This window comes from Clytia hemisphaerica, unplaced genomic scaffold (assembly GCF_902728285.1).
Source record: "Clytia hemisphaerica strain Z4C2 unplaced genomic scaffold, Clytia hemisphaerica genome assembly, whole genome shotgun sequence".
NCBI classification, from domain to species: domain Eukaryota; kingdom Metazoa; phylum Cnidaria; class Hydrozoa; order Leptothecata; family Clytiidae; genus Clytia; species Clytia hemisphaerica.
In genome coordinates this window covers 1,091,410-1,156,492 of record NW_027103994.1, presented here as the reverse complement: position 1 = coordinate 1,156,492, position 65,083 = coordinate 1,091,410, and the positions used below count along the sequence as shown (strand labels likewise).

Below are 65,083 nucleotides of genomic sequence, written 5' to 3'. Positions count from 1 at the left end.
ACTAGGGTTGCGAGCTGACGGGGGGGGGGTGCCGCCCGACTTTCGAACTTTGGACCCTTACCGGGACTAAAAAGGAGAAAACAAAGGAAAATTTTTGGAATTTTACGACCCTTAGCGGGACTAATTTGACCAATATTGACCAAATTTCGATCTTTCAGGGGGTAAAAAGTTGAAATTTTCCCATTTTTCCGACCCCTTACTGGGACTGAAATTTGATTTTCTGATTTTTCCGACCCTTAGCGGGACTTTGGAAGTCCAAAAAAGGTACCCTTAAGGGCGGCACATACCGTACCCTCCAATTGCCTAAGTACCCCCCCCCCCCCCCCGGGACTCACAAGAGGTCATCTTCAGAGTAAAAATCTAATACAGAATGAGGATTCTAAAATCGAAATTTACAGAAACAATGTGTAAAAATCTAAAATGATACCCATGGGACGCTAAAATGAGAAAACAATGAGACTATTAATGAGACTTTCTGTCTTTGCAGTATCGTAAAAAATCAAATTTAATTGTTATCACCCTTTGTGGGTGCTCCATGCCAACTTTTGAAAGACTAAGGCTTAAATGCTTATACTTTTTAAGTTTGGAAATGTTATTTGTAGTCGTTCTTCGTTACTGCAAACAAACAATCAAAAGTTTCCCTAGCACATCTTCAAAAATATTTCAAAATTGGCCTCAAAACTACTAGAAAAGTTTTTATAAGAAATATGCATCAATTTAAGTTAAGTAGAATATTAATATTGCAATAGAATTATTGGGAAAGAAAAATTTTTATTCGATCCCAGCAGGAAGAGATTTTCACCGTGATTTAATTATAATGTCAAATTAATCTTATTAAAATGTACTCAGAACAGGAGAGAAATATTCAGGAATACTTTAATTCACATTTTCATATAAGGATCTGATACATCTATCCGCAGACACGTGTTTCGTCCTTCCCAGGACTCATCAGTGCGGCTCGGGTAAACAAGCATAGACGATGTTGTTAAGAATTTTATAACTTTTTGATTAAAGTCACCCTAAAATAAGGATCCAAATTCAACCTAAATCTAGCATTTGATAATCACTTGAAGCTTAATATGGCCTTTTTGTGCCTTACTGTAGGATAATTGGTAATTTACTGTGAAAAGATTATCCAAATGGCATTCTTAGGTTCTAATGACAAATTACATGATTCTTAGCATATTCTTAATTTTTTTGCCAGTTACATCATGAATGTTCTTATAGAATGCATTCTTATAAAAAAGTGTGTAACTTTTGTTCTTCTTATTTGTTCTTAACAGTTAGAGACCAAGGTGCCACCAACCTTTCAAGTTTATTCTGAGTTATGTTTAGATTTTGTTTTCATGAAATCATTTGGAGGCTGTGGTTAAAACGACGGATTGTGGACAGTAAACATCTTTAGTGAAAGTCTCGTTAGAATCTGCAGCAGTGGTGTAGTTTTTGTGCTAGTTGCAAATATAGCCATTTTATCAAATAAAGGGAACAAATATCATATCAAGAAATCGTCATTACTGAAAAACAAGTTCAAAAAATATTCATTCTGTCAAAAAAACAGCTTAGAACTTTTGTCTCAGACTATAAAATATGTCTTTTTTGCTGTATTTTGATGATTTTTAATCAGTGATAAGCTCTCGGCTGTATCTTTGTAAATTTTGAAGATTGAGGATTGAGGATTGAAGATTGAGGATTTTCTAAGTATAGGTATGATTCTAATATGAGATCAAAGAATCACTATCTTGTGAAAACTGAAACTACAGTATATTGTTCTTCTGGAAGTAGATTTTTTCTTTATATTTAAAAAAAAAATTTTGGATTCTTTCTTTTTGATAATATTTCACTCCTGATTATATTCCAACAAGTTCTATCAAAAGTTGAAGCCATTTTTTGTCTCTCCTTGTAGCTTACATTGAGACAGGCTTTAGAAAAAAAGGTTTGGCTCAAATACTCACCTCTCAAAGTCCTCCTTTATATACGTTCGAACATCGATGGTTCGAAGGGTTTTCTAATACAGTTAGAAAAGTACAGCGGGTCTCCACAACGCGAACAAAACAAAGTTCGTCTTTTATAATGTCTGAGTCTTGTAATAGTGGGGATTTGTTTATTAAGGCTTGTTAAATGAAGGGACGAAACGACTTGCTCGAGTCAAGAAGACACTCTGGAGCCTCTTTAACTTGAACCTTCACAATTCGAATGTCTCCTTCAATTGAACGAGCATTCTGGTTCCTTTTGCTAATAATGCCTTATTGACCTTACTCCATAACTTGAAACTTTTGTCACTCGAACAAATTTGTGTTCATTGTGAATGTTCGAGTTATTCCACGGTGTTGAGCTGTAAAAAGCTTTACAGAGACTCCGAACATTAGAAAACAACCTCGAATCTTATTTCTCTTTAAAGACCTTCAATATTATCTTTTCTATTTCTTCTTTACAAATAGAACTTTACAAAACTTAATAGAAGCCAGTTCTTCATAACCTCAATCAAATATGGCGATGTTTTCAAACTTGGTCATCTTTGCATTATGTTGGTTTGTTGTCAGTGCTGATTTTGTGGAGGATTTTGTTGACAATACAATGGAAGACTTCGATGACTCACCGGATTTGAAGCGACATAAAATCGTGATGCCAGGAGTGTCACCACAGAAGGTTTGTTGTCTGTGTTGATAATATTTAAATTCTCTTCAGCTCGAATTCAAAAGCTAGAAGTCAGACATTTATCACGTCGTTTAAATCAATTGCCATTCGAATTGGTTCACAATCTCCCAAGGAGGTTGCAAGATATCAGAAATCCCGCAATTAGAATTTGAGAACATTCTAGTATGTACTCTTCTATGCTTGTAGTATAGGGGTGGGTGGGTTGGTACTTTAGGGAGAAAAGTCATAAAATAGGGGGGGGTCAATATTAAGTGATTATTGAGTGTTTCTCCTAAAAACCTCAAACCTCTCTAGGAAAATGAAGGTTTTAGCACTTTTGCAGGAAAATGGTGGGGGTCATTATAAAATACTATTACTATTGGGGTGATTTTTTCCGAAAAATAGCAAATTGACCCCCCCCCCAGAAGAGTAGGGATATGAAGATTTGAAATTTTGAAAATTTCGAATGTATTTTAAATCAGTTTATCGCAAGCATCGTTTTAGTATCCCAGCTGGCACACGACGTTGTTTCAACGTTTATCTAACGTTCACAACGTCCATACAACGTTAAATGAACGTCGAAACAACGTTGTGTGTCAGCTGGGATATGATAATGCGTAGGGATGTTGACACTTTGAAAAAAAAGGCAAAATAGGTTTAAAAGGACTTAAAGATTTTCCAAGGTTCGAACATACCTTGCACCTCGCAAACTTGAGTTACAAACCAGGGGTATAGAAATAAGACGTGTTAACACAAAGTAAATTAGTGTGCCAAATTTGTTTCAACAAAATGTTAATTTAATATCTTATTTTTCCCCATTCCCCAGCCAGATACAGTGTTAAGCTATGCAATGAAAATGCCAGATCAAGATCTCTATATCAGTAAGTTTATCATTCATTAAATCTACCGGGGCGAGGGGTTTACCAACGGACGGTATGTGCGGCGAAAAAAATGGCTTTTAGAATCGCAGCCTTAAAGTGCAGCAAAAAAATCGGTGAAATTCATACCCATATGCATTTTTCTAAAATTTTCAACCCTTATAGAAAAAAGGATTTTCGGGACAGAATTTGCAATTTTTCATGGCTTTATCAAAATTCCACCCTTACAGTGCATTTATACTATCTTGAAAAACATACCCTTAACTACCACATATACCCGTCGGTCAATTTGCCTGAATACCACCCCCAGGTTAAATCTTGACGGTTGATCCAAAGATATAAACTTGAAAATTATCACTCGCCACCACTCGCACCCGATCCAAAGAGATCTCAGTCAACTTGGATGAAAAGTAACTTGTTTTAAAATATCAACAAAACATTGATAAAGCAAATATAACAATTCTTTTTCTACTGACCCTTAATGCGAAAATTTCTTCCATTTTCAGTCAGATTTGAGCCAATAGGAAACATGAGAGTAGCACACCACATGATGATCTTCAGTTGCGAAGAACCTTTCTTGAAAGACAAAATTTGGTAAGAATCTTCGTCAAGCGAACGGTAGAATATTTCAAACTTTTGATTTTTGAGAGCGAAAGCTAGACAGGCTTACCCAGCAAAGAAGTAAACTTTGCTTCTAGAACGAATTTCCACTTGACTTTTTCGTCGTGAGGTCTATCTTGTTTTCCGCTTAACTTGTAGAAAAGTTCCGTAGCCTGAAAGAAGTCCATCATCGTGCTTTATCTATCGATTCCAAAGGCTTAGTTTTGGGCCGCACGTACGGTCATTTTGAATCGAGTGCGCTCACCCAGGTGCTTTATCCACGATAGACTTCAAGAAGATTGCAGAGTCTTTTTAAAGTCAGTCACCTTTGGTTCGTCTCTCGAATTATTCGGGAGTTTCAATTTTCGGCGGAAATGTTTTCGTTTGTTTGTTTACTTTTGGATTGTTTTAGGTAAGTACTTATCAGAAAAAGTTTCACTTTGCTACGTATTTTCTTACGTTTTAGGGACAACGGGCATGGGCATCCAAAAGTATGCAAGGATGGATATAGGGCAGAAATCAAATATGCTTGGGGAAAGAACGCTCCTCCACTTCAAATGCCGAAAGGTATATCTCTCTTGAAACTTTACATTTCTTCGAACGACTTTTATGAAACTTATACGGAATATTGCAATTAAAGCTTTTATTTATCTTTCCCACCTATCTTTAACTCTATACCAAAGTGTCTCACGTATAACGTTGCGTAGTATGGCAATGACATTTGAAATTTCCGTAGATACCTTCAAAGCTCAGATGACATTAACTAGATATGGCTCAAAATCTGATTCACACTAGATCACCGATATTCACTTTAGGAATGCAGCATATGCGTTTTTTTCACCAAAATTATCCTAGCCTGGGTTAACAGCGAACTAAGTATACATTGTTCTACCAACCAGTTGCAAAGCTAAAACAGACCTGTATTTAATTTCGAACTTTTCTACTTTAATTATTCAGATGTAGCCTTTCACATTGGTGGAAGGTCGAAAGCAAAATATTTGGTCTTGGAGGTCCACTACTTACACGTGGATAGCTTCAAAGGTATCACCAAATGCTCAGTTCACCTATTTATTTATTTAACCAGGGATATAGAAACGAATTTTAAATCTCCTTTATACAGTAAGAAAATCGCTGTAAAATAATTGTCTAAAATGTATTCCCCTGCTCCGATGGAAATATTTTCCAAGTGGGAAAATAAAATCCAGTGAAATTCTTGAGGAAAGCAATTTTTTCAAACGATTTTTCCTGAAGATTTGTCATTCTTTTAACATTATGTTTTCTCTTTTTCATGAAAGATGGAAAAACGAAAGATCACTCTGGATTTACATTCATAACAACTTCGAAAAGGTAGGAAGGCATTCGGATGTTCTTAAATTTGAAGTTTTTGTTCTTAAAGTGTTCTTATTTTCACCATTTTGTGAGTCTTAACCGTTTCCTAAGATATTTGGTGTTTTAGAGTCTGTGAAGCCTCTTGTGGTTCTTAACTTGTTCTTAATATATTCAGAGTAATCAGAATCTGTTCTGAGATTAAGAATCACACTGAATTTGTATTTCAGACCAAAATATTTTGCCGGCATTTACCTCCTTCAAAACATGCACACTTCCATACCACCTCATCAAAAAAGTAAGTTTTTTATTTCTATTTGATTAATCATCGACCTTTAGACTGCAAAATCGGGGGGGGGGGCTTAGAGGGGCTATAACAGTGGCTTTCAAAAGGATTCATTTTACCAGCCAACCATTATTTAGCCTCTGTTCTAGCCCCTCAAAGCCCCTCGAGTTATGGATTTAAGTTCTACTTTTTACGAAAATTAGTTTTTCAAAAATATCCTTCATTATTTTGATGGGGGTATTAATTCAGTGATCAAAGTTCTTCCGTCTCAGACGGATTTCCGTCTCACAGAAATTTTTGTCAAAGTTTCTGTCTCAGTTAGAAATGGTTATTTTAGCAAGAAATATTGATTTTATCCTCTAGAATAATTCTATCAGAAAGATATCTCGTATTAAAACTGTGTTTATGGCTGATTTTACATGGCCCTAACCATGATGGGCCCTGCGGGTGTCACTGTGTACCAAAATATCTCTATTAAAAAGTTTTTCCGTCTCACAGAAAAAAACTGCTTTGACCACTGATTAATGGCGCCATGTCATGGATTTATTTTCCGATGAAGTGAAATTTTCAGTTGTATTTTTCTAACGAGACGATTTTTAGTTTGAGGGGAAGAAATGTAACAAAGAAAACTTTCTTTACTCATAGAGTTCCACATGAGTGCAGAATGCCGGTACCGTAACAAAGAAGGGATGAAAATGCATGCTTTTCGGTTCCGTGTACACTCACACAAAATTGGTAAGTCTATTTGTGTGAAGAATCGCAATTAATAAGCCTAGCTGTCCAGAGTCTAATTCATATGTTGCAGCAATTCTCTAATTCGACGTTGTACTGTCAACAAGAAACTCTTATAAACGACACTATTCGATACGATCCATTAATCGATAATATTGAAAGCCAGAGACAACAAGAAACTCTCATAAACAACGCTCTACTATTCGATAGGCTCCATTATTCGATGAAAATCCAATTCCCTTTGAAAGTCGAAAAAAAAAAAAAAGTAGACATGGATTCATTTCAAACTATACCTGGTGACATTGGTGGGAATTGACCTTTTCATAAATTACGTCACGAGCAACGCTTATCTCGTTTTCAAAATACTGCTATGGTAAATAATTGCCAGAGGGGTTCATAAGAACACTCCTGTCTCACAGCCCCGGTGAAACCTTTTCCTACAGCAGATATTAAAATTTCGATTAAAATCTCAATGGGGATAAACATTCTATTGTTTCAAGGTCAGAAAAATCCAATGGGGATGGTTTTGGAGTGCAATATCTAAACAATGAGTTTCGAATGAGAATGAAATCAAAGTCAATTTCTCAGCGGGGCTGAAATTCTAGGGTATATTTCCCACCGGGGACGAAATTTTCGCCAAATTTTCCAGTGGATATTTAACACTTTAAGACTCAAGAAATTTAATAACTTTGGAAATATTTGAACTCGTATACACGAACCAGTCTCACCGGAGCCGTTGGTTTTCCAATGGTTTAAGTGTTATATATTTCAGCTTGCAGTCTACTTTTTTTGCTCTTTTTCTTTCAAGTTTTTCATTCAGGAAGATCTTTACTGGAGATAAAGTAGATAAAGAGAAAAAGTTTGCCGTAATGAAAAAAGATTTTAACGTTTTCACATCATCATCATCCTAACGGATTGGTGCTTCTTTATAATGCAGAATTCTGCGACTGAGACTACAATTGACGTCAATTCCCGTACGCTTCAAAAGTTAAAACTTGGTGTAAGGTGGCGGATCCTCGGAGTCGTATTTTCTATGATTGTTTCTGACTCTTATAAACATGCAAACAATGTAACTTTTTCTGAAAAAATGATCAGACAAAGGAACCACTTCTGCCGAAACGAAACAATATGACAAATTAAGAGATAAGAAATCAAAAAGCATGGTTATTAAAATCTAATCATTTCGCAATTCGTCATCCAGGTGGTGTCAATCAAAGGAAAAATGGACGCGGAAGTTCAGAAAGAAAGTCTTGTACTCGTGTCTGTACCAAACTTAGATATCGCCCCGTTTGTTGAGATATTTCATTTCGGAAGCGTTTCTCCCAGAAAACTGGAGGGACAATAAAGCGAGACACGAAATTAATCCAACCAAAGAAGATCGATACAAAAAGTAAACGACTTGGCTCAATTTTCGCGTCAACCTTATACACTGCAACGGCTTCTGTAACGAACTGACGTTTTTTTTGCAACTGACGTTCAAAAAGTAAAAATCAAGAAGTTTTTCTCTAAATATTTGACGAATTTGCAGTTTAGAGTGCTCAAATATGCATCAAAAGAAGAAGATTGTCACGCTGCTTCTCCTGGTATATTTTTTGTCGCACAGATCGGAAAATTCGCCCAACAGATCGAGATTTGCTGCTTCGAAAAATAACAACAAACATAGATTCTGTGCACCGATCCGTTTGTATGCCAACCATATTGCTTCGTTCCAGCTTAACATCTCAGGTACCGATATCCTTTTGTCAGGTGATATTGAATCCAATCCTGGGCCATCTCTATGTACTTTGTGTGCCAAAACAGTACGCAAAAACAGTAAACTTGTGACCTGCTGTCGCTGCCAACAAAAGACCCATCTTCGATGCGTCGACCCGAAGCGCAATTCGACAATCACTGGTTGGATGTGTTCCCAATGCTTACCATCTGTATTACCATTCTGCAACGTACGAGATCTTTCGCTTATTGATCAAGAGATCCAACAAGAACAATTCCAAGATCTACAATTCGAAAAACTCAATGAAAATAGACATTTGTTTAGCATCGCTCACATCAATACACAGTCCATGGTATCCACGTTCGATGAATTTGTGCTCTTTGTTAATAAATACAAATTCGATGCGGTAACACTCACCGAAACCTGGCTAAAAGACAATCCTTTCTTGCTTGATTATGTTAAAATTGAAGGTTACAAACTTTATTATCATAACCGAGACAACAGGCGTGGTGGCGGTGTCGGCATATACATCAAAGATGACATCAAGCACAAAATACGCAAAGATATCACCAACATCAACCCAGCCCTCGAACATCTATGGGTTGAAATTGAAGGAAAAAACAAACATTCTAAACTACTCCTCAATGTTGCGTATCAACCGAACTTCACGAACCAAGAAAAAGCGGATTGGCTTGAAAGCTTCGACAGAATCGTTGGAACAGCTATTCTTGACTGGACGGGAAACGTGGTAATAATGGGTGATTTTAATATCGATCTATTATCGAACTCTCAAATAAAAGATTCGTATCTCGAAACCCTTCGTTCGTTCGACCTCACCCAGCATGTCAAATCTCCATCACGTAAAGGAGTGTCGCTCATTGACCACATTTCGACCAACTCGTCATGCAAAGTCAAATTCTGCGAAGTTCTACCAACACCAGAAATCAGTGATCATGATGCCGTGTTTGCCTACTTGAATACTCGTGTCGCCCGATTCGAACCACGGTACAAAGTAATACGTGACATGAGAAACTTCAACTTACCTACATACGTAGCTGATGCTTCCACCCCACCGTTCAATCTCGTTTATGCAACTGATTGTACAGATGATAGTCTAAGCACACTCAATCATCTACTCTTTGAGTGCGTCGAACGCCACGCACCCTTAAAAAGAATCAAAGTCACTCGTCCGCAAGCACCCTGGATGAAAGACTTACAAATCAACGATCTACAGCAAAGCTGCCACGAGAAGCGCATCGCTGCTCATCGAACTCAATCAGACTCCAACTGGAACGAATTTCGTGACGCTCGCAATGCATTAAAAAGAAAGATAAAACACACTAAAAAGACTTTCTACCGCAGACTTCTTTCATCGAAAAAACCAAAAGAAATCTGGAGGCTGATTCATCGAATTCTCAATCCAACAAAAAGTGTGATAAATATCCAACCATCCGTACTAAATGCACATTACCTATCCACGGCACCAAGAATCCTTGGATCGCAACCAACTTCCACTGAAGAAATCCAACATCTTCTTCGAAATTTCGTCACTGAGGTTGATCAGGAATTTGAGTTTCAACCCGTCACTTATGATCAAGTTGTCAAAGAGATAAAGAATCTTCGAAGTGACTGCTCTGCCGGGTATGACAATCTACCAGTATCGCTGATCAAACCTATCGCCGACCATCTAGCGTCACCACTAACTCACATCATAAACACAGGGATCGCTCAAACCACTTTCCATCAGCAATGGAAAATCGGTAAAAAGTAACACCGATTCCAAAAACTGAACAGTCCGTCACTCCTGACCAATTCAGACCCGTCACTGTTTTGCCTATCTTATCAAAACTTTACGAACGTTTAATGGCAAAGCAGATCGTTGAGTACATCGAAAGAAACCAGATATATCAACAAACCATGTCTGGTTTCCGCAAGCGTCATTCTACCGAAACGCTCCTAATGAAGATACGAGACGACATCATTGGTGCGATGAACAAAAGCGAAGTCACACTAGCCGCCTTTCTCGATTATTCCAAAGCCTTCGATACCGTCGATTACAAAACGCTACTGGTAAAACTACGAAAGATAGGCTTTTCGAACAGTGCTGCCATGCTTATGCTTTCGTACTTATGTAATCGTCGCCAATTCGTCCAGATTGACGACAAAAAATCTGACTACGGAACTGTATCGTTTGGGGTACCTCAAGGCTCTATACTTGGACCAATTCTATTCAACCTTTATACCGTCGACCTACAAGATAACGTTGATGGTGGGAGTAAAAACCAATATGCAGACGACACTACTATCTATGAACACTGTAAGACAGTAAACCTCCCAGCTTCAATCGTCAACTTAACACATCGTTTAAACCAACTTAGAGAATGGTCAAGCACTAATAATCTGGCGTTTAATAACAAAAAAACCAAAATCATGCTACTGTCAACACTGAGAATGTCAAACCTTCACGATTTCATGAACCCCGATCACGCAACCTTTCATATCTATCACACAGACCAACTGATTGAACGAGTTACCGTTTATAAACTTCTTGGCATCCAATTCGATCAAAATCTAAATTGGCAAACTCATATCGATAAACTCTGTCAATCAGTTTACGCAAAATTATACGTGCTACGCTATCTTCGTCGTACAGCAACTTTTCGTCTGCGGAAGCAACTGGCCGAAGCCCTTCTTATATCGAAGTTACACTACTGTTGTTCATTGTTCTGGAACCTGCCACAAATCCAGTTGAAAAAACTTGATAAACTGCTATGCAGAATTGCAGCTTTTGTGACGTTGAGATATTCTACAATCGAGGATGTAGTACAGCTTGGTTGGTTACCGATCCAGCAGCAAATTAATTTTGAACTTTTGAAACTCGCACACAAATCGATTCACCAGGATGAGTTTCCATCGTACTTAAAAGGTTTTAAATTAAGAGTCGCTGGACGTAATACTCGTAATGTTGAGGAAGTTGAATCTAAATACGAGACTAATGTATCGGAAAAATTATTTGTTGGCAAGGCAAGTCGCCTTTTGAATGATATTCCAAAAGCGATCAGGGAAGAACCTGATCACAAAAAATTTCGCAATATTTTAAAAAAGTATTTATTAGATCGTAGTCTGGCAATATTTTATACACGTTATATCTAATTTTTTTTTCTACAATCGGTAACCTCACAGCAATCTATACATTACTCAATCTATAGTTTTCTTCGTTCGAGTTAGCAGTATTCAACTCTACAATTTCTCATCATGTTCAAGTCTTAGCAACATTTTTCGGGTCGTGCCAGTTTTATCCTATTTCAAGCCAATATATTGTAGATTCTATGATCATGAGGTCTAGTGGTTATATTATTAATATTTACCTTACAATATTTACTTGATATTTTAGTCTGGTGGTCTGATCAACACTGAAATTTTCGCAGGATTAGCCACTTCAATACTATTACAACTCAACCGAACTTTTCCTAATTAACCACTACAACACCAACAAGCTATACTTTCTGTTTTTTTTTTCTGCAATTTTTGCGAGCTCTGTCAGTATCCTTGAGTTTTGTTTTGTGTTTTGTTTCTACAGTTTACGGTTTTACAATCTGTAATTTTGTGAGCTCTGTCAGTATTCTTGAGTTTTTTTTTGTGTGTTTTGTTTCTACAGCATATTTTTTTCATAGAATATAATTCTTTTTATTTAAATATGATTATTTTTACATAGGACGAATAGCCATTGTAAAATATGGAAGAGCCTGAAAGACAATTAATAAAAAAAAAAAAATAAAAAAATAAAATAATAAAAATTATTACAAATTGAAGAAAAATCGGAGCCTCGATCATTCATAACTATGGAAATACTAGGTTTAGTTTGTATGTTCCTTATTGAAGCCAAAACTGAAGAGAGTAATTGAATCTAGCTCAGATTCGAAAGCCCCATATAGTTGCAGAAATGCAACTATTGTTGAAAACTGGCAACACATTTTACTGAACCGTTGACGTAGTCTAGATAAAATGTATTGTCATACGTCGATTGATATCGCGCTCTTTAATTCTGACATAGAAAACAGGTAAAAGGCGTCTCAACAGAATTAACTATGAGGAGATTAACCCTATTAGCCCCAGGGGGGGGGGTAGAATCTACCACGCTGGAGTTCTTTTGTGAATATCTCTAAGAAAAATTTTTCAAACGACTTGAAACTTTCTGACTTTTAACGAAATCTTATTGACAGTATTTTTGCAAAATTTTAGGGTCATAGGTTGTTCAGATCAGGTTTTACGACTTTATTGTGAAACATGACATAAAACCCAGCTAAAACCGCTTTAAAACTCAAAATTTAAAAGTGCTGATAACTTCTGAACTATTTATTCAATCATTTTCAAATTTTGACACGTGATAGGCATTGACAATATAAATTTGAAAAATTGAAAAAAAAAATTGAAAATGATGACGTCATCATTTATGACGTCATCAAATTTTGAAAATTTTACTCATCTTCAGCATAGATTTTAAGAAAAAGTCTTCATGGAAATTTCAAAACCGTCAATTATGTTAAAGAACAACCTTTTAGCTTTCTGAATCTTTAAACAGAATCTAAATATCTTTATTGGTTCGATTGTAATAGACAGTTTAGTAAACCATATATTTGGGCTTTTTTTCCGACAGGTGGACATTTTGTGATAACGTCATCGGTTTTTGAATGACGTCATCAATTTTTTTTTTCTTCCTGGAAATTTGTTTCATGATGGAGAACATCTGTACCAAATTTCATGACCATAGCTCTTCTAGATCAAAAATAATCGAGGGTGGTAGATTCTACCCCCCCCCCCCCCTGGGGATACCAAAGTCAAAAAAGCTTGGGGCCAATAGGGTTAAACTTGTACCTTTCATTTGATTCCACATTTTACAAATAAAAAATAGCAATTTTAATTTCTCCCCGATATTTCTCCCTCAACTTCGAACAGAAAATGCAGATTTCAAATTCAAAATACCCTTATTTCTCAACCCTCCCTATATAAAACCTGACATTGACAATTATAGGGTTATAGAAGATCTAACTCGTTAACAGACTTAAAGGTTTTATTTTTACATAAATATTCTCGTTTCAAATAAGACACATATTTCATATTAGGACAGTGTTTTTCTTTTTCCTTTTTTTGACCAGTCCTGCTCCAAATCCGTGTCGATCCAATGTCAAAAGCTTGTAAATTTAAATTTTATGAGTAAGCAAACGGTATCACTTTTATTTAAAAACAAAACCTTTAAGCGAAGCTAAAACAGTGCAACCTGGTCGCCGAAGATCCGTGATTGACCCAAAAATTGCAGGAGTGCTAGTGGTACTCATTTACCAACTGAAATTGGGTAGAAATGTGAGTAGGCTCTGGTCATGTGCTGTATATACAGTAAAGAGGGATAGAACAACAACAGGCAATGCGCCTTTCAATTGTGACGTATTAAACAGCCCATAATTATAGTGACGGAAGCAATCTCATTAACAAAACACGAGGCAAGAGATCGAAACTGTTTCGAAAACTATTTAGGGTTAGACTAATCATTTGCTCGAATTAAAACCGCATGGGAGATCAGTAATTATATGCAAGATGTTCTGAGAAGTTTTCTTGACAATACTCAGTTTCGGGGTATTTTCTTTCTCTATAAAAAGGGATTGAAAATGTTAAATCAATCATCAAACATCTTCAACCTTCAACAGAAGTAAACATAAGAAGAACACAACAAGAATCGCATAATTTTTAACGTAAGTTCATTTCAGCTACACGTTTTTTTATTAGAACACCTAAAATTTGGCTGAGCCTGGATGTGCTTATTTTTTTTAGCAATTTTCAGCCTAAAATGTTCTTAAGTGCGTTCTTAATTTTTCAGACTACTCTAAATCGACAATATGATACAAAATAAAGAGCACTTAAATTTGGCAAAATTTGGACAGTATTTGACTCTCGACTTTTGAAGATCCACCCCTAAAGCTACGGGGACACGGAAACAATTTTTATGCGATTGCAACAAAAACATATTTTTGTTGCAATCGCATAAATATGTTTCACTGTGTCCCCACGTTAAATCTCCTTGATTGGCAACTTGTTTCGCTAAAAGTTTTTGTTGCTGAAACAAAAAAAAAATTCAAATCGATTTGAATTTTATTTTTGTTTCTGCAACAAAATTTTCATGTTGCAATTGAGAATCATACAAAAACCCTCGTGTCCCCTCACCTTGAGAAGATTTTTTGCAACATTTTTTTATTTTACCCAATCAAAGTGGTTTATACAACTCAAAACAAATTATGACATAATCTTCTCATTTTTAACACGCAAGACATGAGTTCAAAATGGTGGAGTTGCTTTGATTTCATTTTTATGATTTTGTTTCGTGTGCTAGGCCTATGCGACACGGTGTAAAATTTTATTGCGATTGCGACAATTTGTTTTTGTTGCAATTGCACAAAAATTGTTTCCGTGTCCCCTTAGCTTAAATTCGATTAAAACTGCTTAAAAAGAGAAAAAAATTGTAGTTTCTTGTCATTTTTTTCCAAACTGAGGCTGGGCATGTTCTTAAAGCTACGGGGACACGGAAACAATTTTTATGCGATTGCAACAAAAACATTTTTTTGTTGCAATCGCATAAATATGTTTCACTGTGTCCCCACGTTAAATCTCCTTGATTGGCAACTTTTTTCACTCAAAGTTTTTGTTGCTGAAACAAAAATAAAATTCAAATCGATTTGAATTTTATTTTTGTTTCTGCAACAAAATTTTCATGTTGCAAATGAGAATCATACAAAAACCCTCGTGTCCCCTCAACTTGAGAAGATTCCTTGAAACATTTTCTTCATTTAGCCAATTAAATTCGTTTATACAACTCAAAACAAATTATGACATAATCTTCCCATTTTCAACACGCAAGACATGCGTTCAAAATGGTGGAGTTGCTTTGATTTCATTTTTATGATTTTGTTTTGTGTGCTAGGCCTATACGACACGGTGTAAAATTTCATTGCGATTGCGACAATTTGTTTTTGTTGCAATTGCACAAAAATTGTTTCCGTGTCCCCTTAGCTTAAGATGTTCTTAATTTTTCGACGAATTTCAGCCTATATGTTCTTATAAACTAGGTTCTAGTAAAAAAAAAACGTGTACTCATAATTTTATTGTCAAGCATTCCATAAGAAGGTTTCCAGATTCTCAGAATTGTTCATACTGACAGTTTCATGTATAGGATGGCCAGTGGAGGTTTTCAAATAGTTAATTAAAGACTCTTAATCTTTTCTGCTCCATTGACTCTGATAGCCTTTACAATATATGAATACGACTTTCTGCTCACCACAACCGTTCAATTAATGCTTTGCAAAAAAAAACACAAAAAATACTACAAAAGCTGTTCAAATAAAATCCAATTTTTATTTTCATCTTTATAGGAATGTATCTGAAAGGTGTGTTGTGCCTGTTGGTACTTTACCAAGTCCATTGCTACACCAAGCATGACGAAGGCCGAGGACCGTTATACAAGTTGAATGCTGTCGCAGATACCTTCTTGGAAAGATATGGCGTCTCTTATGATAGAATCTCCATCGGGCAGAACCTCATTGGCAAACATCCTCAATATCCAATCAAAAGAACCCTCATCCAATTCGAAAGTCTCCCAGCAAGTGTTTGCCCCGTTGGCAAGATTGAATGGGCCCGAGTTTACATGTATTTCGTGCGACGTCATCGTGCCAGTTGGCATAAACCTTCAAGTGCGCCGTGGCTCGATTACGAAATCGATGTTCATCGTATCAAGCGATCCTGGCAAGAGAGTTACGCCCGACCAAGATACCGATGCCAATCCTGCCCACACCGTGCCTGGTACGCACCGTATTTGGATCTCGGGCGTGATGCTGTCAATGAGCCTGAATGTAAGAAAACCACGATCTACGCTTTGACACCTAGTTCTTGGCAAGCGTTCGACGTTACTGGATCAATGAAGGCTTGGGCAGAAGGTGCACCAAATTACGGAGTTCTGATCAAAGTCAATGATGAAAAAACAGAAGGTGTTGATTTGAGGTTCTGGAACCGTCACAATAGTAACGCAAACCTTCGCCCATACATGGTTGTACGATGCAAAGAATAAATCTCCGCCCATACATGGTTGTACGATGCAAAGAATAAACCTTCGCCCATACATGGTTGTACGATGCAAAGAATAAACCTTCGCCCATACATGGTTGTACGATGCAAAGAATAAATCTCCGCCCATACATGGTTGTACGATGCAAAGAATAAATCTCCGCCCATACATGGTTGTACGATGCAAAGAATAAACTTCGACCATACATGGTTGTACGATGCAAAGAATAATCTTCGNAAATGGTGGAAATTTTTGCATCGAAGAGATTACGCTGTGCTTCAAAAAATGATAGATAGCCAGAGCTATTAATTTTTGTCTCAACTAATTAATCTTCAGAAATCCATTTAAATCTTTATGTTAGGGTTGACTGAGCATAATTTTACGAACAAAACGGTGACATTCGGAAGAGCTCTGTATTATGCATTACCTATTTACGGTGTAAAAGGAGCTTCCGGTCAAGTATTGAAACCGGTATAAATTCAATGCGGACATAAATACAGGAAGTTCACCTTACGGTAAACTTTCGATCAAGAAAATATCCCCATAAAAATGAAATGTTTGATTAATTAATCGTTACTGTATATGGCCCCCAAAACGGAGACGGCCCCCAAAACGTAGGTTGTCATTAAAGTGAGGATTCTGAACTGTAGATTTATCAGAATTAGAAAATTTTTGTTTATTTTGAAAGAATGATAGTCATGCTTAAAAATGAGCATGTTTTTGATTCAAAATAACATATTTGCGTCTGAAGGAAATATTTCAACACCAAAATTAGATAAAAATTGCATAAAACTCACTCTAGCTCCTTGGATATTGAAAATATATAATGGAAATGGGGTATAGGAAACTTTCTACACCTAATACTGTTCAGAAAATGCAGATACATCTATGACTTTAGAGGATGGGTAAAAGATATAGCATCTTAAAGGTCAACCAGTATTTTGGAGCCCTAGAATCAGCATTGATAAAACCGAAAATTCTAAATATGAGAAACAGCAAAAAATCTTGGAATTCCATTCCTATTAGCTTGAGCTCAAAAACGGAAAATTCTGTCATTTTTTTGCAAAATATATAGGAGAAAAATACCTTTAAAGCTTAATATTTTCAGTTTCAGTTAAGCTGTTTTTCTAAAATTTTCACAGCATATTCCATACATGAATGGAACTATTTTCAAAAAGTAAAAATATTCTTAAAACAAGACACAAAATGATCAGATTCTACCTCAAATCGTTGCATAGAATAAGTAAAAATATTCTTAAAACGAGACACAAAATGATCAGATTCTACCTCAAATCGTTACTTAGAATAAGTAAAAATATTCTTAAAACGAGACACAAAATGATCAGATTCTACCTCAAATCGTTACTTAGAATAAGTAAAAATATTCTTAAAACAAGACACAAAATGATCAGATTCTACCTCAAATCGTTACTTAGAATAAGTAAAAGTTTTCTTAAAACAAGACACAAAATGATCAGATTCTACCTCAAATCGTTGCATAGAATAAGTAAAAATATTCTTAAAACGAGACACAAAATGATCAGATTCTACCTCAAATCGTTACTTAGAATAAGTAAAAATATTCTTAAAACAAGACACAAAATGATCAGATTCTATCTCAAATCGTTACTTAGAATAAGTAAAAATATTCTTAAAACGAGACACCAAATGATCAGATTCTACCTCAAATCGTTACTTAGAATAAGTAAAAATATTCTTAAAACGAGACACAAAATGATCAGATTCTATCTCAAATCGTTACTTAGAATAAGTAAAAATATTCTTAAAACGAGAAACAAAATGATCAGATTCTACCTCAAATCGTTACTTAGAATAAGTAAAAATATTCTTAAAACGAGACACAAAATGATCAGATTCTACCTCAAATCGTTACTTAGAATAAGTAAAAATATTCTTAAAACGAGACACAAAATGATCAGATTCTATCTCAAATCGTTACTTAGAATAAGTAAAAATATTCTTAAAACGAGACACAAAATGAATAGATTCTACCTCAAATCGTTACTTAGAATAAGTAAAAATATTCTTAAAACGAGACACAAAATGAATAGATTCTACCTCAAATCGTTACTTAGAATAAGTAAAAATATTCTTAAAACGAGACACAAAATGATCAGATTCTACCTCAAATCGTTACTTAGAATAAGTAAAAATATTCTTAAAACAAGACACAAAATAATCAGATTCTACCTCAAATCGTTACTTAGAACAAGTAAAAGTTTTCTTAAAACAAGAAACAAAATGATCAGATTCTACCTCAAATCCTTACTTAGAATAAGTAAAAACAGTAGAATCTGGTCATTTTGCTTACAGCATTTTTAAACAAAACAAGTGATACTTTTATGGACCAACCTGGTTATGCATTTAAAGCATACCAGCTGTTTGCGCAGTTTCGCACGCTGTGTGTCCCAATCGAGTGAATCATTATACATATAAAAAACTCTAACGGAAGAAAGATAGCTGGCAAACGAGGCTCGGAAAACACGAGTTAAAAACACGGAGTTAAAAAACACGAGTTACGTTAAATGTGACGTCAAAAATGGGAAATTATGACGTCACAAGTAGATAATTTAACTTGTCAATTTATGGTGCACCTTAATCTTACGAGTTAATTGACTCGTCAATTTATGGTGCACCATAATCTTACGAGTTAATTAACTCGTCAATTTATGGTGCACCTTAAACTGACGAGTTGATTAACTCGTCAATTTATGGTGCACCTTAATCTTACGAGTTAATTAACTTTTTCAATAATATATAATGTACCATAAATTGACGAGCTAAATTTTCATGAAACCAAGTTGGTCAAAAATTCTAAAATTCAGATTAAAGTAGGCATACATTATATATTATTGAATTGAAAATTATTAGTAGGCAAAATAGGTTCATTACGAGTACAATTTAAAAATAATTGTACGAAAAAGTTTTAAAATGTTTTGCTAAAAAAGAATATTTTTTTAAATGACGACATAAAAAGGAAAACGGTTATTAAATGAATTAAAAGATTTATTAAAAGTGACAATGAATAGAATTATTTTCAGGAATCGTAACATTTTCCAACTTTTAATTGCGCTGTTCAAAAAAGATAACATAACCCCCGTTTTTAGTAATAAGATTCGATATTTCACAGAAAAGTGCTACCAAGGGGTATTTCGGGTCCCATATCTTCCGAAGGACTTTTCTGTTTGCCTTGAAATTTAACAAACTTCTTAACCTAAGGTTGAACTACCACTGGTGTAAAAATGAACGTTATAGCATAAGTAGAAAAAAAGCTCAATTTTTGCAATCGCAAATTTAACCGCTTAAAATCGCGAATTTTTCAGCCAAAAATACATTCCAATATAGCACTTTTGATTCTCTAAAACAAGCAAAAAAAATTTCCATAATTATATTTGACTATCAAAAGTTACAGGCATTCTTGTTTCCACTGCCAATTATATCTGGACAGACTTTAGTTAGTGTGTCCAAAACCTTGTATCACGGATTGAGTTTCAAAATTTATATTTTCATTTTTTCAGGAACCGTTATTAGCGGTTACTTATTGCGCGATGGAAAATACACCTTGATTGGTAAAGGTGATCCACAAAGACCACAGGTGAAATAATTCTCTTCCTTCCTCTGTAACTCGAGCCCGGGGGAGGGGGTACTTAAGCAAATATTGGTGCTGGCCTAGGGTATGTGCGGACGGTAAGGGTCGGTTTTTTCACCTTTCAAAGTCTCTCAAGGGTCACCTTTTCAGCAAAAATCAGTCTCTCTAAGGGTCAGTTTTTGGAGGCCCCATCCGCACATACCCCTCATCTGCCCCCGGGACTTGAGCTTTGATGGGGACAAGATTCATTCGAACTACAGAGATCCTCGAATATAAAGTCTTGAATCAGATGATGGGAACTTTTTTGTCTTTAGATTCTCCTTCCATTTTTCTGAGCAAAACCGAAAGTCTTTCCAAAAGTTGAAATACGATAATTTGGATGAATAAAAATCAAAATTGAAATTTACACGGATCTTACATCAAAATTCTATTGTTTTCTTGCTAAAAGTCAAAATCTTGTAATTTGTTTATCTCAAATTTGGCTTTGAGTTAGACAAAAAGATTTAAAGCTTTTGCTCAGAACCATCGAAGTAATCTACAGGCGAAAAATCTACTCCCCTCCCTCCACTCCACTCACTCCCCCTCCCCCCTCCAAAAAATCTCGGTCTAATTGATTACCCCTTATACCTCATAAGAAAGCATCTTCACTTTGAAATATTCTGAAACTTTAACGCTGTGTTGCTTGGGAAAATGTTTACAGTCAAGAATTGATGATTTATTTTACAGGCTTTCAACAAAGTGGACAATGAAGTGGACATTCAAGATGGTGACATTGTGGTATATTTTCTTCCTTTTTTATTCCAACCAAAGACATTTGCTTCGGCTCATAATACCATTCTGGTACCTAAGAAAGTTAGTTTAGTCAACACAACAGAGTGTTTTTTAAAGTGTTCTTCAAGTTTCACTCCTATTAAATTGATTAATTCATATATTAGCAAATTCACGATCAGTCTATTTGGCAAGGTCTCGGTAAGGAGTGCAGTCTAGATGAGAGATTCAATGATCTACTCATTTGATACTTTCAGGTAGCACAATGCACGTATAACTCAATGGAAAGAAACAGAATCACAAAACATGGGTAAAGAAAAACGACAATTGTGTTTTAAATCGGTTGAATATTTTTTGTCTAGTATGGAGAGTTCGGTGTGGGTGCAAGGATAATGAATTTCCCAGTTGGTGGATATGGCCAAGTCAAAAATCGAAAATCGCAACCAAACGCAAAATGTTTTTACAAATTTCGACCCTTTGAAAAGAAGGATTTTTAATTGCTGATTGTTTCGATTTCTGATGTCGGGTCCCTGGTTTTTTTACCCTTGGAGAGAAATTGAATAAGTTAAATTCTTTTCAATACGTTTTTAAAGTCTGGAATATCTCCTTCCACAACTGATAGAAAGTTTGTTAGGCCCCTGAGAGTAACTTTGAATTATCTCCATTTTCAGACAAACTCACAAAGATGAAATGTGTACTTTCTATGTTATGATGTACTATGAAGCAAAGTATGGTGATAAAAACCCCGCTTGTTTGAAAGCTAAGGGCCCATTTACATTTCCAAAGGATTCTGATGTTACACTGGCAGAAATGGAACGAAGAACTAAAGTCTCTATGTGACCATGTCACCAAATCCAATTGTTAAATGTTTGAAGAATCAATTGTAATTCTAATCAATTAGATTTAGAATAGTTCGTCTAGTTACTAAAGAATCCTACATTTACTAAAAATAGACAAAAAGAATGACAAATTTCACTGTTCACAACCCCTATCAGGTTAGTTTGTCCACGCTTACGAATTCATACATATGGTTAAAAGAACAACAAATTACGCATGCGTGTTACAATGCAGGATTTTTTAGAAGAACAAACTGATATTCTAAAGTTTATTCGCTTTGCCCTTAATCTTAATTTGGTTTCCCTTGCCATCTTTTAACCAAAAGATTCAGATTTTTGACAATGGACTATAAACTTATTAGAATTTTGACCAGCGAAATATATAATTATGATAATGCAGATTAAAATTTTATTGTTTTGATCCATTCACCTGATTTATTGGGATTTTACAGACTAGAACTATTAGAGGGTTTAGTTTAATGCTAACAAACTCGACATCCAAAGCTTTTTGAATATTACGTCAAAGATTGGAAAACGCTATGATACACAGTATCGGTATTTTATTTTTTAGGTCAGCATTTTCTTAGCATTATTGCCAAATTTTCCTATTTTCTAATTACATCAATCTTTAGGTATGCTCCCGGGGGGTTACTACCCTTGCCAACCGACGGGGGTGCTCCGCTGAGGTTCGAAAAATGGACCCTAAGGGGGTTTCGCGAAAAAAATGACCCTGAATTGGACTGAAATTCTAAAATTTTCTACTTTTTCTCCAAATTTTCCAAAAAAGGCACCCTACGAGGGACTGATTTTTCTATTTTGGTGTTTTTGTGATCCTACATGGGACTCGTGGAGGTTGAAAAAGGTACCCTGACCAGCGGCGCATCCCCGTAACCCATTTTGCTCTAGTACCCCCCCTCCCCCCCGAGATTCTATCCTAAGATATTGACATCCAAAGTTCCAAATTCAAGACATCTGCACTTTGTGGAAGCCATATTGAAATGGTAATGTCAAAGTTTGATTTCAAACTTTCTGGTATCCTTAATCCATATTAGGTAAAGATTAGAGAACTGGATCAAAAGATAAATGACTTTTTATGGTATGCAAATCCTCCCCCGGGGTATGCTCATTCAGCATATGTAGCTTGTTTTTGGTATAAAGGTAATTTGAAGCCTATTCAAGTATATATAAATTTTGTCACAGCGTGGAGGCTTGGGGGAATTAGATTGTGTTTAACACGTCAAGCAGAGAAAATTCAAAAGTGAGTCTTTCCAGCGAGATTTTAAGTCAAAAAGTCAAAGAACATTTTTTGAGATTTTGACCGTTTTTTACCATTTTTGGTCAACGAGTGATCCAAGAACCTCAAAATTTGGCCCTGTTTTACTTGATTCTGTCCTCTAGCGAATTAATTTGAAAGTTTTACCACTAGGCACCTTTCCGTCATTCAGCGACTTAAACTTAGTTGATTAAAGACGCAGCTGAAAATCGCGATAAATTCAATATTCCCATCCAATATCTTCAAAGGGGAAAGATTGAATCGAGGACTATGTCAATGCTAAGGATATGTTGAATAACTTGATCCAATGCAATGATGGAAAATCAGATTCTGACTTTATTGGTGATGAAATTGAAAATGAATAAAAATGAATTTATATTTGAAAATGAATTGAAATACGCCTCCTTTTCGTGAAGTAAAAGAAAAGAAAGAAAGAAAAAAAGGAAAAAAGGCGGAATTGAAAACATCGATCAAAATCTAAGAACAAAGGTATCCATTGACCTGATAGCAGTTGTGGAGTTTTCTTAACGTGACACGCTGAAGCTCTAAAGATCGCTAAAACTATATTTTCGCCCAAATCTTTAGAGCTTCAGCGTACTGGGCCAGAAAATACACAATCTGTTATCAGGTTATCGAAGCGCGTCTTGTAATCTACGTCCGAAAGAATAAGTTTGTTACATGTTTTAAGAAAATGAAGACTTTTGCGAAGAAGAGTACATTACCTTGACATTGAAAGCTTTTTTCGTACAAGAAAATAAAAAATAAAAACATTTTTGCAGGGGGGGGGTGGAAAATTTAGCAGTTGTAAAATATTTTTGTCCAAGAATTAATCTTAAAAAAGCAAGAAAGGTCTTTTAAGGCCTTAAAGAGCGGGAATTTAAAATACAGGGGGTAAAATCAAAGTTTTGTGGATCATAATTTAGCAGATTTCAGTTAAATCCTTTAAGGTAATTGATTCAATTCTTTGCAGACATCCTAACGAAAAGTTGAAATATTGTTGAGATTATTATGCGATCGTGCAAAGGAAGGAAAAAAAACATTTTATTTAGATCGTTTTGTAGTTCATGACGTCATTTTCAATCAAAATCGAAATGAAGAACAGAATAATAACTGTGTTATGATTATCATTTTTCACACCAGTAGTGATTCTGTGATACACCCCTTCTCACAGACCCGGTGGGACTCCCTCCCACTGGAAGAATTAGCCAAAATAAAACCCTCGGTGGAAAATTGAAAGTTGTACTCCAATTTTTATCTTTAATGAAAATAATCAAATAAATAAATCTTCACTGCAAAATATTTTGTTGTTTTCCCATCCCCACTGAATCTTCTGACTTAAAAACAATAGAATACCAAATCCACAGCAAAAAAAAATGGAAATATCAGCCTCCATTCAGTTTTAGTCCGTTATTTTTACCCCCACTATATCCTCTAGTCTAATATTTCACTCTTGATTATCTTACCAACGAACACAAGTTTGAATTCTATCAAAAGTTCCCGTTTTTTTTTAGCTTCCGCTGCAGATTATATACATTTTCGACCGTAGCCGCCAATTGCCGCGCAGGCATTTTTTTGTTCGTTTTACCACCCTAAAACCGTCCCAATTTTTTTCACAATAGAAAAAAGTGTAAAAAAAGGATTGGATCGAGTTTAGGGTGGCAAATTAAATAATAAAATGGCATGCGCCTGACCGCGCGACTACAATCGAAAAGGTGTATTGAGATAGACTTTTATACATTTATTATTCAATATGGTCGCGATAAAGTTTAATCAATTCGATATCTTGATCAACAAAATGGGATATATAAATTAAAAGTTCCCTGTTGGATATAATCAAAAAATAAAACCACATAAAAATATTCCCCTCTGTGACAAACACATAGGAAACCATTATATCGATTTCATATAATATTTCCTGCCTATGATGGTCTGTTTTTATTTTAGCAAAACAGATTTGTCCGCTCGTTAAGTACTCTTTGCATATAGCTATCAATCAACAAATTAATGTTTAATATAATTAATTAGAGATAATGGGGTAATGGGTACTCAACAACGAGGATAACTAGTATCAATCAACAATCGCTATCAGCTTGCTTGTTTATGAATCTAACATATTGCAGAAGAAAATTGTAACATTGCTGTTTCAAGAACTTTGCGAAGAACAGATAAACATAAACACTTACTAGAGAATTAAAAAACTCTAAGCAATCTGATCAGGAGTTATTTCACGGGGAATAGTATTAAACTTTACTTAAAATGGAAGGGTAATTGAAGTCAGAAATACTTTGAATTTTTGTTATCGCGTAATTAAATCAATAAAAGACAAATTGGCTGGACAGACAGACATTTTGGAATTTTCTTACTATGCACAATAGCTGATTTATTGGATAGAGACAGATAGTACAAAGTCTGTCTACAGACGAACTTAATCAAATGAGAGAAGGTCATATAATCTTTCCAAAAAGTTTTATCGTTTAATGGTAGCAAAGAATACTCGAAAGAATTTATATAGACTTGAATAGATCACACACGAGAAACATGACCAGTGACTTGAAGACTGTAATTTTCATTTTAACATACTCTATACCGTTCGTCTGTCACATACTTGGTATATACTTATTATTTATTGTCCATTTCAAAACACTGTGGCAAAGAATACAGAAACGATATTTGTTATGGTTGAGTTTCACCGAACTAGTCTTAATATGTCATGATATTGTGTACCCCCTGGTTGCACATTACGGTAGTGTTACTTTTGGTGTTAGTGTCATGGTAACGGGTTTCTTTGGAACCATGATAACATTGATCTTAGTTTCAATGACAATTGATCGAGCAATTTTCGTTCGATTAAATATCCGATACGAATCGAGAAAAGTCGATTACGTCACTAATTTTGTATTCGTTTTTAATGTCTCTGTTTCAATAATCGTTGCTATGGTGTTGTATTTTACGCAAAGAACTCCTCAACGTTTCGGTTTGGTAACAATGTTGTATTTCTGGCCATCCTCGGATGTTTTGATTCTGACATCGTTCATTGCTTGTTATTATTCGATTGTCAAAACAATAGAACGTCGGAGTCGAGATTTACTACACGCGCAATCGACCAGATATAAACGTAGAATGAAGAAAGTGACCTTGCTACCGAAATTGATTGTTTTCTCATATCTGATATGTTGGACTTTGATTAATCTGGTTTATATATTAATCTATTTTGGACTGGAAATGTCTGGCAATGATATACCAACATGGGTGACTTTAGTTTTCAATATTTTCTATTGTGCTGGTTATTCGTCTGATGCTTTATTCTATATTTTTTACGTCCGCAAGATTCGTCAGGCTTTGAACTTGAAATTACGAAATGCGAAGCGAATTCTTTGCTGCAAGACTGTCGAAACGAGGCGACGTGGAAGTTTTACTTTAACATTATTACAGACATTTGTTAGACACCACCCATCCACCACCCATCGAACTATCAGATAATTTTCATCCCTCTTGTAAAATAAATATTCTTAAAAATCAAAAGAAATATATTTAAAAAATACAGTTATAAAAAGGTTCTGTGTAAGGTAGATTTCCAAAATTATATGCTGAAAGACTCGACAATTTTGGAAGTTCAATGATTGCTAACGAACACCAGGCTCCTCATACACTCATCACGTTGTCGTGGTAGAGAAAGTAGGTAGAAAGTAAATTACATATCTTAAAAGTCTAAACTTTTCGGGATGTCGCTCGAAAACCTCACTCTTTCAGACATTTGTTCATTCTTTTGTTTTTGTTCGACTCGTAAATGAACTTTCAGCATTTCACTCATTATAGCTTCGGTAATCATTGGTTAAAGCAATTTGAACATGCAATAATATTCACCTCTTCTGCTTCACTATCAATGGATTGATTAGAATTAATCGATACTATCAAACACTCCATTGCTACGTTTCCATATTCGATTCATTTTTCGATTCATTCGATGCTATCGATGAGTTCAGTTTCAATTTATAAATCGATCGATCACTCGAAGTTTTTTGTAAATCTTCATTTGCCGCTTTTAGAATTGTCCGATTGAAATCAATATTTTGATCGGAATCGAGATAACTCGATGGAGGTTGTATGTTTAGAATTTCTGGTAACATGAAGGGTTTGAGCCAACCAACCAACGGAGTTCTGCCAGGTGTGTAATGACATTGATTGTGGTAAAAAAGTAAACCATCGACCTAAAGAGTAGGAAAAGGAAAATCACGTGACCAGCTAGCCGGGCTTTTTTTCTTTAGGGAGGGGTGGCGTGATAATTGACCCTTACATATAAAATTCTTTATGGTCGGTTTTCACCAAATTTCAGCCCCTTTTTTCGAATATTAAAACCCTTTGGGAACCCGAGGGAAATTCTTAGTTTCGAAATTTGTTAATTTCTTGTGAGCTTAAGCCCTAAAATGGATACTTAGAATTTGATGGAATGGGGGGTAATTTGATGGAAAGTTCTAAAACTATTTTCTCCATGATATTTGTTTAAAGATGAAAGAACTATGAATTTCAAGCCGGAGCCTAGTAAAGAGCCTGCCTCGATCTTTCTGACACACGAAAAAAGTAAAATTTCTATTTATTTTTTAGCAGAGCGGCGCAGTTAGCTTGACGGATTGGATTTGACGGTATCTTTATTCTCGAGTGGCATATTTTCGAAAACTAGTGGTAGGTTTTGTTTACATGGAAATTCGAATGAGTAACTTACGGGAAAAAATTAACGCGCTCAGAGAAATATTTTCTCTTACACGCTTTTTTTATATAAGAATACACTTTATAAGAATGTCCATGATGAAAATGGCCAAAAAATTAAGAATATGGTAAGAATATCACCATCGTGGAATTTAGCAACTGAACCTAAGAATGCCATTTTTAATGCATTTTAACCTGTAGATTGCCAATTTCGATCTTAACCTAAGAATACCGTAAGAATATTTTTGGATGATTTTCGCCAAAAATTGAAGAATATCCATGATGAAATGAAAAAACACCATTCTTATAAAAAAAAAAGCGTGTATTTCTGAAAAGAAAATTTTTCGTTTAGATAACCTTCCTTAGGGCAAAAAATTCATCTTCAAGGAGGCCCAGTCTAGCTTCAATCCATACCCTCCTCTTAAGTACATTAAACTGCCGCTCATTGGAATCTTTCTATAGTTCGAACTTGTTTCAAGTCCCCGTCAAGGGGAAACCACCTCAAAAAACTTACTATAATTCGAATTTCATTATAGTTCGAACAAAGAATTTTTACCGTTCGGGTTCGAAACTTTTATAAGCAATTGACGTCAATATCGAAATTTTTTTTTGACGTCAAATATCTTTTCGAAGCAATATCTCAACTTCGATTTTTAAAGAAAGTTTGCATTCAAATTATTTGAATTCTCTTTTGCTTAGAGTAAGTGCGCTCTAAGAGAATTGTTATTGAATCGTTATAATATTGTGAAAGAAAATTGGAAATACAAGATGGTTGTTTGTAGCAAACCAATGATAACATGTTATCTACAGTCAATGCTGGAATTTCAGAAATTGGTTTTCAAAATGGAAAATCTCCATATCCTGATGAGTTCCGGATCAGCTGATTTTGCGATGATCAGTGAAAATATGGACTTTTTTGATTGCGAAGAAGGTTTCTCAACGAGTTTGATGATTGGTCAGGTTCAATATCGAATGTATCGCCATTCCAATGTTCCATCCCTCGTTCAAAACAAATTGAAGAATTTTTCGAAACCCAAGTTACAAACTTTCTTCTCGACAAAGAAACAGACTGCAAAAATATACCACCCTTATCTCAACGACCTTAAAAAACATCGCATGAACAAAAACAAATTTCAGAAGTTCTCCTCGTTGGATAAATCAACAGAATCAAAGGTTATTGAATCTCAGGTGAATTATAACCCGAAGCAATTCCTCGAATTTCTGGAGAAAATAAACGACAGTCAAGATTCGGTGTACAAAGAACCTTCGCCTGAAATCGATCGTTTGTCGTTTGCTTTCGGTGAACTGTCTGTGTTTGACGACTCCAAATCATGCCAACGAAAGGGTCCTGGTGGTGGAGAAGAACTTCCCGAACAGTTAAAGGAACCAACGGTACAAATCTGCCAAAACGAGGATTGTGTTTCTTTAAAAGAAAAACTCGTTCCAAGCGTGAAGATATACGAGATAGAGCTTACCGGATACTTGGATTGCTCCGGTAAAAGTGCTCTTAGTTCGTCTGCTACAGATGAAGAGATTCCTCAAGAAATTAGTGACATGATTTCCACACTTCGTCAAGAAGCGACCGAGAATCAAAAGAAACGGAAACTAGAAGAACAAGTTTGCAAAGAAAGTTCCAAGAAATCAAAAATGGTAGATGAGAAATTGAACCGAGACCGAAAAATGACTGAAAGGAAAACGTTTGGACGAAAGATGAAGATAGTGAAGAATCGAACCAACAAGCAAGGGGCCTGGACCGAACAGAAGAACATGTGCGCCAGAGAAATGAACGGTAACCGACAACAGAAATGTGACGGACGGAGTAACAACCGTGACCGAAAAATGGACCATAGAGAACACACCAAAGGTGTCGAAAAACGACGTAACCAAGCCAACAATAGACAAATTTCTACTCCAATGCAATTCTGGAAAAAGTCACGCAAATGATCCAACGAAAACACATTCTGTTAAAGGTCCTTTTCTTCACCATGGAACACATTGTATATAATCAACAATAATATTTTTTATCGTCTTCCTTTGTCAAATTATTTATTAAAAATTTAAATCTTATATTGTACAGCTATCATTTTCTTAATTCCACTTTCCCTTTTTCATGTATCTCATCTAAGTTTTTTGATATCAAGTTAACAATTGTTCGAGTTGTTGTTGCTAATTTTGAAAATTGGATTTGAATTCATAATTTTTGACTCGTGGGGAATGGGCAATTCGTTAATATTTAATTTGGAGGTTGGGAACTTTCCATATGGTCTTTAATTTTAATGCCTTTCCCATCACGTATTTTGGTTATGAATTGCGCTTAGAAATAATAATAATAATACCTGGAATTCGTGCATAGCTGTGACCATGTCAATAATCGAAGCCTCTTCACATTTCACACTTGGACATGGAATAAACTTGAACTGAAAAATTGTAACCAAAGAAGAAGTAGGATGTATACATCGTATTTTCATTTGTGGAAAAAATTGGGTCCCTTCCGCAAACCTAAGCTTAAAAACCTAGGACTTTGATATGATAATTACTTTAAGGCTCAAAAAAGACATTTCAAGAATTTTGATGCTATTATTATAGAAGACTTTTCTTATATTTATGCTTTTAAGGTTTGTTTTGTTTCCGTTTCATATCAGACACATATTTCATATCAGACACATATTTGACATCAGGACAGTGTCTGCCTTTTTTTCTTAATTCCTTTTTCAGACCAGTCATACTCTACATCTGTGTCAATGTGTGAAAAAGCTTGTAAATTAAAATTGATGAGTAAGCAAACGATATCACTCTTTCTTTAAGAACAAAACCTTTAAATTGTTCATTAAACGTGACGAATACAGAACAGGATTACAATGGAAGTTACCTTATTGTATCTGGAGATGTTCTGGATGTCATTTTCACTTTCGTTGAATAATTTCGTTTGAATCCAAAAGAATCGAAAACTGGTCTGAAAGAAAGAAGAGCAAGAAATAAGAATGCAACAAAATAAACAAAGATAGAGAGAAAAGACATGGTTTTATAGATAGAGTCGATATTTTACGCGGATAACCAAGACTTTTAGACAGTCTCTCGATAGTCTACAGTCTACGGGATAGTCTACAGTCTCTCGATAGTCTACAGTCTACGGGATAGTCTACAGTCTACGGGATAGTCTACAGTCTCTCGATAGTCTACAGTCTACGGGATAGTCTATAGTCTCTCGATAGTCTAAAGTCTACGGGATAGTCTACAATCTCTCGATAGTCTACAGTCTACGGGATAGTCTACAGTCTCTCGATAGTCTACAGTCTACGGAATAGTCTACAGTCTCTCGATAGTCTACAGTCTACGGGATAGTCTACAGTCTCTCGATAGTCTACAGTCTCTCGATAGTCTACAGTCTACGGGAAGCTAGTTCGGCTATTCAAGGAGTAGGGATTCGAACAACGAATACTCTCCTGCTTTGAACCACTCGGCCATCTCTCCTTATCAGCAGTGAGTTTATGTATTTGCACTTTTGAGGACGGTAAAGTGACTGAAGCGATTTGGAATAACCCGCAGTTCTGACCCTCAAAATCGAGGACGGTAAAAGTGCTGATTTACCGTTGTCCTCAGTTGGTCATGATCTAGTCAAATTAGAACCTTACCGTCTCCGTCGCAGAAAAACACACATACATAAACTCGGTAGTATCACCCACAAAGTAATGAGAAAAAGAAGCCAATATAATATGCATATTTGAAGATTGAGAAGAAAGAGTTTTACCTCACAATCGTAGAGAGGATATCCTCTGAAACACATCATATCCAGCACAAATAAACAACCATTCGCTTCGTCATAAACACAATCCAAAATAGTGGAATGGAATCCTGGAAACGAGGAGTTTTAAAAACCTACTTATTACCTATGAATAATAATTATTATGGAAAAAGGTATGCAAGCGCTCCTGTATCCACCTCTAATTCGATCTTCAAGAGTACGAAAAAATTTATTCGAATAAGAGAGCCTATCGAATAGTAGAACGTCGAATTAGAGAGCGTCAATTGTAATTTTTTTTATGATTTGAAAAATCTTTTGTTTGACACCATGCTACGTTTGCTTTGCTACATTTTTCAGCGAAGATTCTGGTGTAAGGTACCAACCAAATGAACTCATACATGTTTCTTCTTTTATAAGCATAACGTTTATAAGCATATGTAGGATCAGAACAATAGAATAGTAAGCATAATGCGAGCATGGCATAGGGGCAGACACTTGCTTATAAAAAAACAACATATAATACATGTTTTTTTTTTATAAGCATACAAAAATCCGAAAACAGGCTCAGAGATGCTTAAGTCGAAAGCTTAATAAGGCTGAAAAATGCTTGAGGGGATGCTTAAATCTAAAGCATAAATTTAGGGAAATACTGAAAATCCGTAAAATTCCAGCCAAAAAAAGCCAAAATCAGGAAAAAATTTTTTTTCGTAGGCTCAAGTAATGCTTGCCATATGCTTAATTTTTCCCCATATCTGAGCCTAGATATGCTTATAAGTGCAATGCTTATAAAAAAACAACATATAATCTATCATATTGATCTTCTCATAATGCAGAATTGAAAACAATGATTACAGTTTTAACCTTGTATTTGATTTGCACGATGACCACCGGGCAGTAGAGAAGGAAATTTCTTCAGCATAAAACCGTTCTTCGCATACATTGACGTCTGACCCTGGAAAAAATAATTTGAGGTTCAGTACCCAAGTGCGTTTAGTGAGCCCGAATCACTTAGAATTGTTGGACGGTAGTGAAGCAGAGTACATCAGCAACAAAAAGACACTTATCTTGTAATGTTTGTCTATTCTTTATACCATATTTGCATTTAGATTTAGCGCCGAAAGCGGAGCAATCTGAGACTAGCTTTCTATATGTTTTATCTAAAAAGACAAACAGAGACAAAACAGAGCTGCAAAAAGGAATTTGCAATTTTCATTTTCTTAGAATTTTAGAGCATCAACAGTGTGAGAAAATACTGTTCGTCTTTTGACTGGGTAATCTTTCTTAATATCTGATAATACCCAACTGAAAATCTTTTCAGTGAGCACAAAACCGCAATCTTTCAGATTCTATCAAAAGCTTTTTTGTTTGTTTCTGAAGCAGATTATATAGAGAATCTATTGGTTACCTTGTGCGCAACAACGAGAACACGTTTTCCAGTGGGACAAACAACCATGGTCCAGTCGTTCACCAGGTCTGTCGGTGGGTCCACCACCCATTCTGATAACATCAACTTTGAAGAAAGCAATGAAAAATAATTAGAAGATGTTCTACTTAATTGTTTTGGAAAGTCTTGAAATTTGGGAAATGTAATTTTGTTGAACAACTACTTTGTATTTTAAAATTCTATTTGTTCATTGGCTGTTGAATATGTGTTCTCCACTATAAAAAAAGTGTAACAAGATTATATATGGCGCATTTCTTACGACAGAGGCGGGAATTGGCTGTTCGTGGTCGTAAACTGCATAAAGTTGCTAGTAGTAGTAGTTCGGATTTTAATTGACTACAAGCTACTAACTGCAATTGGGTGAATCTTTTCAAAAATAGAAATTATTAATACAAGAAAAAGAACGAGGCGCTTGAAAACTTACTTGATTTCTGTATGGACGGAACACTTTACTTTTCTTTTCCTTGGCTTTTTCATCCTATAAAAACATCAAAAAGATAAATTAATCTTCTAATCAAATTCCTTTTAAAATTGAGAACCTTAGTGCCCCCTTAGTGTGTAATTGAAAAACGGAGCCACTTATTGATAATAATATGACGTACCGTCACTAAAGTGGTGTATCCCTTTTTAACTTCATTAAGAAACCATAGACTGTCCCTGGACTAATTCCAAAGGGAGCAGTACAGTAGAGAAGAGAAGCTTCCATATATGAAATAGGAAACAAGAAACCTTTTCCGCGGAGATTTCCATTCCAATTTCGTTGGCATCATCTTCATCCAAGTCACCTTCTGCAAGTTTCCTCGCATAATTCCTCGCATCATACCTTTTACTAAAGAATGATGAAAATCATAAAACATTTGACATTGATATTTATTTCCGTATCATATGTATAGTAATGTGCCCTCCCGGTTATTACCATAATGGCTTTATGGCAACTCCTGAACTTGGGCACAGGATGTACGGTATGATATTTCCGTATCATAAAGGTTTGGGAATACACAAGAAGTTTTCACCCATCCCACTCACCAACCTGAAACGCTTTTTCGTGTCTCCAGCCCATTTTTCTTTCTATCATTAAATCAACATCACTTTTAGTAACATTTGTGTGTCTCTCAGTTTTATCCCTGGGACAAAATCAGCGTGTCTTTTGGGTATTTCCATCACTTTCTGTCCCATGAAACAGCAAAAGAAACCATGGGACACGCACTTTTTTTCTTGTTTTGGTGGGATGGAGCATGTTGCATTGCACTCCATTGCACCAACTTCTAGTGTCCCTAGCCTTAAAGGCACTTAAAATTATGAAAAGTCATATTTTGTTATTTTAAAGAAGTAGGTTATTGGAACCATTGCATTTTACACCAACCTTTTTTGTCTTTCCAAATAATCTTTCCTTCTTTTAGATTGGCTACCAGCATTTATTGGTCGTTCTTTGAATTCACAAAGCCTGTAATATAAAAAACAACATTTTGATGTAATAATTAAATTAGCACTGTTTTGAAAATCTTGCGTAGCAAAGTGTAGAAGCTTCTATGCGGACATTCCCTATTTTTCTGACGTCAATTCAAAATAAAATTCATTTGAGAGTCTCAAGGAAAAATTTCTGTCTGGGACGGCATTTGGCGATGACTTCAGTTCACTTATCTAACAAGTTCTGAACCGGATAGGTAGCAATCTCAAATCTCTCCTGCAAACATATTAAACAGTTGTTTGTTTCTGGGGTATAAGCTCTCTTGCATGCACTTTATAGAATTTTTACTATCTTTGAAACCAGAGTTGATCCAGAACTGTTTGTACTTTATCATCATATAATAACATTTAGTCACACTAGCGTCCCATCGAAATGTGTATCAAAGATTAATGCTGCGAAAGCGCTATATCGTTTACTTTACTTGCAAGCAAAAAAATGTGCCGCAAAGCTTCTAAAGGGGTTCATCAAAAAAATAACCGCGGCGCTTTTTAATGAAATTAATATTTTCAAAAACTATGAGAAATTGCCTAAAATTTGAGCAATAGAAAAAAATAATTGAGCCAAGCCAAACTTGAAAACTAATTTGAAGATCAACTTCCCAAGAAAAAGATCTATGGGGAAGACGGTACCCACCTAGATCCGCGAGCCACCGGATAGGCTATTTCCTGGAAATTTTGCAGGACCTTAGGAGCAATCACAAATATCTTCATTTCGCGTCGCCTGACAGACTCTTAAAAATTGAGTAGAATTGAGTCAGTGAGTCGGTAAATTTGTCGGACTTTTTTTCTCCCTCGTTCAAAAATTTCATTATTTCCAATGTTTTGCGAGTGATTTCTATCGCATTCGCGGCATTTTGACTTTGTTTATAATTACATGTGCCATTTTTGGTCGGAGGTCACAGTACAGTGTCATGGCTTATAAGCAGGTCCTAGGTCCCCCCTAAGAATTTAGGTGCCCCCTAGGATTTAGGTGGCCCCTATTGGAAAAATATTCTAGGTGGCCCCTAAAAGTTCAAAAATCGAAAAAAGCTGAAAATTGAAATCGTAGATATACTTTTAGAAAAACTTTCTTTTTTGTCAAGTGTAATTAAATACAACAGTTTTAAAAATAGCTACTTAAAGGCAAACAAAAGAAAATAAAGTTTATCACTAAAGTTTTTTATGGAAAAAGGTTTGCGAGAGGTTTCAAGGTTTTGTAAGTCAGTTAGTCACACTAGGAAATTAAGCTTTCAGAAAAAACAACATCAGTCAACTACAGGATGCATTTCAACAACAAGGATGAGAGTTACCTGAATCAAGTTTGCAAGACAATATTAATTAAAACTTGAAAGTTAGAAACAAAATAAAACGTGCAGCAGCCAAAATCAACCAGCCAAAATTTGTCATTCAATTCCCGAGACAGCGCTTCGATTTTTAAGGTCTTGTTTATACGCTAAAGTAAAACAATTACGCACATGTAAATGGGTCATTGTTTGAGGTCCGGCAAAATTTCCGGGAGATAGCCTATCCGGCGGTGCGCGGATCTAGGTGGGTTCCGTCTCCCCCGTAGATCTTTTTCTTGGGAAGTTGATCTTCAAATTATTTTTCAAGGTTGGCTTGGCTCAAATTTTTTCATCTATGGCTCAAATTTTAGGCAATTTCTCAAAGTTTTTGAACATGTTAATTTCATTAAAAAGCGCTGGGTTATTTTTTCATGAATCCCTTTAGAAGTTTTGCGGCACATTTTTTTGCTTGAGAATCAAGAAAACGATATAGCGCTTTCGCAGCATTAATCTTTGATATGCATTTTGGCGGGACGCTAGTGTGACTAACTGTAAGTTGGGTTGCAAATCCCTTGCCAGACAGTTATTATCTATTCTAAGCAGTGTAAGAGACTAAACTTTTCAGAATTGAGCCACCGTGTTGATAGCAGAGTATTGATATTTATCAAATATTTTTGTTACATATCTTAATTACTACTAACATTTCTGAAAAAAAATAAAGAGTGTTAAATTATCATTCATAATGCGAAAACTTTTTTCTGTAAAAGATTTTTATTTTTGTTTACATTTTGAAATCACAATGATGATTCGAATTTCAATGCAACATCTTCATTTGAATCATCCAACAACGATAGCTGTGTGCAGCGCATTGTGCTAGCAAATGCAATGCAATGATTTCATTCGAATAAATTCATCTTTTTTAAAGAAAGTTTTTGCAAACACACAAATTTTGAAAAAATGTACTCAATCAGGATTTAGCCCCCAGTTCATTATACTCAATCAGGATTTAGCCCCCAGTTCATTATGTAAAAAATTAGGTCCCCCCCTAGCTCAGTAGGTGGCCCCTGGCCAAAAAGACTATTTGTAGGTACCAGTTGCTGACCCATTTACGTGTGCGGAATTATTTCTACTTTAATGTATAACCAGGGCCTTAAAAATTGAAGGCTGTCTCGGGAATTGAATGACAAAATTTGGTGCGTTGATATTCTGGCTGCTGCACGTTTGCAATCGGTGTCATTTGTCTCATTTTAACCAGACCCCCGCGCTCGATTGGATCGATCATCGATATGTGATCGATGGATTACTTATCGATCCGGATAGGAGATCGATAGAGGATCGATACTCAAGATTTTTTTAAGCTTATGATTAGTTATCGATCTATCATCGATCTATCATCGATCTATCATCGATCTTTTATCGACCCTATCGACTCTTTCTAAAAATCGAGCTCTAATATTAATCGATCTTTCTCGCTATCGATTACCTATCGACACCTATCGACACCTATCGATTACCTATCGACACCTCTATCGATCCAATCAAAATATCGACCGTTTTTTTATATTGATTAATCGATCCATATCGATCTAATGGCGTCAAACCGGATTTACTTATCGGTACTTATCTGGCACCCGATGTAGAAATTTTCTTTCGACACGCTAAGCAAGCTCTGGGAAAAGGTCGGGGAAACTTTCAACATCTGCTGGAAGGTTTAGATTACGGAATTTCGCCTGAGCCCTAGCTCCGAACTTAAAAAAGCGGAGGGGCCCGGCTTAAAAATGGCCGATATGGTACTCTCGGGTACCTAATATAATAAGCGTCCCCAACCCGCTAATTAATTTTATAATCAATGCATAATCGATTTATAATCGATGCTGTTGCATGGAGTTCACCACTGAGGATTCTCGTACTGACGTATATTTGTAATCAAGGATTCAAACTAAATAGATACAAAGATCCAAAATTAGTTTATATGAAAAAACAAAAATGAATAAATTCTAAGACTAAGTCTATATCAAACAAAGTCTAGAGTATATGAGACTAGGGTATCATACATACAAGAGAGGATACATTAAAGTAAACAAGAGGAAATATATTGAATAGTAAATAATAAATAATGCTTACCAGCTTGCCAGAGTGAAAGAACTGTGAAGGAGAATCCAAAATGTCAAAATGATTTGAAGACTATCATTGATTGACTTATGTTTATTTGAAATTTATGTTGAGAAAATGACTAAGTCCTGAGGTGTTGACTCTCTGAGTGCTACATGTCAACTGAACTCTGAAGGAAAGTGGACAAGCTGCCATATTTATAGAAAATCTAAACCAAGTTGGCCATAAATACTAAAATTATGAAAAATAGCTAGGAAATGTAAATATGATGAACCAAGTTGGCTATCAAACTAAAATTGATATAAACTAGAAAATACAAATAAATTATCATAAATTATGCAGAAAACCTGGTTTTCACTGAAAATACTGAAAAATGCACTTAAAAGAAACCAGAATAGACACAAAAAACAAATGGAAGAGACTCAAGATAAAATGAGATCAAACTTGAGATATTGGTAAATTTTGCAGTTCAATAAGTTCAATATTGGTCAAATTACACTGCCCAAAGACACGATGCAAAATTTATTCATTAATACAACCAGCAAATGCCAATTCTTCACTTATACTCAATTCATCATACGGGTGAATCATGATCAAGCCACGAGTTGCACGAAACGTTTCACGATCAACATTTTCGCTATGATTTCGATACTTCACCAATACCTTTCGAATCTTTCCATCTGTACTTTTATCGACACTTTTCACCATTCCATATTGGTATGTGCTTGAGAGTGCATTCTCACGCTTTGCAAATAGGACAATGTCTCCGGTTTTGATGTCGTATTCGTTCTTGAACCATTTTGGTCGATGCATTAGCCGTGGCACATGGACAACGAGCCATGTTTCGAACCACGCTTGAAATATCTCTTGATTCAACCTGATGAATTTATCAGGTTTTGTGCTAACATCAACAGGAAAGGTTGGACTTCTCTCGTTATTTCTGCCCAGTAGCAGACGATTTGGTGTTAAGACATCAGATATCTCGTAATCAGTCTGTCCAGCAAGAGCAAGTGGCATGTCATTGATTGTATTTCCAACTTGTGCTGCAACAGTTTCCCATTGCATTAAGAAAAGCTTATGGTTGTGGAAATTCATCTCGATTGATTTCTTTATTTCTTGAATCTTCCTTTCTACCTTTCCGTGCATGAAATGACCTGAAACTGGACATACTTCAAATTCGATCATTGTGTCGCGATGAAGTTGGTTTTGAAGATCCTTAAAGTTGAGTCGGAGAGAATCACATCCTTTGACTAATTGACTGCCTTCATCTGGCAACAAATACTTGGGATAGCCAACGTTGCTTGAAAATCTGATAACCGATAGGATGAATGATGGTGTACTGTAGTCATCCATAACATGTATTTTGTTGCTGATGTTGTTGTACAACAAAAAACCACCAACCAAATCTTTATACTCTTTCGCTTATTGAAACTTGAATATGCACTGAATGGACCACATAGATCCACTTGAGTTGAATAAAATGGTGGTGCAATATTGAGACTGTGTTGGGATACTGGACCCATTTCAACGTTGATTGCTTTCTTGGCCAGGTAGCGGCATCTTTGACAATTCCTTCTAATAGTACGAATTAGATCTCGTCCATCGATGATATATGCGATCTGTAGAACGTAGCGATACACTGTTTCCACTCCTTTGTGTTTAGCCACCGGGTGGTGCCAGTGAATGAAGTTAACAATACTGTAAGCGATTGGCGAATATCTGTCGACAACTGGGACAATGAAGGTTGACGAGGACAAGTCAAACATTGCATTGGTGAGCTTTCCAGTTGATGTGATTTTTTCGATTGGAAGGATACGTTCGTTGTAGTAAAGAATTCCATTTTTCTCAGATGAAATGTTTGCCAATCTCTTTGATGGTGTAAATTTCTTCACTTCTTGGGTTGCTTTCATAAAGAAATATTCCTGTGCCAACGTGTTGTTATCCTTTGAAGATGGTTTTGGTAGACACGACTTGAGTTTCAGGAATTTGATCACAAGAGCAAGAGTTGAAGTGGCTTTCTTCCAACCATATTTGTTAGGATCAATGATGTACTTTGAAAAACTGTATCGATCAGATATTGATTGTGCTGATGATGACAAATGGCAAGTTTGAGCTTCTGACAAGTATGACATTGACAACATGCTCTGTGGACTGATTGTTGATATAATTTGCTCTCTCTCAATATCCTTGACTTCATCCTGATTGAGCTTGATTTGATTAACAGTCTTGGTTGGGAAGGTTTCCACTGATTCTTTCATCCATGGAAAACCATTGAACCATTTTGAATCTTGACAAATTTCATTCAAGGATACACCTTTTCTTGTCCCGATATCAGCAATCATGTCTTGACTTTTGACAAACCTCCAGTCATCAGGATTTGTGAAGCGATGAACTTCGTTGACACGGTTGCGAACATAGGGTTTCAATTGTTTGTCACTATGAAGCCAGAAAAGCACAATTTGGCTGTCTGTTAGCTTTAGTGAAGATTGATGATGTTTTTGAAATGCTCTTCTCACAACTTCACCAGTATGGGCGTTCAGAGTTGCAGCATATAGTTCAGCTCGAGGTTGTGTGGTGCCACTGGTACGAGCCTTGATCTCGAGAAAACCAGTTGACTTGAATATCCACCAGACTTTCTTTGAATCGTGCATATATTGCAACACATGCAATATGCTTGGATGCATCACCAGTGTCGATTGTATCTAGTTCAAGGCTTGCAGCATCTTCTGGAATGCAAGCTCTTCTGTACCTCACATTTGAAATTTCTTCCATCATAGCGAAATGGGACTCCCAAATTGGTTTGAAATCATCTGGAATTCTGTCATCCCATCCAAGACCTCTATCCACAAGTTTGTGTAGGTCCAGTTTCATACCTGCTGTGATGGGTGTTATCTTTCCTGTGATGTCATACAATTCTGCCACCTTTGATACACATTGTCTTCTAGTTAGGTTCTTTGGGATATCCTTGATTGACATTGGTTTCTTCCCCCTAACTTTTGTTGCAAAGTTAAGTTCACTGACATCCAAGGATACTTCATCTTGTAGTGGGAACCATTTCATACCAGCCACACTGATGCTTTCACCATCGGCAGAGAGATCCTTGTCAGGTGTTTGTTTGGAAAAAGTGACTCCCTTCAATGCAAAACCACCTCTATTGACTACAACTTCCAGGCCATCTGCCAATTTGATTGCTGCTGACATTGATTCAGCACCTGATAAACAATCGTCAACATACACATCTTTGGTTATGACTTCGTAAGCATCAGGATACTCGTCTTTTGATAAACGTGCTGTCTCCCTGAGGGCACGTTCTGATTGGTTACCAGAGGATTTGACTCCATAAATTAGAGTTTTGATGATCTTTTCCTTTGGGATTCTTGTTCTGTCCAAATTCTCTTCCCAAATGTATCTTTGCAGGCACCAATGACTTTCGACTAACTTGACAGAGTTGTACATCTTGCGAACATCAGTATGAAATACAGTTTGGTGTGATGTCCATCTGATCAATAACTCAATGAGTGAATTCATATTGTTTGTACCCTTTGCTAAGATGTCATTAAGGCTGTATCCGCTGTTGGTTGGTTGGGAGGCATCAAATACCACACGACAAGGCGTGGATAAAGAATTTGGTTTCCAAACTGCTCGCCATGGGATGTAGTTCACAATTTCACTGTCATTCAATAAATTCTGTTGGGAGGGTGTCATATTTTCAACGTAATCTACGAAACCCAATGTATGCATCTTCTTTTCTGATAAGAGAACATCAGCCTTGTCACTTGGATTGTTGTCAAGCTTCTTCAGTTGCTGATAATAAACTTTCAATGCTTTGTGTTTGTTGTTTGAAAGTTTGACTTCTGGTTTGTGGAGCAATGGCAGATGAGCATATGAGGTTCTGTTGGCAATGTCAATGGTGACGGATCGGTTGATGATTTGTTGCTCAATTTCCTCTCTGATGCTGATCGATTCTGTTGATGCATTATTTTTGCAGTCTTTGCAATCTCGGCAGTTGATACATCGGTAGGTGATTTCACTACCAGCGTTCTCTGCTTGCTCAAAGATCTTTTGGTTGCGTGAAACAAGTGCATTTGAATGGTTGGGTATGTCCAACATTAGATTTTGATAATGGTCTTTGGGAACTTTCATATGAAGGAGATCAGTGTCAGGATTGATGTTTGAGCGTAGGATCTGATGACGGTCTACAATGAATGAAGTCATCTCTTGATTGGCAATGTGACTGTTGTTGATCTTGTTGAAAGCTCGATGTGGTCCACCAACAACTCCTCTTCCGCCATCTGCACTCTTGAACAAGGACTCAAAGATTGTAAGTCCAGATGGTAATTGATAGATTTCCTTGGGATGATATCTCTTGTATTTGATGCCAAGCATTATGTCTACCTCTCCCCCAATTGAGGCAGGCAAAGATGGTAGGTTGGTTGGGTCAAATCCATCTTCCTTGTAAGCCTTTGATATGTCATGCTTAACTTCTTTGAGTGAGTGAACTGGGAATTTGGAAGTTATTTGTTTGAGACAAAGGCCTCTGATGGTGGCGTCCTGACCATTGAAGAGTGGTAGAAGGATTTTGTAACCTCCAGAGCTGATTGTTGAAATCTTTCCAACTCCTCCAATGAGGCACGTTTGCCCAGTTTCTTGACAGCTTTTTCAGTGATGACCATATCGCTACATCCTAGATCGAAGAATATTGTATACCTTTGACCGTCAACTTCAATTGTCTGCAAAATGTAAATGGCATTGTTGTCAACTTCTGGATCAGGATTAAGGTTCTTCAGCGAGTTGAATGTGGTGAAGAAGACCAGCTTTATGTCCTTCGAGAAGGGTGATACATTTGATTGTCGATTGATGTATCTGTCCTTGTACGTTTGAAGAGTATCTTCATTCTGACTGTTGGATGCATGATCTTGACATACGAGGACATGCTTCTTTGTAGGGAAGTTATCATGTGATTGATGTTTGCAGATGAAGTGATTTTGACATCGACCTTCTTTGTGTTTCTCATTTGATCGAAGTGCACCAGGATACAAGCATTGCCAGCAATATCCTTTCTTCTTTAGGGCATTAAATCGTTGTGATGGTGTCATCTCCACGAATACTCGACATGAGTAGTACTGAATGATCTTTGAACCTTTAGGGCCATTTGTCTTGTTATGTCCTTCTTCACCACAAATGAAACATGCATCTTTGTTGTTGCCAGGACTTTGAGTTTGATCATCTTGTCTACCAGAGTGGTGTGATGAGGAAGGATTTCGAGGAGGGACTGGTTTAGAATCATTGGTGCAGTGAAGCAACTTCATTTGTTGAATTGATAACTCTTTCTCGAGGAAGGTGATGAATTCTTTCCAGATGTCAGCATCGTCAAGATGTCTTCCATCAATAGATTCAAACCATTTTGTTTGCCGTTTGTCATCGAGTAACGCATAGATGTCTTTGATGGCGTTGCCGTAGTAGAGATTACATTCAATGTTGTGTTGCTTTGCCAACTTGATAACGTCTTTGATGATGTTGAGGATTTTACTGATTGACTCGATCAACTTCTCAGGATCACGAGTCCTCCACATCCGATTTGACTGAGTGAGTTGAGCCAACTTCTTTGAAAGGAGTAATTTGGCATCTCCATACGAGGATTTGAGACGTGTCCATATTTCATCTATCTTATCAATTCCTTTGACAAGACTCAAGGCTGGACCGTCAAGGTAGTTGTTTGTGAGAAGATCTGGGAGAACTGATGATGGTGTATTCTTCTTGTGTAGTTTCTCAAAGTCGCTTTGGAAGGTGTAAATATCAATATCAGATTCATACCCTTTGAACTTTTGAAGCTTGATATTCAATTTCGATGATTGAAATTTCTGTTGCTTGAGTACTTCATTGGTTGATGCTTCATGTTCAATGGTTGTAACGTATTTGTTCTTGAGTGCACAGACTTCATGATATGATTGGATGATTCCATCAACTTCACTGTGGTCTGCTTTGTGTGAGTTGACCAACATTTCTTTGACTTGGAGGGCCATGTGATCCAGCTTCTTTGTGTAGTGGTTCAAGTTTGATTTTGCATTGACCAATTCATCGTAGCTGAAGTTGGTCGGATCTTGGCTGAAGATGGTGCGTAATGTTGGGATGGAAGTTTTGATTTCAGTCATCAGGAACTTGTGGGAATCCAACTGGATCTTCTGTAATTCACAATCTTCTACTTCTCTGTCGCGTCGCAGAATTCTCATATGAATCTTGATCTTTTGTATGATTTCTCTGAATGAATCTGAAGTTTCGTTAAACCTTGTTGAGAAGATTTCAAGGTAGTTGTTATCTCCAAGTGTTAGCTGCAATTCTGTATGGATTGTGCGAAATCGAGTACGAAGTGATTCAGTTTTGGATGTCAATAGTTCAGCCTCTGTAAGAGTAAGTTCCTCAATGTCACTTTCCACAACCATGTCTTCAAGATCGTTTGCAATAACACACTGCTCTATGTTCAATTGCTTTACCCTTTCCATTTCGACTGGTGTTCTTTTGTTGAGGGTTGGAGTAGAAATTCTGGTGATTGGTGTAGAAGAAGTCTGGTTGATAAGTTTGGTTCTGTGATGATTGGTGGAATTGATTGAAGTGTGACCATGAAATCCTGATGATTGATTAACCAAAACAGGAGTGATGTGTGAAGTCTGACCATTGATGGGTGAAGTCGGGCCATTGATGGGTGAAGTCGGGCCATTGATGGGTGAAGTCGGGCCATTGATGGGTGAAGTCGGACCATTGATGTGTGAAGTCTGACCATTGATGTGTGAAGTCTGACCATTGATGTGTGAAGTCTGACCATTGATGTGTGAAGTCTGACCATTGATGTGTGAAGTCTGACCATTGATACGTGAAGTCTGACCATTGATACGTGAAGTCTGACCATTGATACGTGAAGTCTGACCATTGATACGTGAAGTCTGACCATTGATACGTGAAGTCTGACCATTGATGGGTGAAGTCTGACCATTGATACGTGAAGTCTGACCATTGATACGTGAAGTCTGACCATTGATATGTGAAGTCTGACCATTGATATGTGAAGTCTGACCATTGATGGGTGAAGTCTGACCATTGATGGGTGAAGTCTGACCATTGATGGGTGAAGTCTGACCATTGATGGGTGAAGTCTGACCATTGATGGGTGAGGTCTGACCATTGATGGGTGACGTTGGAGCGTTGAGTTGTGAGGTCAAAGGGTAGGTGTGTGACCAACCATGATGGGACCATGGATTGCTTTGATACAACATGGGAACACCTTGATGATACGCAGGAGCGCCATGATGAGACATAGGAGCGCCATGATGAAACATTGGAGCACCATGATGATACATTGGAGCGCCATGATGAGATGAAGGAGCGCCTTGATGAGACGTAGGAGCACCTTGATGAAACATTGGAGCACCTTGATGAAACATTGGAGCACCTTGATGATACATTGGAGCACCTTGATGAAACATTGGAGCACCTTGATGAGACGTAGGAGCGCCATGATGAGACGTAGAAGCGCCATGATGAGACGTAGGAGCACCTTGATGATATGTTGGAGCACCTTGATGATACGCAGGAGCACCTTGATGATATGTTGGAGCGCCTTGATGATATGTTGGAGCACCTTGATGAGAAGTTGGAGCGCCTTGATGATATATTGGAGCACCTTGATGAGACGTAGGAGCGCCTTGATGAAACGAAGGAGCGCCTTGATGAAACGAAGGAGCGCCTTGATGAAACGAAGGAGCGCCTTGATGAGACGTAGGAGCGTCATGATGAAACGTTGGAGCGCCATGATTAAACGTAGGAGCACCTTGATGAGACATTGAAGTGCCATGATGAGACGTTGAAGCGCCATGATGAGACGTTGAAGCGCCATGTTGAGACGTTGAAGCGCCATGATGAGACGTTGAAGCGCCATGATGAGACGTTGAAGCGCCATGATGAGACGTTGAAGCGCCATGATGAGACGTTGAAGCGCCATGATGAGACGTAGAAATGTCTTGTTCAGGCAGCGGAGCGTCGTGTTCAGGCGGCGGAGCGTCATGTTCAGGCGGCGGAGCGTCATGTTCAGGCGGCGGAGCGTCATGTTCAGGCGGCGGAGCGTCATGTTCAGGCGGCGGAGCGTCATGTTCAGGCGGCGGAGCGTCATGTTCAAGTAGCAGAGCGTCATGTTCAAACGATAGAACATCATGGTTAAACAACAGAACATCATGTTGAGGCGGTGGGGCGTTATGTTGAAGCGAAGCGATACCATGTTGAGACAACGAAAGGTTATGATGAGATGATGAAACGCTATCTTGGGGTGGGGGTTCATAATGGAATGCTTGTTCATGAGGGTCATGTCCTAACCGAGCATCCATCTTTGAATCCTCTGACTCTGAAGATTGATCATCCATCGGAATATTTTGAAAGATCAAATTGTATTGTGAGTTTGCGTTAAGTTCGGAATTTGAAGTGGTACAATTCCTCGTGACGTTGTAGCAGACGTCCGATCGGTTATGTGGAGCGACTATAGGTTGTTCGAATTGGGCGGTAGTATCAGGGGATGAATAACTGTCACTTACATGATCATTGATAAGTTGTGTCTTTTCACGTACCTGCCCGGTATGATGGAGTAATCTGTAATCAATTCTCTTGCGTGATCTCTTGCTGTTTGAATGTTGCATGGAGTTCACCACTGAGGATTCTCGTACTGACGTATATTTGTAATCAAGGATTCAAACTAAATAGATACAAAGATCCAAAATTAGTTTATATGAAAAAACAAAAATGAATAAATTCTAAGACTAAGTCTATATCAAACAAAGTCTAGAGTATATGAGACTAGGGTATCATACATACAAGAGAGGATACATTAAAGTAAACAAGAGGAAATATATTGAATAGTAAATAATAAATAATGCTTACCAGCTTGCCAGAGTGAAAGAACTGTGAAGGAGAATCCAAAATGTCAAAATGATTTGAAGACTATCATTGATTGACTTATGTTTATTTGAAATTTATGTTGAGAAAATGACTAAGTCCTGAGGTGTTGACTCTCTGAGTGCTACATGTCAACTGAACTCTGAAGGAAAGTGGACAAGCTGCCATATTTATAGAAAATCTAAACCAAGTTGGCCATAAATACTAAAATTATGAAAAATAGCTAGGAAATGTAAATATGATGAACCAAGTTGGCTATCAAACTAAAATTGATATAAACTAGAAAATACAAATAAATTATCATAAATTATGCAGAAAACCTGGTTTTCACTGAAAATACTGAAAAATGCACTTAAAAGAAACCAGAATAGACACAAAAACAAATGGAAGAGACTCAAGATAAAATGAGATCAAACTTGAGATATTGGTAAATTTTGCAGTTCAATAAGTTCAATATTGGTCAAATTACAGATGCATACTCGATTAACGATCGATGACGGATCGATGACGAATCGATTAACGATCGATGACGAATCGATTAACGATCGATGACGAATCGATTAACGATCGATGACGAATCGATTAACGATCGATGACGAATCGATTAACGCACGTGCGTTTGGTTTGGGAACGCGAAACACGAACGCAAACTACCCATGTCTAAACTTTTCAATATATCTCCAGAACTAACAGATTTTTTGAAATTCTGTAAAAAGGTCTAAGTTCCTGAATAGTTTTACTATGTTCTATGGAAAAATCATAAGCATCAGTCAAATACTCGTTCATCTATTTAAGATTGAAGACAAAAATTTGCGAAGAAAAATATACCTTGAGCACAAAAAATGCTTTTTTAAACACTTTTTTCCACCGAAAAACAAATAACTTTTACAGACTTACCTTCCCCAAACATTGAAGAAGCCTCTACTAATTAAAGTAAATGAGATAAGATAAGATAAAACCTTAAAATCAACCAGAATTTACAACCTTTCGTCCAAAGCAAAAGACGTTCTTTTCTCGCCGCCATCTTGAATTTAAAATGAGAATTCTAGAGAGTTCCATTCGTTTCCAGCTCCCGCGGTCTTTTTTCATCCAATCAGATCGCGCGATTTCACTTTCGCTTTCTCTAGTCCAATAAGACTGCGGGATTTGAGTCATGTGACTTTTCTATTAAAAAACCCGCGTGAAATACAGGGGGTCAAAAAGAGAAATACAGGGGGTCACACTACTGGCTACAGGAACTGAAAGCAAGCAATTAAGGCCAATATTTTTGGTTTTTCTGAAGGACAAAAGGTATAGGAAGCTTTACTGAACGAGGGATAAGGCTGGGACAATCTATTTAAAAGATATGGACATAAAAAAGGCACTTTTTTGGGTGATAATTAAGATTTTACTTAGAAACTTTAATTCTCTTACCCCCGGCTCGGCCCCCCCTGATATGATCAAGGAAACCATGATGGCCACCCCTACTGAAAATTTCAGATCAAAACAAACAAGGAATTAATTCCTGTAACTCGAAGAAAATTGGAAAAAAATGGTTTTTGACTGTTTCTGATCCTAAAGTGCTATTTTTTGGTAAAAGCTATACAATTTATGTTTGGATTTCTAGAAAGCTTACCCATTCATTGTTAATACATTTTTTATTTGAAAGTAATCTCTTCATGGAATAAAAAGATATAGTCAAATCTTGTAGGGTCATTTTTCAAATTTTTTTTGCCAAATTCGATTTTCGCATTTCGCCATTTTACCCTACGCAAACGCACGTGAACGATCGATGACGAATCGATTAACGATCGATGACGAATCGATATACTCGATTGAAATACTAGCTCGATAATGGATCAACGAAGGATCGATACTCAAGACTTTTTAATGGCTGAATCTTCCATCGATCTCCTATCCGGATCGATAAGTAATCCATCGATCACATATCGATCCGTCATCAAGCCGTTCCGATGATCGATCCTATCGAGCGCGGGGGTCTGGTTTTAAGTTTCCAATGTTAATTAATAAAAGGACCCTCGAACACGCCCGGATGCTGCCCGGAATATTTATTAATAAATTAATTGTCTTGGGAACTTGAACTTGATTCATGTAGCGCCCTTGTTGTTGCAAATACATCCTGTAGATGACTGATGTTTTTTTTCTTCTGAAAACTCGATTTCCTAGTGTGACTAAAACTGTAGTAAAAACCCTCACCTTGGATGCTGGCCATCTGTGGTGTTCTCATCTTTTGTAACTGAGAACTGACTTGAGAATAAAGCTGATAAATTATCAGACATTTCAGGTCAAACGGTTGACAGTCAACAGATTGAAAAACTTTGTATAATTTTGCACAATTTTGCTGCTTTGGCTTTTTTTCTAGTGCTCAACTTTCGCTTTCGTTTATGGTAGAGCGTTAAAAACTATGCGACGGTCTATGTGTGCTCGTTTACAGAGCATGTTTTCATTTACAAAACCGTACGCGCTACAAAGTTTTCTTGAAATTGCACAAGAAAATCTATCCGCTTTAAGTGCTCTACGTGAAATATGAAAACGAAAGTGTATTTTAACATACCTGTGCATAAGATCTCATGGAATCGACAATTTCTTGGAAAAAAGATGGCGATGGCAGGATTGACCAAAAGTTCGAAATGTGTCCCAAAATTTGGAAAAATCGCTAATTTCAGAGTGATTTCACAAAGCTATTCGGTGAATACAGTTCAAAACCTTGATGTAGAACTTATTGAAACTGCTGAAAAAGTTGAAAAGGGAGTTCCTTTCTTGTTTTTACCTCACACTGTCAAGAAAGCTTACAATGTTAAAAGTGGGGTGACAACATCTTTGCCACAAGTTTTTGATAAATATAAATGGCTGACAAAGACTCTTTCTTCACCGAATATACCTGAAGATATCTTATCAAATAATGAATCAAATTTTGACGAGTTTAAGCTTTTATTACATGATTCATTGGCGCAAACCACAGCTTTCCAAAAAACGCCAAAAAACAAAGATGACAAACGATTCCGCCAAGAGAGGATGGTAAACGGGATATTTTCAAACTTCTTACGCTTATCCATGGTCAAAAACAACTCTAAAGCTCATTTAAAACCTGGAAACTTTTATCTTCTCAATAAAACACAACTTGAAAGCCATTGGGTTCGAAATTACAAGTTTTATCAGACCCAAATTCGCCCTACCTACACTTTGAAGACCCAAAATCCACTTGCCATTATTGAAGAACCAAATGGTAAGCTTATTATTGATCTCTTTATGTTAGGTTAATAAATATTCACAAATTTTAGCGTCAATTGAATAGGCTTGACTCAGTTCTGCATACCGTGAAGTCGGGTCCGCTAAGTCTGAGGACCCTGCCGACGCACCGGACTGTCCGGTGGCAAAAAGTATCCTTTCGCTACACCGGACGCAATAAGTCCGGTGTCAGTCCGGTGTTGCATACAGGGAATTTTGGACGCCGGACATTTATGAAAAAAAAAATTAAGAAACACCCGACCCACCGGACTGGCCATGTCCTGTGTTTTGATTGTCCGGTGGGAAAAATATCCTTCTCCAACACCGGACATCCGACTTCCTTAAGTCCGGTGTAGAAATTGTCCGGTGGTAAACAAAATTCTCATTTTACACCGGACTTTCGCGTGTCCGGTGTTCGTTAAGTCCGGTGCGTCGGCAGGGTCCTTAAGTCTGCTAATTAAATTTTCGAAAATTTTCCACCCAGGACATTCTTATTCCAACCCCCCCCCGCTTATTAATTTTTGGGAAAATGATTTTGAAAGTTCCCTCTTTTGTCCTAATTCTGCTGTATCAGCCTCCTTTTCAAAAGTTTTCCACCCAGGACATTTCTATTCCAGCCCCCCCCCGCTTATTAAGTTTTGAGATTTTTTCCAACCCCCCTGCTTATTCCAACCCCCCGGCTACAGTATTAGGTACATGAGAGTCAGTTAGTCACACTAGGAAATTAAGCTTTCAGAAAAAACAACATCAGTCATCTACAGGATACATTTCAACAACAAGGATGAGAGTTACCTGAATCAAGTTTGCAAGACAATATTAATTTAAAGTTGAAAGTTGGAAACAAAATAAAACGTGCAGCAGCCAAAATCAACCAAAATCAACCAACCAAACTTTGTCATTCAATTCCCGAGACAGCGCATCCATTTTTTAAGGCTTTGTTTATACGCTAAAGTAAAAACAATTTCGCACATGTAAATGGGTCATTGTTTGAGGTCCGGCAAAATTTCCGGGAGATAGCCTATCCGGCGGTGCGCGGATCTAGGTGGGTTCCGCCTCCCCCGTAGATCTTTTTCTTGGGAAGTTGTTCTTCAAGTTAGTTTTCAAGGTTGGCTTGGCTCAAATTTTTTCTTCTATGGCTCAAATTTTAGGCAATTTCTCAAGGTTTTTGAAAATGTTGATTTCATTAAAAAGCGCCGGGTTATTTTTTCACGAATCCCTTTAGAAGTTTTGCGGCGCATTTTTTTGCTTGAGAGTCAAGTAAACGATATAGCGGTTTCGCAGCATTAATCTTTGATACTCATTTTGGCGGGACGCTAGTGTGACTAACTGAGAGTAGCTTGCATCAGTGGAGGGAAACTTGCATAGCCATCAAATGACTGACCAATCAAAGCAGCAAAATTTCCAAACAAATGAACTACACAGCTCCTCTCACAGCTCTTCTCTACCATTTTTGTTTTGATTTAACTTTGTATTTAATGACCAGCCAGGTCATTCACTTGAGGGCTATGCATGTTTGCCTCCACTGATGTAAGTTACCCGATCTCCCGGTATTAAACTGCTCTAGCCATTCGGGCTGGAAATTAACTGCTTGGTTGCTTAAAAAATTAAGCCCTAATACTTTACAGGACATCAAGGAAGATTCACAGCGTTATTGTATGCTCTTTCGGGAAACGTTAGAGTGCCAATTTGAATAAAACTTTTATAGGGAAGTGTGTTATCTTTTGCATATCAAATTAGAGATACAAAAGATAACGTTCGTCTAAAAGAACTATGACCAGGAACTCAATCACTTCAAAACAGTTAAAAGACTTTTAGACGGGTATAGCCGATTTCATTACCTAACTCGAGATAATTCACGCAGAAGATGCAATTTTTGGTCAATTTTAGACCAAAATGTGGTGAAAAGTGGAACTTGCGCATGAAATATCTCGAGTTAGGTAATGAAATCGGCCATACCCGTTTAAAAGTCTTCTGTATAGTTTTTTGAGAGCTTTCGAATGGTATACATGATGTTGTCTCAAAAAGAGTTTGAAATTTTCAAAAATTTTTGACCTTAGGGTTTTGCCTGGGGAAAAAAGAAATTGCCCAAAAAAGGGATGTTCCACCAGTGGGATTTTAAGGGATTTTTTCCTGGGGCATAAGCATCCTATAGAGAAGGTCTGGAGAAAGCTTCAGCTATATATTATTTTTTTCCTGTAAATTATGCTAAACGACCCCACTAATAGTGTTGTGAGTAAACACAAGATTTTCCATATCTTTTTTGAAAAAACTTTTTTCTAATCTCATGTGGCTATCCTGAAAAAAAACTCGTAAAAGTTGGTATGATTCTCTTGCAAAACGACAGCAGCTTCCAACAGAAGCGGCTAATTGATTGATTTATTTTACTGCAAGCTGATATGCTAGCTATTCTCAATTTGCCTTCTCTTTTTCTTTCATTAACAGAGATTCACCCGTTAGACATCGAGAGGATACCCGGACCGTTTGATCCTTACGCAATGAATTTGTACCGACATCCAGTAGTTCATTTGACCAGTAGACCAGCATTGGATAATTCACGTTATTCACAATACCACCATTGTCATACCTCAATCGCTATCAACAATAGATTGCGAACGGATGAGCAGATCTACTCGCTTGGTATGTTCACCATGTTTGCACAACTTTCTGCGCAGGCGCAAGCGAATGGTGTTCTCCAGGGGACCAATCTAGATCAACCTTTAGTCACGCAATGTATCGTCTCTAACGGACATCTGATCAGCTTCATGATGTATCAACTGAACACTTTGAACATGTTGACGGATAAGGGTGTATGGAACCGATGTTGGTACACACCATCTATTGGAATGTTTGAACAAAACAATGAAGCAAGCCATGGACGAATTTACGAAGAAGCTTTACCACAAGACATTTTGGAGGGCTTTAGTGACGATTTACCGAAACATTTTCATGCTTTTATTGGTAATGAAACTGTTTAGATGTGCTTTTTGAGATATAAGTAGGATTTTTTTGTTAGGTATGTTTATAACGATTAGAAAATAGTGCTTACTTATGGAACTTTAACCCGATTACGTAATTTCAGCTCTATTATCACCATTTAAAGCTTTTATTGAATTGCTACTTTTTTTACTATCGTGGAAACAAATCGAAAATAATGAATTCCAAAGGGGATTGAGAATCTCATCTTTTCATGTCTTACAATTTTAAAATCCAGTCCTTTTATTTGTGCATTTAAAAAAGTTAGTTTGCTTTTAACAATTCTTGGTACACGAAGGATAGCGGCTCTCACTAAACTACATCTGGAATAAACTTCCACAAGTTCCACTTTTCGCCACACTTTGGTCAAAATTGACCATAAATAGCATCTTCTGCGTGAATTATCTCGAGTTAGGTAATGAAATCGGCTATACCCGTTTAAAAGTCTTCTATATAGTTTTTCGAAAGCTTTCGAATGGTATACATGATATTGTCTGGAAATAAGTTTGAAATTTTCAAAAATTTCGCCCTTGGGATTTTGCCTTGGGAAAATAGAAATGTCCCAAAAAAGGGATGTTCCACCAGTGGGATTTTAGGGGAATTTTTCCTGAGGCATAACCATCCTGTAGAGAAGGTCTGGAGAAAGTTTCAGCTAGATCTTATTGTTTTCCCGTAAATTATGCTATACGACCCCACTAAATACGCTTCTGCATCGATTTTCAAGGGATAACTGGATTCCCATCGAATAAGGAAGCGTATCGAATCAACGGATTAGAATAGGTGGATTAAGAACTCATAGAAAACACTCCTCGTTAGGTTATCAAACTTTTTTACGAGTTTGCTAGCAATTAAAACTTGATAAGTTGTAAAAAAGTTGTAAAAAATCATTACTTTCAACATTTTCATTGGTCATTACGTATCACGTGGTACATTTTAAATAAGAAAATGCACTTTTTTAGCCCTTTCTATCCAATGCAGAAATTAGCCAAATAATTTGAAATTTATTTTCCTAATTCTAAATACAGTCTTCTTTCACCAGTATGCAACCCATTCGTGACCCATCGATAGTTTCTTAGTTATAGACCATACGTTAATTTTCACTTATCTGAAGATTGCCATTGACAAAAGATTAAAAATTTACATTAAAACTGGTCTAGCGTTTGTTGATGCTAAAACTTAAGTGCAGGATTTAAAATATTTGCAAAATCATCAAAATTGATCGAATCATAGGACAAATTCGTTTTCGAAACTGTATAAATTGGAAAATTGTTCTTATAAAAACAATGAAAAAACTAAACGAGGAGTGCGCAGAGTCATTTACAGATTTTTCTTGTAACAATGAGAAGACAATGGATCTCTCTTGGGAGCAACGAGAGAAGTTAATCCACCTATTCTAATCCGTCGATCGAATAGAAGAGTGTCGTTTACGAGTTGCTCGTTAACGGTGATACTTTCAATATTATCGAATAATTAAGCGTATTGAATAGTCTAGTAGACCTTCGAATTAGAGAGCATATATTTTGTGTTTACTTTTGATCAAGATCCGCCATCAAAACTTTGGCACACCCCTGTGTTACAGACCCGGGGACTCGAAACCCACTGAAAAACCCAAAAATTTCAGCCTCAACGAAAAATGAACTTTTTTTACAAGGTTCCACTCTTTTACTTGAACGTTTCAATATTGAAAATTAGATGGGGCATACGGGCATAGTCAGCAAAAAAGAAAAATAACCTAAACTTTCAGGCAATTTTCGAAGAGATGAGACCTGGACTAAAACTAATCAAATAATATTCAATATAACATCGGCAATGTTTGCCCTGGGATGAACGTACCCTTTAAAAATGGGTATTTTGAGAAGCGTTTTGATAGAATTACTTTCCCTGTTGTGTGTTATATATATAAAATAATTGCTACCTCGTCAAAATAAGTTCCTCACAAAATTTAATGTTTTAGGGTATTTTATCATACCAAAATTAGTTTTTTGTCAAAATAAACATTAAGAAAAATCAGACTAGATTTCACATTGAGAATGAATATAAATATCTTTTTTTTCTCTAAATTATCAAGTCCTGCTTGGTCGAATTACATTACTATTTACACAAAAATAAACTCTACATAAAAAATATCATACATTTTCTTGGTCAGGTGAATCGAGAATGAGATCCTTTCGAAGATTCCCTGAAAAGAATAAATCGAATAGCGCCGTAAAAAGATCTCGTAAATCGTACGTAAAAGTAAGGTCCCATGACGCAAATTTAAATTAAAGTCTGAAGACAAATAACGCTTTTACTCGAAGTTTTATGTGCTCCTTACAAGACATTTATTTCTGATTGGTTCGAATATATTGACACTAATAAATTTATCAGCTGTAAGTTGTGAAGCAAGTTTTGACTGCATTGATATAATTTTGCAAGCCGTGTATTGATTGTGAAAGAAAGTGAAAAGCCACCTTTTTGTAGTGGTTAAGGAGTTGGCAAGGATTATTTTCATAATGGGCCCCTGGTTTCTTTATGGTCGTATGGGGTAAAATTTCTTAAAGATTCTTCCACAGAAAATTTCCGATACTCGGATTAAATTTCGCCAACGAAAAAAATCGAGAAATTTTGCGTTGATTTAATTTCGTGAATAAGCCTGAAAACAGCTTAAAAATAGCTATTTTTTGCCACAAATGGAGACGAAAATGCGATTTTGGATAACCGGTATAAGATTGGAATTTTTTTTCGGTAAAGGTAGGGTCTTAAAAAACTACCTAACTTTTTAAGACCCGAAATCCTGGCCTTTTTTCGCTAGAAAAGTGACAGTTGAATCTTACCCTAAATAGTAGGGGGAAATTTGTTCGTTTTTTTTGAGGTCGCTCGACTTTTTTAGTCAAAGCACTTGTTATACATTTTTGGAAAGCTAAGGGGTAGGGGAATCAAAATAATTTGGGTGCCAATTTTCTTTCGGACACTTTGGTGTGATTTTCGGACAAATACGACGGTCTCAGGCAAAAATCCTAGGGTGTAAAATTAATGAAAATTTTAGCTGGAGAAAACAGAGACCTGTTGTATATTTTTGGAAAGCTCTCAAAAAATCAAGATTAGTGATATATTGCGAGTATAGGTGATTTCTTTACCTAACTCGAGATATTAATCCTTAAAAACAGTGTTTTTCAGTGTTTTTCAGCCAGAAACAGCTGTTTTGTCCAGTTTTTGCGCTTTCGGAAGCTCAATATCTCAAGTTAGGTACTGAAATCACTTATAATCGCAATATATCACTAATCTTAATTTTTTGAGAGCTTTCCAAAAATATACAACAGGTCTCCGTTTTCTCCAGCTAAAATTTTCATTAATTTTTAACCCTATGATTTTTGCCTGAGACCGTCGTATTTGTCCGAAAATCACACCAAAGTGTCCGAAAAAAAATTGGCACCCAAGTTATTTTGATTCCCCTACCCCTTAGCTTTCCAAAAATGTATAACAAGTGCTTTGACTAAAAAATCGAGCGATTTTACAAATTTCCCCCTACTAAAACGACGATATCGTATGCCTTTTGGCAAACAAGAATTCGTACCGGGGCAGTACTGTGAGTGTATTTTACCATTTCGCTAAATTATGTTTTATAGTGGATACTTTGTTGAAAGGATGGTGAAAATTTATACCTTGTTTCTTATCTTTCCATTTCTCCTCGAATTGTTTCAAATCGCCTGAAATTTTAGGTGAAATTGAGTAAATATGATAATGGGAGAGCTATATTTCCAATGCTTACAGGGCATCCCAGACGTGAAGGTACATTCACTGGCCAAGTGTGGGAAATCATACAGTGGAAATTCAATCAAGACCTGATGGTTTTCTGCGCAGAAGTGAAGACAACTTCACGAATACACACTTTTTATAAGTAACCCCAATTTTTGGCACAGGGCTGGAGTTTCCAAGGATCTTCCGGATTTCAGCTAAAAAGTTACTCGTGGATTTTGAGCCAGAAAAACAGCTTCAAATTTGTTGGCTTTTTATCTCATTTTATGACCAAAATACCTCAAATATGGTATTCAAATACCATCAATACACACTGCTTTCCAGATTCATGCTGATTTTCAGGGCTAAGGCCAAGTTGCTTAATTTTTTTGACATTCTGAGGGCTGAACCCTTATAGCAACACGGTTGCTTAAAAAAATATGTACGTATCATGAAAATAACGGATAGAAATACATTTAACTCTCTCTGATTTGACTCTCAAGATTTTCAACAAATTAGAGAAAGATTCGAATTATTAGATTACAGAGAGCATTTGATTTTCCAGCTAAGAAAAAAAATGCTTTAGTTTGAATTTTAGAAAAATTGAACAACAGAGGTTCGAATCAGAAAGTGTTTACTGTAGATACGTACTGATTGTGCATTTTTGCAGAAAAAAAGATCTTTATTGGAGTACCTTGGTCGATGTTGATGAAATCTTCTGTGGTTTCGATTTCTTTCCCAGCTTTTTGTTTTTCTGTCCTGGTGTACGTTTGATCGCCAATCGTTTTTCGAGTTATTTCCTGGATGCGAAACACAAATTATATGGTTCTGACGTTTTTTTTCTTATAAGCATTACGTTTATAAGCATATGCAGGCTCAGGTTTTGGTACCTGAATAATTGCTCTATTGTTTAAGAACAATAGAATGCTTAGGCTGCTGGCATCCACTAACGGGTTCGTGCTCCTTATAGAGGATGCTTAATAAGCTTTTTTTCCTTTGTCCATAGATTTGCCGCCTTTAGCCGATATACGGCTAAAGACATTTTTAGCTGGCGAGTGTCTACAAATATAACATTACGTAATGTTTAAATTTTCTGTGAGGCACCAAATCATAGATTGGAAAATATATTTGGATTTCGAAATAAAAGTAGGCGGAAGGAAGTTTGCTTGTTTTTTCTTCCTCCTTTCTTGTTTAATGTGGAGATTTTGTAAAAGATGAGAATTAGATTTATTGAATTTAAGTGCCCTGATGTATCTTCTGTGTGCACCAACAAAATTTTGCTTCATAAAACTACACTTTGATGCTTGAATTTGGACTTGTATGAGTGTATAATTTTTTACCACACTGGATTCGTTGATCACTTTGGCTCCAGATAATTGTTTTGTCAGTTCTACAGATATGTTGCAGATTATTTCAAGGTATTCTAGTTATGTATATACAGTACATTTTGGGGGTCATACTGAATATTTCTGACATTAGTTCTTTATGATTCTACAAAAGGGAGTGTTGTTGTTCCTTCAACAAGGGCCTTTAAATGTCAAAACAAACAAAGAACTTTTCTTCAGCTTTGGCATTTCACTTTTTAATATTTTGTGGCCTTTGTATCTTTTCAGGTACTTAGCTTCAATTCTTTGAAAAGATTGGAGTGTTTCTGGTTGTTTTCTTTCACTTTTGTGTTCATACTTGTATTTTTTGAGCTTCGACCAAAGAGCTGATGGAAAAGTTTTGATAAATTTACAGACCAGATATCTTATAAAAGCAAAAGTCAAAAATAAATCTACAGACTGTACATAATGCGCGCATCAGATTGTTTTTTATCTTTTCTCTGTTTTGTTTTTTCTGGTCTGGGATTCGAATTTCGAATGTAAACATTCCATTGAAAACGTTCGAAACGATCGTTTTTGCGTACACATCAATGTCAATCAAATTATTAACTCGCCAAGATTTCCTTTGCGAACCGGAAAGCGGTTGGTAGATCATTAAGCAGACCTATACTACCTGGGGTTTTGTAGAGGTCTGCGATTCAGACTATAGAATGCTAAGCATAATGCGAGCCTGATATAAAAAAAATATGTAACTTTGTCTATCCATGAACAGAATGCATTTAAGCGAGCATCTATAAGAATGTTCGCACATTGCGTCCGCATTTTGCTACTTTCCAACCCCCAAAGTCCAAACTTGTCCACAAAATGTAAGGACAAGACACCCTATTCGTGCGAAATTGCTTGAGTACCGAACCGAGAAAAATTGAATTGATCCGATCGAAATAAGGGAAAACTTCTTTTACAAGAATAGCTCTAATCTGAAGTACAGTACACCATTCTTATAAAAAAGCTTGATTGTTTCACCCACCTCCACGTTTCCATCAGAATCTTGTCTTTTCGTGATCGTCTCCACTGACTAAAAAATAATAAATGCAACAGGAAATAATGCAACAGGAAAAAAATAATGCAACAGGAACAAATCCAATAACAACAGTGAACATTCCTATATAGCATGCTTCAGGATTAAAATTACCAAATGTTTTGCCAGATAAACTTGTTTGATTCAACTATAATTACAGGAGTTTCGGTCAGGGCAATCGATACGAAAAGATTAAAATACTGTACAGATAAAATTAGGACTATATCAGATTTCTCCGCGAAAATTAATCACATTAAAGTTAAGGACTTCGATTCGGGGTTCGAGAGTACTGTTACTGGTTACATACACCGTCTGGTTTTATTTTCTTGGTGATTGTTGAGAATTTGTAGGCTGACGAAAAATCCCCTTCTTTTCCGACACTTCCATATAGTGATGAAGAAGAGTCTTGAAAATGTTTGTCATCAAACATTTGTGACCATGGGAAAATGGAGTGGAAACTCATCCCAAATCGCTCATCTTCTTCTGATTCATCTCCGTCTAAAATTTCAGAAAAGTTTCCCAGTTGGTGCACAACATTGTTTCAACAATCATCTACTCTTAGGTGCCAAATAAACGGAGCCCTCCGCTTGTTAATTTTTCGATTTTTTTCCAACCCCCTCGGACGTTATCATTCCCAGCTCCCAAAAGGAAAGTTTCTTGTTTTACTCTAAAAAGCCTAAATTTAGTCTATTTTGACCCTTTTTAGGGTTTTTAAAAGTCCATTTTCCAACCCCCCGGTAATTAGGTTCCCCCCCGTTTATTTGATTTGAAAAGTTTTTCGAACCCCCCCCCTGTTTATTCGAACCCCGCCCCGTTTATTTGGCACCTAAGAGTAACGTTTGATGGACGCTGTGAACGCTAGATGTACGTTGAAACAACGCTATGTGCCAAATTGGTCAGAAAATTATTCTCAGTAATTGGGCTCTTCCAGAAAAAATCTGCTCATGGAGTGGAGGGTATATGTTATTTTTCCAATGATCTACCCCTTGAATTCTCGATTTTTCACTCTCTAAACACGTGTTTTACAAGCATCAAATCGACCCCCTTAACACGAAAAAATACCCCTGGATAAAATATTCCTTCTTTTCTGGAAGAGCTCAGTTTCAGATTCATTTAATTCAAATATTTCTTTTTCACATTTTTAAAGAAAAAGCGCAATAAATCAGATATTGCATGTAAATATAGTTATTATATAAAAATTGCCAAGAGAAACGACATGACTTAAAAGCTATATAGATAGCTAACCAACAGTTGCGAGTACAATATGAGAAATATTTTTCTATATAACATTTTCCAAACTTTCAGGTAAGATTCGGATTTCAGAACTTTTTTTGGGATATACATTTTATTACACCTTTTTTTTATAAAAAAAATCTAAATTTTTGAAGACTTGGAATGTTCTTTTGTCTAAAAATGTTCTTAACATGTTCTTATTTTCGCTATTTTTTGAGTATTCAGTGTATTAGAGTGTTTTAGAGTCCATAAAGCCTTAGGATGTCCTTAACTTGTCCTTAACATTTTGGCCATCAAAGCCTTATGTTCGTATAGTTTATTCTTATTAAAAAAACGTGTAGAGTACATTGCCTTGATAAATACATTCGAAAATCATTTCTTAACTTTAAGCACATCTTTTCTCTCACCTTCATTTCTTCCATGGAATTTTGGTTGAAAGTTTGGTTGCTTAAAGAGCTGGAAAAAAATCAATTCTAATACATCATAACTTGATCAAAAGACCATCAATTCATGTGACAAAACATGAATCATTTTGCAGATTTTCTTGCAGAAAAGTACTTATAATGAAAAACGATGTCTAAGCTTTAAAAAACAAAAGGCTTAGAAAAAGATTTTGACTCAAGCTTAGGCTGGGCTGTTCTTAATTTTTGTAATTTTCACGATTAAATGTTCTTACTTATATTCTTTAATACACTTAGTCTCTTTATTTATGTTAAAATCAGTACTGTCTAAGTAATTTCTGAAATATGAGGCTCAGATTGTTCTTACTTTGTTCTAAGGTATTGGCCAGTTTTCAGTCTTGTGTTCTTATGAACTTATAAAAAATGCGCGGACATGATAAACCAATAATAATAATAATAATAAGAATAATAATAATAATAATAATAATAATAATAATATACATGAAAACTGAATTTCATGATTTACCTGGTTCATATCAAAAAGAAAATTGGAACGTTCATTTTCTTTATCTTTTGGAATTTCCTGTAAGCAAAAGATAACGATCAAAATGAGTTTAAAATCACATTAAAAACCAAGTATAAAAGATGTAGAAGAAATGTATGGAAAGTGTATCTATATTTGATAGACCGGGAAAGATGTACTTTAGAATCACTATGGGGATCTAAATTATAATTTTGATTTAAACACAATTTTTACAAAAAAATTCCCTTAAAGTATTTAGGCAAAAAGTCAACCTATTAATCAATCACATTTTTTCCCCTTTTACGTAATTATATACTAATTTTCTACCTTTTTATAACAATTACTTTTTCTTTTTAAGGTATCATCAACACTTAAAAATCCATATATATATTAAAAAAAATTCAAAAAAACGTATAATTATAAAAATACTAGTCCCTTTTCATGTTTCATCTTTATTTTATTTAGTATTTTCAACACTTGCTCTCCTTGAGGTCAGATCTCTGATCTTCACCATAAAAAAAAATCATTATAAACAACAAAGGATTTTTACCCAATTTTTGTTATCTGGTCTTTTGTTTTCAAGCATTTCTTTTCTGAGATCTGTGTCATCTTTTTCAGCATCATGTTTTTCTAAAGTTTGAAGGCAAAGCAGATGTTAATGTACACGCTTTTTTTTTTATAAGAATGGTGTTTTTTCATTTCATCATGGATATTCTTAACTTTTTGGAGAAAATCATCCAAAAATATTCTTACGGTATTCTTAGGTTAAGTTCGAAACTGGCAATCTACAGGTTAAAATGCATTAAAAATGGCATTCTTAGGTTCAGTTGCTAAATTCCATGATGGTGATATTCTTACCATATTCTTAATTTTTTGGCCATTTTCATCATGGACATTCTTATAAAGTGTATTCTTATAAAAAAAAAAGCGTGTACATTAATCTTATCAAGCAAGACTTTAAAAAATCAAATTGGTTGATCCTCCTGAATGACTTCAACAAAAATTGTAAACACAGAAGCGACTTCATTTTATTTTTATAAAATCAAAATTTATTAAAGACGTTTTTTCAGTGTCATCCAACCACCATCATCTGTTTAAAAAGATTAAATTGAAATTTTATAACCTGGAATGTTCAAAAATTGTTTTGAAAATGTACAAACGAGGATAATTGGATCTCAGTATAAACAATATGCTCTAAAAGCTTTCACAACAGAAGAGGCTGGATAAAGCAGCCTTTAACATTTTGAAAGCATTCTGGTGCTTTTGTTTGTTATTGAACCATTTTTGAATCATTTTGGAGCAATGTGAAATCCTTAAAAAAATTGCACTAAAAATGAATAAAAATTGCGGTTTTTGAAATGCCCTCTTTTTAATAAGTTTACCCCTTTTCATTTCATCATTGAAAGGTATTTGAAAATTTCCCTTCTCAATTTCTCCAAATATTCCTCTGAAAATGGTATTAAAGTCTTCAAACATCTTTGAGATCTCTCCTTCATTTAAATATCGTTGTTGTTGTTGTTGTTGTTGTTGTTGTTGTTGTTGTTGTCTGTTTGAATGTAACTCAGACCTTCTCGGAGAGTCTTCCTTCAAATAACCTGTTCTCAAATCTTCCTCAACATCTCTTTAAAAAAATATAGATTTAAACAGTTGTATTATTTTACAATACAAAATATACCAAAAGGTCTTGCTGGTCATATTTTCTTAGAAATTACCCTGTCAAACTCTCGACCTACTTGATGCAAAATGTTTGTTACCATGCCAAATGAAAAAACGTTTACCATCAGGACTCAGCAGTTAGGGACTGAAAGTTTGAAAAAGTTTTTCCGACGCAAAAAAAAAAATTCAGCCAATTAAAAGCACAGTGTGCTTATACTTACTATGTTTGCTAAATAGTCTAGGCTAAAAAGAGTGCGAAAGGACACGAAAGCCACTTTTTGCGAAGCGAATTTATGAGCGAAGCAGTTTTGCTTTTGTGTGCACGTACCTTTAACTTCTATCCCAAGCAAAAATTTGCTATAAAATTTGCTATATAAATCACATCTTCAAACCGATGATTTTATCAAAATGGCCTTGAATGGTTTGGCTTGAAGCCACGAAAACTTTCTCAGTTTGGTAGCTAGGACTGCGAAAATTGCCGTTTTAAAATGGTGTACCCTAGCAGTGAACAGCAACAAAATTACTGGAAGCCGGAACACGGACTTAGAATCTGAAGTTGATCAAATTGCCGCGCAGGCGGCACTAGCATCTATCTAAGCAATCTAAGCAGTGGTTCTTCGGTTTTAAATGTTTATTTTGCTTTAATTTGTGGCTTTAGTTTGAACGGTGACAGAAAGGATCTTCATCATCCCTTGACTTTTAGCAGCAAGTATCAAGTATCAAATAAGGTCAATCAATGAGAGTATTTGCAAGTCGCGCGGGCGGGAGGAGTGCTCTTTTATAGTGAACGAAACTTATACCTTGCAAAACCAAGTGGATATTCTATGATAAAGAAGTACGGAGGTAATGAAATTTGTCTACTTTGTCAAGAAATAAATCAAAACTGCCCAAGAACCAACAAGCCATCTTTGTACATTTTTGTTTTTGTTTTATTTTTATGTTTTGATGATTTCGACAGACGATTCGTGATTCGAATAAAAATAAAATGTTCGATCGTTCGACGAATATCGTTCGATTTTATTAAGGCACCATTTACACTAGAATAACTAGAAGGAAAAAAAGAGCGATGCGCGCGGGCGGCAGGGGGTGTTGTGCCGCCGTGGATTAGGCGATGGGAATTTGATGTTCTGTTTACCATCGACCGCCTGCATACTCTTGAGTCGCCGCTCAAAAAAGTTCATTATTTCTTAAAAACTCATTATTTTCTTCTTTTCCTGTGCCAAGCTATCCAAAACACTCAAAGTGAATCAAAAATAACATCTTCGCTAAAAAAATGTGCGCCTCGAGTAAAAGACATGGTTCCAATCACGTCCGCGAATGGGACATGCATTTTTTTAAGCAGTGGGCGGCTACAAGGGCATTTTAGAAATTTGCGTTTTAGACGCATCTCGAACGCGTTTGAATTTTCGCGCATGTCATTTTGATTCCGAAAGTGAAAGCAGCTTGATTTCACGGTGGAATTCAACTTCGTTGGAGATGGGAAGCACCAGGTAGGAATAATGAATAATGAATAATGAAATTTTGCCGCATCAAATATTTTTTGGAATGCGACGGTAAACAGAACATCAAATTCCCATCGCCTTATGTGGTGTGTTTGGGCATTAAGGTTCTTACGACCCTGTCTCTATAACGGCTTTATTAGAGGGATTTTTAGAGTGTCTCTTATTTTGCTAGCAACTTGCGAATTGAGGTGGAGTCTGAATTGCTTCGGAACCCTTATACAATACGGCTAGTTAATGAGTGGTGTTATGATTATTTTGATTGCGGCCGCTAGGCCGCGTATAGCATAGGAACTCGCCAAATGTTCCTAACTGACCAGCATCACAAAAAGTGGAAAAATAATATAAAGCATTTAGTTAATACCTACAGTGGTAACCCTGTCACACCATACAAATTCATATCATTTGCTTTCCTCTCAAAAAATCTCTTAAAAAACTCCATCTCTCTCCTGATCCAAAAATCACCTCTCGACTTGAAGTTTCTTCCTACTTTTCCACGCAGCATTGGCTACCATTTTGTTTGTTTTGGTGCTTTTAGGAGCCCGTGGGAAATGACGTCATATGGGCGGGAAAGTTTTCAGTTCTTAGTCGCTTGGGAAATTTGGTAAAATGACATTATTATGGGGAAACTTTGATCGTTAATCAGTATCTAAGAGCATATCACAATGTCGGCAAAAAGAACAATCCCCTCCTCTCCCCCATCAAATACGAAAAAATCGATTCAATTATATTGTGAGAGTCGAGGTTACCATGAGAATGACAGCTCGAATAAATATCGATATTTCCTCTGATGAAGGCCTCTGGTACCCAGGGTACAAAATAGTAATCTGCATTGTTTATTTCCATATGAAGATTCGGACAAAACATTATTATGCATCGTCAGCAGTATCCGTCATATATACGTCACATTTTAAACAGCTGAAGAAGATAATTGATCCCAATTCAATTCTAACCCTCTATTATCCCTTGTAAAGTTACAGGAAATTTACTGAGTGAAAAATATTTCACCATTCATGATGATAGATTT

General features: G+C 36.2%; 5 protein-coding genes and 1 long non-coding RNA gene across 8 annotated transcripts; 3 read left to right on the top strand and 3 right to left on the bottom strand.

The window, feature by feature from the left end:
• The first annotated feature begins 2,436 nt into the window (after window positions 1-2,436).
• On the top strand, window positions 2,437-21,887 carry LOC136811255 (peptidyl-glycine alpha-amidating monooxygenase B-like). Its single transcript, XM_067067868.1, has 12 exons — window positions 2,437-2,646; window positions 3,461-3,515; window positions 4,019-4,106; window positions 4,579-4,679; window positions 5,070-5,153; window positions 5,408-5,459; window positions 5,669-5,736; window positions 6,370-6,459; window positions 19,814-19,890; window positions 20,611-20,661; window positions 20,910-20,962; window positions 21,324-21,887. The coding sequence occupies exons 1-12, from the start codon at window positions 2,488-2,490 to the stop codon at window positions 21,490-21,492; spliced, it is 1,047 nt and encodes a 348-aa protein (XP_066923969.1). The 5' UTR covers window positions 2,437-2,487; the 3' UTR covers window positions 21,493-21,887.
• On the top strand, window positions 13,833-16,337 carry LOC136811256 (uncharacterized). The gene is made up of 2 exons (XM_067067869.1): window positions 13,833-13,914; window positions 15,586-16,337. Exon 2 carries the CDS (start codon window positions 15,588-15,590, stop codon window positions 16,275-16,277), a length of 690 nt encoding a protein of 229 aa, XP_066923970.1. The 5' UTR covers window positions 13,833-13,914; window positions 15,586-15,587; the 3' UTR covers window positions 16,278-16,337.
• A 4,362-nt stretch (window positions 21,888-26,249) lies between the features above and the next one.
• Window positions 26,250-48,824, bottom strand: LOC136811251 (snurportin-1-like). The gene is made up of 10 exons (XM_067067864.1): window positions 48,623-48,824; window positions 34,015-34,095; window positions 33,381-33,480; window positions 33,076-33,129; window positions 32,613-32,717; window positions 32,069-32,159; window positions 31,214-31,317; window positions 30,335-30,418; window positions 29,802-29,882; window positions 26,250-26,969 (listed from the first exon to the last, which is right to left on the bottom strand). Exons 1-10 carry the CDS (start codon window positions 48,703-48,705, stop codon window positions 26,688-26,690), a joined length of 1,065 nt encoding a protein of 354 aa, XP_066923965.1. The 5' UTR covers window positions 48,706-48,824; the 3' UTR covers window positions 26,250-26,687.
• LOC136811249 (uncharacterized) lies at window positions 37,282-38,555 on the bottom strand. The gene is made up of 2 exons (XR_010847216.1): window positions 37,505-38,555; window positions 37,282-37,319 (listed from the first exon to the last, which is right to left on the bottom strand). It is a non-coding gene; the product is annotated as an uncharacterized lncRNA (long non-coding RNA).
• Window positions 48,825-48,980: 156 nt separating the features above from the next.
• LOC136811250 (large ribosomal subunit protein mL37-like) lies at window positions 48,981-52,693 on the top strand. The gene is made up of 2 exons (XM_067067863.1): window positions 48,981-49,652; window positions 52,097-52,693. The coding sequence occupies exons 1-2, from the start codon at window positions 49,025-49,027 to the stop codon at window positions 52,627-52,629; spliced, it is 1,161 nt and encodes a 386-aa protein (XP_066923964.1). The 5' UTR covers window positions 48,981-49,024; the 3' UTR covers window positions 52,630-52,693.
• A 1,951-nt stretch (window positions 52,694-54,644) lies between these two features.
• Window positions 54,645-64,667, bottom strand: LOC136811247 (uncharacterized). Of its 3 annotated transcripts, none has more exons than XM_067067860.1 (10): window positions 64,425-64,664; window positions 62,284-62,522; window positions 61,452-61,531; window positions 60,905-60,961; window positions 60,385-60,433; window positions 59,052-59,242; window positions 58,694-58,741; window positions 57,036-57,141; window positions 56,269-56,313; window positions 54,645-54,806 (listed from the first exon to the last, which is right to left on the bottom strand). In XM_067067860.1, exons 1-10 carry the CDS (start codon window positions 64,559-64,561, stop codon window positions 54,754-54,756), a joined length of 1,005 nt encoding a protein of 334 aa, XP_066923961.1. In that variant the 5' UTR covers window positions 64,562-64,664; the 3' UTR covers window positions 54,645-54,753. The 3 variants fall into 3 exon arrangements, with proteins under 3 accessions (XP_066923961.1, XP_066923963.1, XP_066923962.1); XM_067067862.1 differs by having other exon boundaries at window positions 64,421-64,663; XM_067067861.1 differs by lacking the exons at window positions 56,269-56,313; window positions 57,036-57,141 and having other exon boundaries at window positions 64,425-64,667.
• Between the last annotated feature and the right edge of the window lie 416 nt (window positions 64,668-65,083).

What these genes read in the sequence shown, in the direction of transcription:
- LOC136811255 (XM_067067868.1), top strand. Translation starts at nt 2,488, where the DNA reads ATGGCGATGTTTTCAAACTTGGTCATCTTTGCATTATGTTGGTTTGTT. An exon ending in TGTACACTCACACAAAATTG is followed by an intron (nt 6,460 to 19,813) that starts GTAAGTCTATTT and finishes TCATTTTTTCAG; the next exon opens with GAACCGTTATTAGCGGTTAC. An exon ending in AACAGAATCACAAAACATGG is followed by an intron (nt 20,963 to 21,323) that starts GTAAAGAAAAAC and finishes CTCCATTTTCAG; the next exon opens with ACAAACTCACAAAGATGAAA.
- LOC136811250 (XM_067067863.1), top strand. Translation starts at nt 49,025, where the DNA reads ATGGCGATGGCAGGATTGACCAAAAGTTCGAAATGTGTCCCAAAATTT. An exon ending in CATTATTGAAGAACCAAATG is followed by an intron (nt 49,653 to 52,096) that starts GTAAGCTTATTA and finishes TTTCATTAACAG; the next exon opens with AGATTCACCCGTTAGACATC.
- LOC136811247 (XM_067067860.1), bottom strand. Translation starts at nt 64,561, where the DNA reads ATGCTGCGTGGAAAAGTAGGAAGAAACTTCAAGTCGAGAGGTGATTTT. An exon ending in CAATGATGAAATGAAAAGGG is followed by an intron (nt 61,532 to 62,283) that starts GTAAACTTATTA and finishes TTCAAACTTTAG; the next exon opens with AAAAACATGATGCTGAAAAA. An exon ending in ATTCCATGGAAGAAATGAAG is followed by an intron (nt 59,243 to 60,384) that starts GTGAGAGAAAAG and finishes CTGAAATTTTAG; the next exon opens with ACGGAGATGAATCAGAAGAA.
- LOC136811251 (XM_067067864.1), bottom strand. Translation starts at nt 48,705, where the DNA reads ATGTCTGATAATTTATCAGCTTTATTCTCAAGTCAGTTCTCAGTTACA. An exon ending in ACAGATGGCCAGCATCCAAG is followed by an intron (nt 34,096 to 48,622) that starts GTGAGGGTTTTT and finishes TTTATATTACAG; the next exon opens with GCTTTGTGAATTCAAAGAAC. An exon ending in CAGCTATGCACGAATTCCAG is followed by an intron (nt 26,970 to 29,801) that starts GTATTATTATTA and finishes CCTACTCTTTAG; the next exon opens with GTCGATGGTTTACTTTTTTA.
- LOC136811256 (XM_067067869.1), top strand. Translation starts at nt 15,588, where the DNA reads ATGTATCTGAAAGGTGTGTTGTGCCTGTTGGTACTTTACCAAGTCCAT.